The sequence below is a fragment of the Hemicordylus capensis genome, chromosome 5 (assembly GCF_027244095.1).
Source record: "Hemicordylus capensis ecotype Gifberg chromosome 5, rHemCap1.1.pri, whole genome shotgun sequence".
In the NCBI taxonomy this organism is placed as follows: Eukaryota; Metazoa; Chordata; class Lepidosauria; order Squamata; family Cordylidae; genus Hemicordylus; species Hemicordylus capensis.
The window spans coordinates 107024235-107096323 of NC_069661.1; the positions used below are offsets into that span (position 1 = coordinate 107024235).

The window sequence follows — 72089 nt, forward strand, 5'->3', positions numbered from 1 at the left end:
TGAAGGTTGGGCTGCCCAGAGAGCCATCCCTCCACCTGGCAATCCATGGCCACCAACAGCTCATCTGCCATGTACTCAATGTCCAGCACTTCCACATGCAACAGAGTCCACCTTTGCTTTGCTCCATGGGGCAAGCTGGCCACGCCACTAGCAACAGATGTCCCTTTGTTCTCCTCTCCCTACCAGTGCACCGTGAGGGCCAGGAAAGCAGCATGCCTCCCACTGTGGCTGGTTTACAGATCCTCAGTGAAGTGCACACTTTGTCAGGCACTGCTGCACCACCCACCTGCTAAAGGTGGCGGATGACGGGATCTTTTAGTCAGGGACAAGGAGTCAAAGCAGTCAGTGGAAGCTGGCATTCTACACCACTGGGAATGAATGATTGTCCAAAGCGATCATCTCAGCAATGGCCCGGGTGAAGAGATGAGGCTCTGGGTGACCAGACCATGTGCTTACCTACTGCACCCACTGTGCAGGCAACTTCCACTGCTTGGGAGCAGGAGCTGGTGCCTTGCCTCTACTCGAGGACAGACCAGGCCTATGGCTTCCAGCAGGACCAGGGACCCCTGGTGATATCATTGAAAGTGCTGCAGCACCCCCATCATTGTAAGATGATTGGGTTCCTTACCCCTGCTGATCTGCCTGCAGTGGATGCAGGCAGCATGGTGTGGGTCACCATGGCGGAGCTCAAAGTTATCCCACACCCTGCTGCTATTTGAGACTATTTTGGTTGTGGTGGTGGTACTGGGCTCCTAGTTCATTCTGGGGACCACCATCACCTTTATTGGTCCAGGAAGCGGAAGTACTTATTGCTTCTCTTCAGTTTCAGTCATTTGGTCCGCATTGCCAATGGAGATTAGGGAGGAGGATGGAGAGAGAAATCTGGCTGGGCTAGCAGCTGATGACACCTAACACCTCCTCCTTTGCTTCCACAGGAAGAGCTTCTTTCCTGACAGGGGATACCCCCCACCAAATTCTACCTCGGGCTTCTTTGGAGAGGAGACCCTGCACACAACATCATCAGCGGGGATGACTTGGGGAGTAGGCCCATCTTGTTGCCACCCACCACAATGAGCAGCATCACTTCTCCCTCTGCCTGGCACTCTGCTCCTGGCTCTGCCTCACACTTTCCCAGACATCTCAGGGTTTCTTAAATAATTGAAGCCCTAACTCTGAAGTGGGGGGAGGAAGAACCTTTAAGGGGGTGTGGGGTAGAGGGTGATCTATTTATGCTTTGTGTGCCACATACAGTGCTGTCTCTCTAGTACTGTAGTGCACATACAGAAGGTAGAAAAATTAAATCCCCCCTAAAAAAAAAATCAGGCTTTATGGGGGGGCATTTTTTGGAGGAGGTTAAGCAATGATTGGGTAAGTCAAAGGAAAGGGAAAGGGAAGGGGATTACTGTGGCCTCTCTAATTCAAACCTACCCCTCCTGGCCTGCAGTCCCACTAGTACCTAATCCCTCCCTTTCCAAAACTGGGCCCTATTTAAAGAACTCTAAATTCTATAACCTGACCAAGGCAGCAGAGAGAAGGGGTTCCTTGCCTTCTGGCATCTTCGACTGGAGTCTGTCAGGTATTAATCTCAGAGGCACTCTTGGGCTGAGAAGACACAGGCACCCACCGATTTTTTTTTTTACAAAACCTGAAAGAAAGGGAGACAGAGAGAGCCTGGCAGGCTGGGCATGAGATAGAACACACCAGCCTGCAAAAACAAAAATTGAAAACAAAAATTCAACAGGCACACAGACAGCAGCAACAAGGGTGCAGCTTGGGGCTGTAAAAGAAAAAAAGAAAAAGCACAGCACCCCATTTATTAAAGCCACTGAAGTATGCAAGCAAGAAGGGGGAAAATGTGCAGGAAAAAGTTCTAAGTAGCAGCACCTTATTAAAGCGACTGGGGCTACACAATCATGAAGAAAAATGCACAGAAGAAGAAAAAAATTCAAAGCAGTGCCAACTTAAAGTTACTGGGGCTTCTGGTACAATTAACAAAAATGAGAAAGAAAGAAAAAGCAGTTTCTTGGCACTGCTAAATTGGAATAAAAAAGAGAGACCATCAGATAAGCTCGCAGGCACTCAGTTTCTGTCTCTCTCCACTCACTGGGCCAGGCAGTCCCACCACCAGCCCTAGATCTCAGTGCTGCTACAGTCCTTCTCTCTGATCCTTCTTCTTTCGTGAGGCAAAAAATGGCTCTCTCTCTCTCTCTCTCTGCTTTCAAGCAGTCCTTTAAATACATACCGTGTTTTCCCGAAAATAAGACAGTGTCTTATATTAATTTTAGCCCCCCAAAATGCACTAGGGCAATTAGCGGTACATCAGAAATTACTGCTAGGTCTTACTTTCGGGGTAGGTCTTACTTTTGGGGAAACAGGGTATTGAAAATTCCTCCTTTTGACATCCCCTCCCCCTCCCTCCTTCCTCCCCCCACAGCCAATGGGGGCACAATTGTCCATGACAAAAATATTTGAATGACAACAAGAAAACCAAGTAGCAAAGAGATCCCAAGCCAAATGGAAGCCATTGCCAGAAAACCAATCAGCAAAGGAAAGACATGGAGACAAAATGGCACTCAAATCACTTAGATTGATTCAAGCTCTAATCAGAGTCAATTAGATTCAAATTTGAACCAGGCCCTTTATTCTAAGGGTGATTTGATTTGAGTTTTAGTCTCTCGAATCCCCCCAATTTGAGTTCAAATCGATTCAACTCAATTTGCACTTCTCTACTGCAAACCTCTGATAACTCCTACCTGTCACTTTCTCTTTCTCTTTCCCTAATAGTAACTTCACCAGCCCAGTTGAATTCAATGGGGGATTAAAAAGGTTGAAACATAAACCCAATTAAAACAGGTTTGTCACAAAGCCCACACAAGAGAACTTGTAAATTATACTTGGAAAGGATCAAAAGTCTCTCTCTTCCATCAACAACCTTTGTCCAAAGGCATGAATACATACACCTTATTTTGGAGGGTCACATATTCTTCACATATGCATAGGGATAGTTTGATATTAGGCTTGGGCCTGATATTTTATAAAGCTGAATTAACCCTAGAGGTGTACATATCAGGTGGCATAGAATATGATAGATAGATAGATAGATAGATAGATAGATAGATAGATAGATAGATAGATAGATAGATAGATAGATAATTGGTATACTCTTGAAATAAGTGGCATCTTTTGAGACTTTTTGGAGATATACTATTTGGGGAGTAAACAGAGAATAAATCCATCTACTTTAGACTTGTCAAAGGGGTTGCACGTGCCCAATGGATTGGTTGACTTCTTTTTTTCAGATACTATTGGAGAAACACAATTCCAAATATCATTTGGACATATGAAACTCATTGATCTGCTCTTTGGATACTGGCTTCTGTATTTCATTGCTAAAATGAAACAATGGCTTACATACTGTATAATGTTCTGGGTGACTTGTAGTTTTTAACAGTTTTGAGCAAAATACAAGAATCACACAAACACCGTTGCATGATGGAGAGCCATTGTTTCCAGTGGCCATCCATTGCACAACTGTGTTTGTGCAATTCTTGCGTTTTGTGCAGATGCAATCTTGCGCAACTGCCCACACGTTTTGTTACAAGCACATGCAACTTTGCACAGTATGCCCATTGATGTTATTACATACATATGATTAAATCTGGTTGCCATATTACATGCCATATTACAGTACACATATTGTCATATTCATTTTATCACACTGTTGTGTTGAATGGCTGGACTGTACATAATTTGCCAGGTAAAAAGTTAGAAATCCTAGAAAATGAGGTGTTGCAGACATATCTTTGTAGGTCTCTTTCTCTTGCTTAGTTCCTTAGGACCAAAGAGAACTCTGGATTAACCATGTGAAATTACTTGAGTTGTACTGGGGCTTAATTTAGTCCTTCAAGTGTATGATTCACCTCAGTCTCCTGGCACTTTGTTTTGAAATCCTTTCTCTCTAGGTATTGCTTTGTGTATGTGTGTAGAATCTAAATTAGATGGAGGTGGAGAAAGAGAAAGATAATTCCCATCAGTTAGTAGAAGATATACTACAATGGAAGAAAAAATAACAAGGTTAGGATAAAAGAACTACCAGTATGCAATGAATGTATGAATTGTTAAAATATATTCAAATTATGATTTCTCTTGCTACCAAGTTAGAAGATGGAACATTCCAATGCAGAAAAAAAATCATTTTGCATATGAATACCCCCCCACCCCCATTCTTCAATACTTTGCTTTCAAGCATCAAAAAGATTAGGGTCTGCTCTACCCAAGCACCAAAATTAGAATTCTGAGTTGGTAGAATGGGTTACACTATTTCAGTCTGTAGGTGATACCTGCATACCAGATTGATGTCTGACCATATCGAATATGTGTATATGGGGAGCAGAGATAGACTGGGACTTCTGTTGGTGTGCCAATCACCCTGCTGCCCAACAGAGTCCCTAACTGAGCTGATGGTCTTGGTTTCAGGCTTTGTGTTAGAGTCCCCAAGGCTTGTGGTGAAGGGGGACTTCAATGTTCACTTTGGGACCAATTTGTCTGGAGTAGCTCAGGAGGTCATAGCAGCCATGACAATTATCCCAAGTGGTCCCAATTAATTGGGATAATTATCCCAAGTTGTCTCGGGACCGATGCATGTTGCTGGCCACATGGTTGATCTGGTATTTCACTCTGATCAGAGTGGTGTTCCATGGGTGGGGACTGCTGTGATTTCCACATTATCATGGATGGACCAACATCTGGTTAAAGTTGGACTCACAGTGACACCCCACTTCCATAGGGGTGAGGGACCTATTAGAATGGTCCGCCTGAGAAGGTTATTGGATCCAATAGGATTCCAAGAAGCCTTGGAAGGATTTAGTGTTGGCTCTGCTGGTGATCCTGTTGCCTGGTTGAGAACTGGAAGAGCAAACTCACCGGGACGGTAGACATGGTCACTCCTAAGTGTGCTCTCTGACCTGCTTCAAAATTGACCCCTTAATATACGGAAGAACTATGGGAGCTGAAGTGGCAAGGCAGATGACTGGTGTGCAAGTGGAGAAAGACTCAACTCAAATCAACAGATTACAACATAGAGTGCTTTTGAAAATCTGTGCTTGGGCAATACATGTGGCAAAGAAGCAATTCTTTTCTGCCCATATTACATCTTATTACATGTTATTGTAAACCGCTCAGAGATGAAAATTTGGGGCGGTATACAAATTTGATTAATTAATCATCATCATCATCATCATCATCATCATCATCATCTGCAACCTCATGTCCAGCAGAGTTGTTCAGGGTTGTGAGAAAGCTAGTACATGCCCCTCTTCCCTGGATTCAGAATCTGGAACCATCAATTACCTGCAGTGGCATTTTAATTAGTTATTTTTTATGGATAAAATCTTTCTTATTTGAGCTGACTTAGATTGACTTCACATTTACTGCAGTGTCTGATCTGAAGGTGTCTAGCAACTCCTCTTATGTGGTCAGATTGGATCAGTTACCGTTTGTGACTCTTGAGAATATGGACAAGCTGCTTGGAATGATGTGGCCTACCACCCTTTCTCTTGACCCTTGTTCAACATGGCTTATACTATCTAGCAGGGAGGTTGTTGAAGAAGGCCTTGTGGAGACCATAAATGCTCATCTGAGTAAGGGCAGGATGCCTCCTGTCTTAAGGAGACAATCATTAGACATCTTCTGAAGAAGCTAGCATTGGACCCCTCAGAGTTAAGCAACTATAGGCCTGTCTCCAACCTTATATGGCTGGACAAGATAATTAAGAGGGTGGTGGCCTCCAATTACCAGGCAGTTTTATAGGAAACTGATTATCCAGCCCCATTTCAAACTGGGTTTCGGGTGAGCTATGGGGTGGAGACTGCCTTGATCTGCTTGATGGATGATCTCCAATTATGAATTGACAGAGGAAGTGTGACTCTGTTGGTCCTTTTGGATCTCTCAATGGCTTTCAATACTATCAACCACAGTATCCTTCTGGAGTGTCTGAGGGGCTTGGGGGTGGAAGACACTGCTTTGCAGTGGTTCTGCGCCTACCTTTCGGGAAGATTCTAGATGGTGTCCATTGGAGACTGCTCCTCTTCCATATGTGAACTTTTATATGGCATCCCTCAGGGCTCCATACTGTCTCCAATGCTTTTTAACATCCACATGGAATTGCTAGGAGAGATCATCAGAGAATTTGGTGCAGGGTGTTATCAGTATGAAATCTGGCTGAAACTTGATTTTAAAATAGATCTTTCCGCCACTTTAGTTGTCATTTTAGTTTAGGGGGTCCCTATATGTGGTACTTCAGATATTTCTGAACTAATACTCCAGTTAGTCCTGAGATGTTGCTCCATATGTGGTATTCCAGAGGTTGTTGAACTACAGCTCCCATCATCCCCAGATACCATTTACTACGGTTGGATATGATGGGACTGTAGTTCAGCAACATCAGGAGTACCACAGGTTAAGAACTCCTGTTCTCAGTTCCTGACTAGACTGAGTAATCCCAAAAGCAGCTGGGACACTCAGGTAGGGAAGTATGACTCAGCTTGCTTTGAGCTAGGCTTGACATCAAGCTGGCCTGGTTCGGGCAGTCTGAATTCAAACTGGCCCAGTTCGAGGGACTGGCTCGTGGGCCAGCTAGAGTATACTTGTTAAGGGGAATCCTTGAGTATTCTCGGTTACAAGTAAAGGGCATCCCTAATCCTAATGGTAAAGGTGACATGGGTGGGGCGGTACCTAAAGAAAATGGCCTTTGTCAGTCTCCATACCTTTAAAGGAGGCAGCTGAGGTGATGGAGAAGCAGCAGCGGTGGCAGCGGGAGCTCCTCCAAGACCTCTGCCGACCTCTCAAATGACAGTGTGGGAATCATCAAGGATTCCCCGTTACAAGTATACCTGCTCTGGCCCGTGAACTGGCTCGGCCCAGTTTGGCCAAGCCTGAAGCCGAGCCGGGCCGGTTTGAATCCAGTCCAGATTTGAACTGAGCTGGCCAAACTGCCAGCTTGCACACCCCTACACTCTGGTGCCTAGTAGGGCAGCTTTCCTTTTAGCATCCTTTCTCTCAAGAATCCCACTCAGAGTCCTACTGAAGATCCTAGAAGGAAAGCTGTCCAACTAGGTGCCTAAGTGGCCTAGCTGCTTCTGGGATTAACCAAGCCTGTCAGGTACCTAGAAGATCAGCTAAAGGAAAAATCTGTCCATTTTAAAACTGAATCTCAGCCTGGAATGCAGCCAGCTGATTGACTGACTCTTTTGGAGGAAGAGGAAGTGAGGCAGTGTCACAGATCTCACCATGATGCCACAGCACATGGCCCAGACTAAACCAGCCCCATGATTTTTAAATTTAACCATTGCCACCAAGTAGACTTCTAGGCTTTCTATGGCTGAGTCTACTGGAAACAGCCTTCCAACCTCTGTTGTATTAAAAATTAAGTAGTGTGGTAAAGCCTTTAGACATGGAGTGAAGAAAACAGAAAGAAGATATCGATTTTTAAATAATAAAAAAAGAAATTACACTTTGAAAACAATTTACATTTAATTTCAGTTTAAAACAATAGTTCCTTTGGGAAATTTATTACCAAAACAGCAACCAAAGTAGCACAAGGAAGAAATAAAATGTGATCAAAACACATTCAGACTGACCTAATATTGAGCCCTAACTTCAGAGTCCTTACCCACAGTCTTCTGTTCTCCAACCTGAACTGCGCACTTCACTTGGATTCTTCAGCAGTTTGGCTGAAAAGCGGTATATAAATGCAAAATAAATAAATAAAATAATTTTTAAAGAAACTTGAATTGTACTAAACTCTGCTGAAGACAGCCTCCTTATATTCTCTAACTGCTCTCCCATTTTCCCAAGCGATTCCATCAACACAATTAAGTTCCCTCCATTTTAAAAAACAGACTCAGTAGAATCAAACCCAAACTTCCCTCCAAAATTTTAACAAACACTTCTCCCTCCAATACCAAACTGTAGAACAGGAGCCGTGAAAGCCCCTGCACAGCTTTCTTAACACAGGGAATAAGCAAGGCAGTTGCAACATAAACTCTTATAAACAAAAAGAGGAGGTTTAGGCCTGGTTCCTTCACAGGCAACCTGTCCCCTGCCCTCACCCTGTTTCAGCTAAAGGAAGGGGAGTAGAAGGAGAGGGCAGGGCAGAAGTCACAAAGGAGTCCAACAGAATGTCAGAGTTCAACAATAATAGCACCTGATGTGACAGCTGAGGGGGGCCAACATGGCCCCTCCTGACAGTGCTGCTGTCATGTCATGTCTTGTCAGACTTCTACACAGGCCTAGTATCTACTAATACAACAAATTATAATTCTGTCCATCAAACAGCATGGACATTCTTTCTACCTCATGGAAAAACACTGTTGTGCCCAGTAATTACCTGCCTTGCTTTGCTGGGCACTTAGCCAACAATCCAGCATGCTCAGCTCTGAACTAGGTTGTGGCTCTTGGTTTTAAATAAATTGTCATGCTTAGTAGTGTCTTTACAGAATGTACAGAGAGAGAAACAGAAACCCACAAGCAGAAGTTCATAATTGCTCCTCCCTGTTTCTAAGGAGGTATAATTCTGTAGTGTAAAGGGGATAATTCTGTAGAGTAAGAGGGTTTGAATTCTGGTCCCAGATAGCATAAAGTCTCTACTTAGTTGTAAAACAAACCATCATGTTTTAATTGTTAGAACAACTGAATTGTTTAATTGTTAGAACAACTGGATAGTGTACAGTTTTGATTAGGAAATGGATGATATAGAAAACTAGAAATGAGAACTAAATGAAAGATGTAAGTTGGTCTTCTTCTTCTTCTTCTTCTTCTTCTTCTTCTTCTTCTTCTTCTTCTTCTTCTATGATTTACTTTCAGCTGAACATCTTGTTTAACCCCTGCTGACTGGTTAAAGAGACACCTTTTTAACATGGTGATTCTCTATATTTAGCAAGGGGAGAATAACTGGCCCTATCCACCCCAGCACAGTAGCTCCAGTGACTGCTGCTGGTCTCTGTCTTATGTTTCTTTTTAAAGTATGAGCCCTTTGAGGACAGGACTCCTTACTTACTTACTTATTTATTATTTCTCTATGTAAACCACTTTGGAAATGTTTGTTGAAAAGTGGTATATAAATAGTTGTTGTTGTTGTTTACATCTTTTAGCTCATGGAGTGGTTCTCACAACTGACTGCTGGGTGAGAGGAGCATCCTTCCAGACTCCGAGCCCTGTATGTGGTCCTGAGAAATATTCATGTGCTGGCACAAATTGAGTTTGTGGGGAGATCAGGTGCTAGCCACCATCTCAGCAGGATGGTGGTCGTGCTTTTCTTTCACTCTCGATACAGTGCTGAGTACACAATGTGGGTTGGCTGCTGCTGTCCCAAACAGACCGTGACTAGCACACAATCACTTCCCTCTCCCCCTACCTCAATTTTGCTTACACACAACCATTCTTTGGAAACACGCACAGGACTTTTAGCCTGACTGGATGCTGTCAGTTATGAGAACAAACCTCAAGTTTACTTTCCATTCATGGAGAAACAGCAGATGGGTTCAGACATCACATGGAACCACTAATTATTTACACTTTTATTTAACAAATTTAGATTGGAACCACAGATTATGACCAAATCTTGGTTTGTTTCACTATATTGTAGCTTGGTTGGGTCTTACCCTTTCTCCATACCTCCTATTATCTAGGTTTGCTTCTGTCTTTGTGAGAACCTTGAGAGGGTGGAGCTACTCAAACAAATCATGGTTGTGGGTTGAGATATAGTGCAAGACCATGGTTAGGACAAACCAACCAGCTTCAAACTTTGAGTTCAGATTGTGATTCAACTGCCTAAAGGGACAAATGAACCATGGTTCTACATGATGTTTAAACTCACTCACTGTTTTGCACCGTAATTCATAATTCCCCCATTTCTGTAGTCAGGCAGCAAATACAAAAGATGTTTATTTTGTACATACAAATACATCTGCAGTCATGTTTGCATCTGAAGATTAGAAATCTGAAGATATCTAAGCACAGAATAACTGTCAGGGCAATGTTGTAACTTCAGAACATGGGAGGCAGCCTTCAGTTTCTACTTCCTCCTCTTTTCAAATGCTTTGCTATATTATTTTTATATAGATTCTTTTCAAACATATACATTTGAATAAACATGTATACATTATTTTTATAACCTTGATCATTTTTGCTATGGGTTTCTCCTCCTCCTCCTCCTCCTCCTCCTCCTCCTCCTCCTCCTCCTCCTCCTCCTCTGTGTCTGTCTTTAAAGGTTTTTTAATCAGTGCCTAATAATAGGTTAGCCATTTTCATGGTTGACGGGTTTAATACCCAGATGATCTGGAATTTAGGTCTTTGTGCATTCTGATGAACATTCATGTGCATTTCATGACCATTCAGCAAAAATCATTGGTAGTTCATCAAAATAGCTTATAAGCAAAGCTCATTAACATTTCACTGCGAGTTTAGTGTGCACGAACTCTTGAGAGCTAATGATGAACTATATCCACCTGAGTGCCCTATGCCCCAAGTCAGCGCAATGGCTGATAACACTGCATAATAAGGCTAACCATTTACATTAAGGAAGTTGACTGAATGTAAACAATAGGGATGTGCATGAAGCTTTTCAGCGCCTCTATTTCAAGGTGCCAAAATGCTTTGAGCTGGCCCAGCCAAATTGTTTTGGCAGGGTTGGGTGATCACTTTAACAGGAGGGAGGCAGACCTTACCTGCCCCTCTGTTGCTCCTCCGCCACACCCCCACCACACCAGTGTCATAGCCAGGGGACCACCCATCTGTGGAGGCTGAAAGTGTGGGTTCCCACCAGCACACTCATTGGGAGCAACATCACACATTGCTGGATCAACCAAGTGAGTGATCCTGTCTCCTGCAAAGATTGTTGTGGTGTTTTGGGGTGGGGAGGAGTGGGGGTAGGGGTGTTCATGAATAGTTGTCGGGTGCATCTGCTTGTCCCATGGGTTTGAGGGTTGTGTGGGGGTGCAGCATGGGTCTGGGATGGGTGCATATGTGTGGTGCATTCTTTCTCCTTCAAGAAAGCACTTTCCAATTGGGATTGGATGACAGTGAGGGAGACCACATGCAAAAGTTGAATGGATGGCAGTGGGATGGGCAGGCATGCATGGTGCAAAGCAACACATGATAACATGGAGCACCACAGGCTTCCACCTCTCCCAGCAATGCTTGCCTCCTATACCCTGTCCTTCCACGCCAACCTGGACAGAAGCACTCCCCTTCCCAAGCTTACATCTTACATCCCCCTTCATGGGGGAAGGGGGATACTTGTGGTGATGGGGCCCATCTCTTGAGTTGGAGGAGCAATTACTTCCTCACACCTCTAGGCAGGTAATGCCAAAGGATTTAGCTTAAATAGATCTTAATGCTGTTCTTCCTCTTCATGCCCCTCCTTGTAGCTTTATTGGTGAGAGAAGATCCTGGCCAGCCACTACCTGCTGAAGAAGTACTTGTAAGACCTACCATTCCAGTGGAGTGCCATGTCACGCAGTCATACTCATGCTTGGGTCATGCAGAGGCAAAGAGAAAGACTGGGGAGAATGGAGAAGATGGCCATGTACAAGACAGCGCTTCCAAAGAGCAGAGCAAAGGGGAGTCCAAGCTAGGGGTGTGCAAACAGGTTGGAAACTGAACCAGTTCGATGTCGAACCGGTTCGGTTTGAAGGTTTGACACACACAACCCACCAACCCCCCCCTCCCGCTCAGAGGTTCACTGGGCAATTTTTTTAAGAAATGGTGCTGGCCTCCAAAATGGCTGCCGAGATAGGGAATAGGTCCAGAAGGGGCCAAAGATGCCTGAATTGGCAAGTTTTAACTTCCCAGGAGGCTGGCGGGGGAGGGGGAACCTCCATGGTCCCCCGCCACCACCTTAGAGAAGCCTCCAGAGGCTTCTTCAATTTAATTAAAAAAATAAAATAAAAAATTGCTCATTGAACCCTCCATCCCGCCGCCGGGCTGGACTGGGGGGGTTTCGAAGGGGGCCAAAACCAAACTGGGCCAGGTGGTTTTGTGCACATGCCTAGTCCAAGCAAATCTCCACTCCATCTTCCTCCACCATATAGGCTCACTACTCAGCCATAGCCTATGTGCTAAAACTGCACAGGTGTATGTCACCTAGCAGGTGCATGTCACCTAGCAGGCAAAGCTTCACCCTACCTTGCTTTTCAGGATGTTTAGAAAGCACTTTATAGTAGCTTTAGAACCCCAGCACAAGTTTGTTACTTCACAAACCATGAAACTTTCATACCCACACACAGGTTCTAGTCCTATGTGCTCACCTACTTGTTACAAAACATCCCTGTTGGATGTTTTCCTCTTTGAAGTTTGCAAAGTGGCTGTTGTTTGTTAATTCAAATAATGTGTTTCTCTTTGCTTTGAAAAGTGTAGCACACTTCTTTCTTGCAGCCTAAACATCCATTTCTAGACTGCGTAGGACTGGAATCCAGGATCAGCAGATGCATGGCAGTGTGCAGGTTCTGGGAGGGCCCATTGGGTGGTTTTAAAGAAAAGCATGGATGTACCCACTTTGTCTCAATGGAAATTTGGGGGGAAATGGACAAGGCAGATAGGCTTGCTCTGGTTCCTCTCCAGGTTGCACACATTCTCCTGGCAAGGAAGGAATCAATGGGTTGGAAACTTAGGCTGAGTGGGAGAGAGGGGGCCCACACACATTCTGACATTCTTGGCTTCAGGTTGTCCAAGAATCAAGGCAAGCATGCAGGAAGAGGGCCATAAAGCCAATGCACCTCCTGGACATGAAGTGGCCAGTGCCACAAACAGCTGACTAAAACCATGCTCTGGGTAGGGAACAAAGAATGTAAGTCCCCTCCCTCTCAGGAACACTGCTCCCTTGTTCTACCTGTTGTGCAAGTTAGGTGGGTGGGCACTCCTGCCCACTACCAACCCCTTTGATGCCCCATGTGGGTGGCATGCACAATTAAAACTCCCATGTGGGCATGCACCATCATCCAACCTCCCTGCCAGGAAGAGAGAATCATTTTGGCATGGTGGGCACAATACCCAGCTTCGCAGTCCACACCATGATGGAGATGGTCCTAAGCACCAAAGAGGAGAAAGCAAGACACAGAGCCCAGCAAAGGAGGCACTTGCTGCAGGCACTGGGGCATCTGGGGCCCATGGGGCAGCAGTTGCCTATGATGAGGCAACCAGGTTCTTTGTGGTTTCTAAAAGATTTGATGGGCTGATTGAGCGCTCCAGGGCAGCCATCAAAACAGCCAGAGACATGCGTCAACCCTCTCCTATGCTTCCCATGTCCTGCAAGAAGACTGGACAGCAGAAAGGAGGTAGGTGCTGTCGAGGTACGACAGCACTTGGAGGTCTATGGAGGACACGGACAAGTGGGACAAAAAGCATTTCCAAGGCAGATGTGGGATGTCTCAGGAGACATTTGACTTTCTGGCAAGCAAGATGGAACCCGTGCTCCACTAGCAGGACACTGTGATGTGCCACATGGTGCCAGCACAGAAGCGGCTCACCATAATGATTTACAAGCTGGCCTCCAACATCAACCACCTGGCACTAAGCAACCTGTTTGTAGTTGGCACATCAATTGTCTGTGAGATAGTCAAGAAAGTGGTGGACCTGCTGGTGGAAGTGTCCCTGGAGGACATGATTCACGTGGGTGAACCACAGGAAGTGATGTTGGGGTTCCTGAATGGGTTCCCAGGCATCATCAGTTGTATAGACAGCACACACATGGAAATTCTAGTGCCCTCTCAATACCACAAGGAGTACTATGGGTGGAAGCACTACTACACCATTATCCTGCAAGGTATAATAGAATCGACAGGATAGTTCATGGACTATGCTGGGGTGTCAGACAGAAGCCACAACACAGTAATTTTCTGTACCTTTCAACTCACCTCAAAGCTGCGCTCCAGTACCCAGGTTAATGTTGTGTCCATGGAGGTGGGTGGGCGATGAGTGAAGCCAGTGATATCCAGGGCCCAGGGATACAGCCTTCAGGAGTAGATGGTCACCTCCTATCATGCACCAAGAGAAGCCATGGAGAGGAACTTCAGACACAACAGTGTGGAAATCATGGTCGAACAGGCATTTGGGAGACTGAAGGCCCGGTAGTGCACCCTTTACATTTTGCTAGATGTCAATGAGGAACTAGTGCCAAAGGTAATTGTGGTCTGCTGCATCCTGAACAACATATGCAAGTTCAGGGGATATATCCTGCTGGAAGAGCCTGTGGACCTGTCCTTACATCTAGAGGGTGAGAGTGGTGGCGGAGGGGCACCCGTCAGAGACAGAGATGCTGTACCAGCAGACCCCACAGACCCGTTCCCAAGGATTGCTGGTAGCAGCAGGGAGGTACGGGTGGTGAGAGCTGCCTTCGCAAGACATGCATGGAGCATCTCTCTCCAGCCCACTGCCAAGGCGTGCAGGTGTGTGGTGCTGGAAGGGTGCACCATCATCTTATAATCGATGGTGGTAGCATGGGGTCATTGCCTGAAGCTGTGGCATCAGTGGGCTCAGGGATTGGAAGCATCTTTCCCCGCTGCACAAATTAAAAGTCTGCCAGTGTGCTGCTCTCAATGAAAGTCAAAGAAATCCTAAATAAGCCAGTGTGTTTCTTCCAAAATGCAAATAGGAGCATTGGTTTCACTTACCGTGAAGGCTTCTTCTGGTTGCTGAAGCCAGGGGCATCTCATTGGGTTATCCCTTTCAGGAGCTCCAAAGCAGGACAGAATTTGATTGGATAAAAAACAAGTCCCGCCTACCCGAGCCTGAGGGGGCTAACTCCTCCCCAGTTCTTTCGGGCCGATAGGCGAACTAGGCTTGCACCCTATAGAGAAGAATGAGAAGGAACAGGAAAAAACAGGAAGGGGAAACCAGGAGGAAACCCCAGGCCTGGACCCTATGAACCCCATTCCTTGATAGCGAGTAGGTCAGAGCACCGTAGCTGGGTGGGCCGAGATGCCCCTGGCTTCAGCAACCAGAAGAAGCCTTCACGGTAAGTGAAACCAATGCTCCTTTCTCGGTTGCTGGAAGCCAGGGGCATCTCATTGGGACATACCACAGCTGACCAACGTGGGCGGGGGCGGTCTGATCTATTATTGAGGAAGGACCTGTTGCAGCACCCGTCTCCCAAAGGAGGCTCTGGTCGATGCAAATTCATCGATTTTGTGATGCTTGGTGAATGTAGATGAAAAAAGCCCATGTGGCCACCCTGCCAATTACTTCGACCAGAGCAGTAGTAGAGAAGGCCTCTGATGCAGCCGCTGACCTCATGGAATGGGCTACAATAGAGGCTAGTGGTCTGAGGCGTTGGGACTCGTACGTCATCGAGATGCAGGCTCTGATCCACCTTGCAATGGCAGTTGACGACACCACCGACCCCTTAGGGAGTAGATGGAAGGAGACAGACATCGTGTCCGAGGTCCGGGATGAGGCAGAGCGCGTGATGTACACCTTGAGACAACGGGGCACGTCTAGCCTGTGCCACTTCCTTTTTAGCAGGGTGAGTCGGCCCGAGGACAGGAAGACAGCAGGAACATGTCCCAGGAGAGATGGAGTGCTGATGACACCCTTGGTAGCAGGAAAGGGTCCGTATCAAGCGTACCATGTCCTCGAGAAAGATGCAGTAGGATTTATTTACAGACAGGGCCCAAAGCTCAGAGACTCTCCTTGCTGAGATAATGGCCACCAGGAAAACCAACTTAAACGTGAGAATCAAAATAGGAATGGTTCGAAGTGGCTCAGAGGGTTATGATAGAAGAGCTCACAGGACTATGTGTAGGTCCCAGGAGGGGAACCTATGCACTGTAGGTGGCGACAGGAGGGAAGCGCCTCTTAGGAACAGATGAAGGTTAGAGTGAGCCTGAGAAATCTGGGAGGCCGCGCTGGGCAGCATAGGAAGCAGGGATGCTGTCTGTCACTTTAAGGTGTTATGACGGAAGCCTTTCTCTAGGCCATGCTGAAGGAACTGAAGAAGGTGTAGGATGGATTCCGAGCCTTGTGGAATGGAGTGTCTAGAGCTCCAATGCAGGAACATCCTCTACGTGTACTGATATACGCTCTCAGTTGAGGGTCAGTGAGAGGTCAGCATAGTGTTCAGGACTGCGCCAGAGAAGCCTTTACGCCTGAGGAGGAGCCGCACAGTCTCCAAGCAGCGAGGCGCAACCAGGCTGGATCAGGATGTAGAACGGGTCCCTGTGACAGCAGGTCTTGATTTTGAGGGGGTTCCCATGGAGGCGTGGTCGCTAGATGAAGTAACTCCGGAACACCAGGGGTGCCTGGGCCAGAATGTGACTACAAGGATGACTACCACCCGGAGCATTCTGCAGGACACTCTTGCTAGCAGTGGAGTTGGTGGAAATGCGTACCGCAGCCCTTCTGGCCAAGGTGCTGACATGGCGTCTGTCACAGTCGCGCCTGGGCATGGGAATCTGGACACGAAGTCGGTCAGTTTCCTGTTGGACGGGGCTGCGAAGAGGTCCAGGCCTGGCGTGCCAAACCATTCCGTGATTTGTTTGAAGCTTGTGGGATGTAGACTCCACTCCCCTGGTGCGATGACAGTGTGACTGAGTCAGTCTGCTGTTACGCTGAGTTTCCCCTTCACGTGAGAGCGATTATGGACTCTAGGTGATGCTCTGCCCCGGATAGGGGAAGTGTTGCCTCCTGGTGCATGGACCAAGATTGGGTCCTTCCTTGCTTGTTGATATAAGCCTGGGCCGCTATATTGTCCATCTTACCAGGACATGGCTCGCTTGTGTGGAAGACTGGAAGGCTAAGAGGGCTAGCCTGATGGCTCTGAGTTCCCTCCAGTTGATGCTGTGATCCCTTTCTTGGGGGGACCAGAGACCCTGGGTTGATATATTTTGGGGGGAGCTCCCCATCCTTGGCCGCTTGCAGCTGTGCAGGCAATAACCCAGGGAGGACCCAAGAAGGGCTTGCCGCTTAAAAGATTGTTAGTATCCGCCAGCATTGGAGAGATGACCGGATTGGAGATGGAATAACCAGCAGGATCTTGGATCATTGGCGATCGCCTTCTGGTGTGGAAGGAGGAACCATTGTAGGTCACGGAGATGGAAGCGAGCCCAAGGTACCGCATCTATTGTGGCCACCATGAGGCCCAGGAGCTTCGGTAGAATGCTAAGATAGGCCTTTGGGACCACTAACGCACGTCTGACCTCGGATTGGAGAGATATCCGACAGTCTGGCTGTAGAGAGAGTGGCTGCTGTTGTGTCTAAGATGATTCCTATAAGGTGACTTTGTAAAGAAGGAATCAGGTGGCTTTTTTTTTTTTAAACATTGCTTGTGAACCCGTGGAGATCCAGGACATAGAAAGTGGCCTCGAGATCCCTCTGGGATTCTTGAGTGGAGCAAGATTGCAGAAGCAAGCCAACGAGGTACGCAAAGGCCCGGATCCCTTGTATGCATAGCCGTGCCATTCATGGCGCAAGAACCTTCGTGAATACGCTGGAGGCAGATGACAGGCCGAATGTCAGAGCTGTATACTGGAAGTGTCAACCCACATATTTTAAGCGAAGGTACCTCCTGCTGTCCAGGTGTATTGGAACGTGGAGGTACGCTTCCTTCAGGTCGATTGACGCCAGACGGTTGTAGCGGTGCAGTGCCTCTGCTATAGATCTTAGGGTTTCTGAGGGAACTGGTTCGATTGCCTTGATCTCGATGAGATAATGAATGACCTGGAGCATTCTGGGGTGCTTCTCGAAGGACCGAGACCTTGGCGTTGGGAGGAACCTGTAGGATGGAGGAGGAGTGGCAAACGGCCCCCATGCCAGGTAGGCCTGGCAACATTGTTGTTGCTGTTGTCTGAGCTTAGAGGGTGAAGTAGACCTGAAGGTCCTTGCACCTCTGAAGGAATGGCGTGTTCTCTGGACTGGCCTACGAAAGGAGAGCTTGTCGGTCCTTTTGGGTACAGAGATCAGAATGGCCTTTTTCTGCCTTGGACTCTATGATCACATCCTGTAGGGCAGATTCCCCAATAGTTTAGTGAAGTCATATGTTACAGAGGTAAGACTGACCCTAGATGAAGGATCCACTTGCCAGTTCTTGAGCCATAAATAGTGTCTGCCGATCACTGAGGCTGCGGAGACCCTAGCTGAGAAGCAGATGACGTCTAGGGTAGTATCTGCCATAAAGGCTTGAGGCTTCTGAATTTTTAATAGCTGCTGGCGCATGGTAAGATGGGGGGGGGGGGTGTTTGACTACCCATAAGAGGGAGGCCCCGGCTGCCATAAAAGCCGTTGATGTGGCACATATCGCCAGTGCTGAGTTGTCCTGGGCCCTCTTAGATGAGAGTTCTGTTTTCCTGTCTCCCCGATCTTAGAGGGATGCTGCGCCATCCTTTGGCACCAGTGAACTTGACACCAGCTGGGCAAAGGGGGCATTGGTACTGGGCGTCTTAAGCATAGTATTATTAGTATTATTATTTACATTCATAGTCCGCTCCTCCCCCAAGGAGCCTAGAGGTGCACCACATGCTCAAGTCTCTCCTTCGCAACAATCCTGTGGAGTAGGCCAGGCCAAGAGAGTGCGACTGGCCCTTTTTTAGGAATTTCTCATATTCTGGGAAACACACCAACGGAGATTTGAACCAACAGCCTCCTGCTCTCTAGGCAGGTTACTTCCCTGCTGTGCCATCAGGTGGCTCTTAGAGTCACCCAGCCAGCATCACAGCTGAATGGGGACCTGAACTCGGGTCTCCCTGGTCCCAGTCCAGCACTCCAACCACTACACCACACTGGTTCTCGTCTATACCTAAAGGCTTCTGCTGGAAAAGAATAAAATTAGTTAGTTACAGCCATGGGTTTACGGTTTTGAGCTGGCAAAAGCCATTCTTCTTTCACCACATTAGCAAAGAGTTCAGGCATAAGCAACAAGAAGTCTTTTGCTTTGCTCTGGGAAAGACCAAATCACCCTTAGTTGTCTCCTGTTCTGGTGTAGCTTAGACTGTAGACCAATGGTCTCACTAATTTTTGTCTTAAGAGGGGGATAGTCCTCTGCTCAAACAGGTGTTGGGATACCGCTGATGGTTCCTCCCCATCCCCATCTGACCCTTTGCTCTCCTGTTTATCTGGGACAGTGTCCGAGTCAGGGACAGGGCATTGGGGTTCCAGTGGGGGTTCCCCTTCATGGTCAGAAGCCTCAGAAGAGAGGGGGTCTGTACCAGCGGGGATAGTGGTGACCAAGAGGACTCCGGATTGGAAGATGTGTGTCTAGATTTACGCCTATTTTTCTTTGACTTAGGTTTCTTGGGTCATCTGACCTGAAACCCTGTATCCACCATGGCATTTTGAACCAGGCCTGCCCCTCAGGGGCAATTGTTTTGGCAGAGACAAGGTTGGACTCTGCCTGGCAGCTGCAACTATAGGGGATGGGCTCGGGCATGCAGCAGCAGATTTTTCACTTTTTTGCCCCCGATCCTTTGATGAAGATGGGAAGGACTGTCCGCCCCCGTTGCCCCACTGGCGATACTTGCGGTTCGTTCCTGTGCGCTGGTCGCCATTCTCAGCTCTTGGGCCCGCAGCGAGATAGCCCATATCTCCTCCACGGTCGGTTGTGGGTAGGTGGATGGGCTTCTCCTAAAACGGAGCTCTTCTAGCTCTTTAGGGGACTCAGCCCCTGCTCGTCTGCGGGCCGCCGCCACGCCCATCTCGCAGCCCGAGGGCAGGAGACGCTCGGCGGGTTCCAGGCGTGAGGTGAAGGAGGCTACAGAGCGGCTGACGCTCACACAATCTGTGCAGGGAGCTCGGGTGGTCAAGGACGGCCGAGAGCGCTGCTTTTGTTGAGCAAGCCAAGCGTTCCAGTGGCTGAGGAGTGGCCGGAACGGTGGCTGCTGGCGGGAGGGCAATCTAGCTCCCGCCTGGAGAATTCCACTGCAGCCTGCAGGGCGGCAAGCATGCCCTGGAAAGGCTGAGAGCTGCCGGGCTGAAGTTTGAGCTGGGTGGTTCCCCGAGGAACCAAGATTGCCTTTTTGCCCCCTAGTGATTGCTCCATTCACAGAGGAGTTGCAAGAGATAGAAGGGGGGAGGGGGAGAAGGACAGCTGAGCAAAAAGCTTTAAAGATTTTTCTTCCTTTAAATATATATATATATATATATATATATATATATATATATATATATAGGCAGAGGAGTGAAGCAATTGATATTGGAAAGGAATGGATAAAGAAGGCAAAGAAGAGCAAGGAAAAGCCAAAACAAACAAACAAACAAACACTAAAGGTGCAGAAAGAGAAAAAGAAACTGCTTGGAGCTGTCTGAGGACAGAAAGAACTAGGGAGGAGTTATCCCCCTCAGGCTCAGGTAGGCGGGACTTGTTTTTTATCCAATCAAATTCTGTCCTGCTTTGGAGCTCCTGAGAGGGATAACCCAATGAGATGCCCCTGGCTTCCAGCAACCGAGAAGCACAGTTCACCCCAGAAACCTGGGCAGTGGTGGGGATGGTGGTTTGGTTTGTGGTTTTGCTGGTTGGATGCAGTTGTGGAGGACACATTCCTCACCACCCCACCCCTTCATTTGCTGTATACAAAACTGGGGATAGGCGGTGTATGGAGAGCTTAATTTTAATTAACCCGGAAGTGTGTCGATCCATGGATACTTAGGTTCAGAAAGTGGATGGTGTGGTGGGAGTGAAAGTTTAGTAATCTGGCAACCATGGAGAGGAGAATGGCAAGCAGGTGTAGGGCCCCCAGCCCTACAACACCTCCATCCTTGGGATTTAAATAATAACGCACTACTGCCTCGAGTGCTCCTCCAAACCCGCCACATGGGGATGTGCCACTCTGCAGTCCTGCCTATTAAAGAATTACTGTGTGACTCAAACCTCTGCTGCAGATGTATAACAATGACATAGTTGGTAGTACAGCAAGAAAAGGGTTAAATTCTCATGGGCCTGACAAAGCCAGCCAGTAAAGTCGGATCAAGCCAAGCATGACTGACAGGACCCCTTGGGGATCATGGCCAATGGCCCTGCCCTCAGTCTGGTGGTGCAAGCAGTGCACAGCTGCCTGGGATATGGCCTCAGTGGCCAAGGAGGAGGCACCCAGCCCTGAAAATGGAGACTGCCGAACCATGGTTGGATGAACATCTGCGATGCAATTCATGGTTTGAAAGATTAACCATGGGTTCTTCAACCTCCTGCTTGGTGTTACATGTGAATGCAGCCATAGAATTCTGTCCCCTGCTAACTAAGCAAAGAAGCTCCTTTTTAAAGTGGTGGTTCTCTTTATTTAGCAGGGGGAGAGCAACTGGCCCTATCCATCCCCAGCACAGCATCCCTCCAGTGGTTGTTGCTTATGCTTCTTTTTTAGATTGTGAGCCCTTTGGGGACAGGGAGCCATTCTATTTATTTATTTAATTAATATTGATGTAAACCAACTTTGAGAACTTATGTTGAAAAGCAGCATATAAATATCAGTGATATTAGTATTCATATTTTAATGGATATGGCAATGACTTGTTTGGTCTCTTTGTTTGAAGTGCATTATAGGTATTTCAAGGTACAATTCTCTTAAAAACCCAGACTAAATTTGGAGTTGCAGTTTCAAGGGTCCTATTGTGATGCTTTTCTACAGTCACATTATGCATCATTTAAAACCTCAAACAATCAAAATAGGTCATAAAAACAGTTCCCTTTATTTGCTGAATTAGGCAGTGTTCATTACAATGTATATTCCAGTTTTTGTTTGACATCCCTCCAACTGTGTACCACCTCACAGATGTGCATATGAATTGGTACTAAATTGAGGTTATTGTCATTTTTCATCTTCCTTTTTAAATAATGGTGCAAGTACAGGCAAATCAATTATATCTTCTCATGCTGAGAGCAAAAGAGAGTATATTTAGTTCTGAGATTTACAAGAATATGAAGACAAAGCACAAATAATAGCTACAGCTCATGACATTGATGTACGGGTCACACTAAGGATGCTGCAGCAGATTGTACTCTATCTGGATGTTGTGCTTTATTTTGCTGGATATATTTATTTGCTGGATATTGAGACAGTTCTCATGTGCAGGCAGAACCGGGCTAGCAAAGCCAAGCCTGGTCTTGCCCGTGTGTGGGATCCAGCATGATCATGCCCTATCCCAGTGGTACCTCAGTGGCAACCCCACCCAGCCACCCTCTTAAACTGAGATAAGAGAGCATTGCTATTTTAACCCCATTGCTATTTTAACCCCATATTTTAATCGTCTGCCAGCCCTGGGGGGTGGGGGGGTGGGATGATGCCTCCCAGCACCCCAAACCTCCACACAGAGAAGGTAGTTATACATCTGGGCATGTGATCTCCACACCCAGACCAACAGAGTGGATCATCTGTGGGGGAGCTAAGCTCTTTGAGGCTTCCTCCCCTGCCCCTTCAAGCCCTTTCTCATGGATCATGAGAAAGGGCTCCTTGTATTGATGTGGAACAGGTTGATTTTTGTAACAAACTTCAGACATGCCAAGTTGTGATTGGTCTGATCCAGAAACAGTATGCATGCAGTACTAGACCAATGAAAGACCAATATATTAAGCTGCACATCTCAGGATCTCTTCAGCGCTGAAGTGTGTCATCACGATGGGCAATTATCATAGGAAATTCTCTTGAAAAGTTCATATGATTTCCAAGAGCTCTCTCTCATAAGAATATCAAAGCAGCCTTATTGGGTATGGATAAGTTTTTCTAAAGTGGAAATGTTCTCCAAATTTCAGGACTTTCTGGGTTCTGAAAGTGAAAATTTATCTGAATCTCAGGGTTCCTCCCAAGGGAATGGGGCTGTAGCTCAGTGGCAGAGCATCTACTTTGTATGAAGAAGGTCCCAGGTTCAATCCCTGGCATCTCCAGGTAGGGCTAGGAAAGAATCCTGCCTGACATCTTGGAGAAATTGCTGCCAATTAGGGTAGGTAATACTCAGCTAGGTGGAGCAATGGTCTCACTTGTCCACTCTCTGAAGACATTCACTGTCTTCAACATAGAAATACAGTTTCCTATGTTCATATGAGAAATTCTAGAGAATTTGATTGTCCCTGCTGCCTGATTTCAAAGATTGCCCCACAAGGCAACAGGGCAAAAAAGACAGTTCAGATTTTGATGTGAACTTTCACCCCCAAATCCAGCTTTTTAAATTGAAATGTTGTGGAGCTTCTGTCAATTATTTAATAGGATATGTCCTAATGGTTAAATTGAGTACTGAAATTAGAGCAACACTTATTAGTTGCAAAACCAGTTAGTGTTAAACATTGAGAGCAGAGGCCCAAGGCATTTTTTGTCTAAGGCAGAGCACCAAATGTAGGGATGTGCAAATCGATTCGGGTACAAATTGATTTGTACTGGAATCTAGCTGATATTTGTGATGTGGAGACAGAACAAATCATCCCTATAGTCCATTGGCTAGATTTGGGTCCTGATTCGATTCAAATTGATTTGAGATTTGGTTTCCTCCCATTAATTCCCCCAGATCCCCAGCTTTCATTTAAAAAATAAATCTAAGCTCTAGCCTTTGTACAAGTGGAGTTATGGAGAAAAATGTGTGGTCACAATTTTTCAAGTGTTTGGATTCTTTGGTGTATAATAACTTTTCCTCAATGAATCCCTATGAGGAGTCATTACATCTCTTCATTTCTTCTATTCACTTTGACTGTCTTTGGACAGTGCCAACTGATGACTGCCATGTGCCAACTATACCCCCCTCCCATCTGCAAGGCAGTGGGGTACTACTCTAGGAATTTATGTTCTAGGAATTTATGTTCTAGGAATTTTTTTCAAGTGTTTAGACTCTATGGTGTCTAATAACCTTTCTTCATAATGAATCCCTATGAGGATTCATTACACATCAAATAATCTAAACAACTCAAAATTTCCTAAAATATAAACTGAGTGCCCAGTGGCTTGCAGGGGGTGGAGGGCAGTTGGCACATGGGATGCCACTAATTCCCCACCCCTACCTGCAAAGCAGTGGAGTCAAAATAAACAGAAGAAATGAAGGTGTGCAATGAACACACCAAAGAATCTAAACACTTCAAAAAATCCTTAAAAAAACAGAGTACCCCGGTGCGTGTGTGTGTGTGTGTGTGTGTGTGTGTGAGTGTGTGTAGTTGACACACGACAGTTCACAGTTGGCACTGTCTAATGACAGTCAAAATGAACAGAAGAAATGAAGGTGTATAATGAATCCTTATAGGGATTCATTATGAGGAAAGGTTATTAGACACCAAAGAATCTAAACACTTCAATATTCCTAACAAATAAAATGAGTACCCTACTGCCTTGCAGGTGGTGTGTGTGTGTGGAACATAGGAAACTGCCATATACTGAGTCAGACCATTGGTCTATCTAGCTCAGTATTGGCTTCACAGACTGGCAGCGGCTTCTCCAAGGTTGCAGGCAGGAATCTCTCTCAGCCCTATCTTGAAGAAGCCAGAGAGGGAACTTGGAACCTAGATGCTCTTCCCAGAGCGGCTTCATCCCCTGAGGGGAATATCTTGCAGTGCTCACACATCAAGTCTCCCATTCATATGCAACCAGGGCAGACCCTGCTTAGCTATGGGGACAAATCATGCTTGCTACCACAAGACCAGCTCTCCTCTCCTGTGGTTGGCATATGGCAGTTGACAGCTGGCACTGTCCAATGACAGTCAAAATGAGCAGAAGAAATGAAGGTGTGCAATGAATCCTCATAGGAGTTCATTATGAGGAAAAAATATTATACACCACAGAATCTCAACATTTGAAAAATAGTGACCACACATTTTGCTCCATAACTCCGCTTCTGCAAGGGCTAGAGCTTAGTGCTTTTTTGTTTGCTTTTTAAAGAAAGCTGGGGATCCATGTTAGGGTTAGGATGGAAAACTTCGAATCCCCATTATTTCCTATGGTGGAAATATACAAAATCAATAAAAGCTTTAAAAAACCTAAAAATCAATCAAGTGCCCCACGTCCATGAAATTTAGCTGCTAAGTTGAACCAATGGGGACCTATCCACCTCCCAAATTTGGTGCCCCTCGGACCTTTAGAAATGGTCTGAATCAATCCAAATCTGAATCAAATCAAATCGAATCGGGGTGATTTGTGGGGACAGCTTTGGACACAAAACAAATCAGGGGTGATTCAATTTGGGCACAAATCAAATTGAAAAAAATTGATTCATGCACGTCTCTAACCAAATGCTGCCCCCCTTCTGAGCATACACACACACACACACTCGCTGCTGCTGCTGCTGCTGCTTGTTCCTGTCATACTGCTATAGTTCTTCACTAGCAGGTTGGCGGCAGTCATGGATGAGTGCTTTCTGCTCCAGCTTATGGTGGCCTAGTGGCAGGCTGCCATGCTGCCATGCTGTCCAGACAATAGGCAGGAGAATGTCCAGACTGCTATACTTCCTCCTTCTCATTATGGAAAGCATGCTAAACTTAGAGATAAGGTGGGGAGAAGAGAGAGGAGTTGAGCCAGAGTGATGTGCTGTCCATAGAGTTAGCAGGGCTAGAGTGATGCCTGCCTCCCAGCCTCAGCAGAACTTGGATCAAGCAAAGAGGTATTCAAGCTGGTGGAATGCCACTCACAACAACTGAGTAGAATGCCACTCCCTGCAATCCATTATCCAAAGCAGCTCATCATGCTTCATGGAGGGATTGAACCTGCATGTTGCCATAAAGTTGACAATTGTGGCAAAATATTTGCATGCAAAAAGGTGATGTTGAATATATCATATTTATAGTCAAAATTCAAGAGGAGAATCCTAAGAATCTATGGAGGCATATTTGTATATATGTGTGTATGAATTTTTATGGTGGTGGGAAATAGGCACAATGTGTTTTGTTTTGTTTTGTTTTGTTTTAAAGTAGCTAACACCCATATATACTCTACATACTTCTATACTCCACAGCATCATATCACTCCGTGGGCATGCAAAATGACTAGAGTGCTTCAGTTTTTGTCCACGTTCCACAGCCCCAGTGGAGGGGTGGAGGACATTATTTCCACTGCTCTCTTCTCTCTCCAGATCAAGTTTTCATGTGCAGAACCATATCCCCGAGGGGTGCATGAACCTCTCGGCCAGATTCTTGATTGTGAAACCTTGATCTAGAGAGGGAGGAGAGAGCAGTGAAAATTGTGTCCTCCCCACCTCCGCTGGAGCTGAGGAGGAAGACTGAAGCACTCCAGTCATTTTGTGTCTCCACAGGACTACTTCCACTGACCAAGCCCTGTGGAGAATGGAAGCCGCTTTGATCTTTAAAATAGTATTTAATTGGCCAAACTCCTCTTTATGGAGTGACTCACTAAACCGAGCAATTCAACATTTCTTCAAGCTTCCTTACATTAGAAAATTTAACAGATTCATATTGATGTTTCTCCTCCCCTTTCTATTTGATATACTCTTACATTAATTAAAGTTCTCATTAGAATGGCTTTTGATGGCATGGCTTTACTGCTGTTCCAACATACACAAATTTACACATGCAAAACTTCACACACTATTACCCAGTCTAGCATTTATCATTAAATTTCCACTTTCATAAGCTGCATAAATTAAACATCAGAAAGTGAAGAAAAAAATTGAGGATGCTACAGTGCCCTCTAATATGTTCCAGCAGTGGCCTTGGCCATAATGTTGTTTCAAGCTGCCTTAGGGGTATGGCCTTGATTTCCCACTTAATTACTCTTGATATCCATTACATTCCTAACACCACTAATTCAGTTCTACAAAGTCACTAATCAGCCGGTGTGAATTTAATTAAAGGTGTTTCCCTCCCTTCCCTCCCCACAAACAGGCAAGTTGCTATTTAGCTTTCTAAATACAGCTCCAGTTTTATTTAAAAGGTGTTTATATGGAAACGTGTTTAAACAATTGCAGCATTCCATCCAACTGTAACTCTTACACACAGTACCTCTTTCCTCACTATGTATCCCTTTTTCCTTGCTATGTATTTTGTGTTCACAGAACTTGAGCCCATTCTCAGGACTGAGTAAGAGGTCTTGGGGGGGGGGGTAGGTGACAGAAGCTTGCCTTCCCTGTAGCTGAGTAATGTGGAGTTGCTGGGCGTGTGGATTGCATGTCCAGAGAGTATGTGGCTGCTATGGGCAGCATGGAGATGCAGGGGTCAGGATGTGTCATCCCAGCCCCTGGAAATCCCACAATGCACCACACAAATGCATGGTGCATTGTGAGGATCACGCCCCCCCCCCCCGTGATGGACAAGCACCCGCCCAGTGTTTCAGCACTAGCTGAAAGCAGTCAGCACTGACATAAGATCAATTCAATGGGGTTAAGGGAGCACGCACTCCCTTGACCTTGTTTAAGAGCCTGGCTCCTTAGCTGGGTTTGCCACCGAGTCACTGCCAGATCCACTTGGCTCCTGGTGGTTCCCATAGGCAACCAAGCCTGGGTTTAACTGCCCTAGCCCTTGGCTGCTCGTACAAACAGCCTCCTTGTCTCATAAAGAAATCTGTTTTGCTGATACTAGAGTCTTCTTCAAAAGTTATCAAACCATGTATGCGGTACACCAGGGATTCTCAATCTTGGGTCCCCAGACATTACTAGACTATTACTCCCATAATCCCCAGTCTTTAGCCATTGTGGCTGGGGATGATAGGAGTGGCTAACCCGCTCCTGTAGCCCACCCCTTAGCCAGGGTTTGTTGAGTGAGCGCTCCACAAACCCGGGCTATCTGCTCATGAGTAGCCGCGGCACGGCTCTGCGCCGTGGCTATTCGCGAGTAGACCCCTGGCCGGGAGGCTTAAAAGCAGGGTCTCCCCAGTATGGCCTGCGCACTCACGCAGGGCATACTGAGGCTTCTGGGGGGCGCGTGGCGCCCGAGCTCCCCAGCCCCCGCTGGCTCCGACTCGGAGCCGGCCATCGTGTGGGCAGCTGATCCAACCGCCCAGGACTCCCTGCCCACTCGTGAGCGGGGAGAACGGGCTTAGCCTGCTCTTCCCGCTCACCGCTAGGAACCGGGTCTCACTGATCGTGAGACCCGGTACACAGTGTTTGTCTGCAGAGACAAATGCTGTAGCCAAAGAGATCTTCCCTATAATTCAGAATGTATCCAGTGTTCACAGGGATCTGTCTCCAGGTATAGCATATTTCTCTGTATCTTTGGAGAACAGGGAATGGGGCTTGCTGGGGTGGTCCAGTCATCACCACAACTATGCACAGCATATGTCATTTGATAGCAGTTGAACAGGACCATATGAAGTGTGGGTTTGGGTGGTCGAGCAGCAGGGTAAATAGGAAATTCTTTTATTTAATACTTCTGTGTAATGTGAGATAAGCCATGCTTATCTGCTGTCTTCTAGAGCTGAAAGATCTTGTCTGAGTAGAAACATGCAAGCCCCTGCATTAGACAGGACAACAGAAGCATGAAATCAGGGTCTGTGATTCACACTCCCTCTTTTTTTTTCTTGCTTTTGAATGTCTGATAGTGCTCACCACTGTCTGCCTTAATTGGAAACCAGATTTCACAAAATTACTAGTATGGATGCAATTAATATCTGTGATTTTTGTTGTTGTTTTTCAGAGTTTGATTTAGTTCAACATTAACAGAATGTTGAACTTGGACCTCGGAGACCCACACTCAATTCCTTGATCAACTATCTTATTGGGTGATATGGGGCAAGTTACTTTCTCTCACCTTAACAACCCTGTGATGTGAGTTATGAGAATAAAATGGGTCAGAGAAAGAGTTTCTGTATTCCACAGAACTCCTTGGAGGAAGGGTAGGATAAAAATGCCAACAAACAAACAAATCCATACCAACGGATAAATTGGGTCCAGATTACAGCTCCAAGTTTCTGACTAGTGACTTGTTTCACAATTAAGCCAGTTGCACAGAACAGAGAACAATGCAAGAGTAGCAACTAAAATAGAGTTAGTCAGATTCCCTCCCAGGATCCAGAGAGATCCAGGATCCTCAGAAGGGCCCACTGCTTATTCCTGAGGCCACCTCCATGTTCACAGCCTTTGTGTAGTCTCAGAATCCACTCAGTAGGAGAGAGCCCATTCAGGCTAGTTTGTCCAGGCCCTCCAGAAACCTGGAATCAGCTGGGCTTGTTGCATTAACACTGTATATGACACTGAGTGAGAGGTCTTGGGGGTTCAAATGTATATGTACATGTACAGGTTCAAATGCATTAACACATTGTACATGCACACCTTGAAAACATATTAAGTGAAGAAGTCTTTATTTACTCCATATAAAACAAGTGAAACTTGGGGAGGTACATATTAGATATGGTGAGAAAAGGAAGGAAAATTGTGTTTTCAGAAGCCACTCACCCAGTACTGGGATGTTCTAAGCCAAATTAAGTTGTCTTTAAACAACTATCCAGTAACAAACAGCTGGCCGCAGTACTAACATATTACATTCATTATAGGGCTGTTCAAAAAAACCCTTGATAAATGTCATTAGTCTTGCAGAAATTCTTTAAGCATCTCTCAAAATGCATCAGATGTTTTGCCCAAGCAGATGCTGCCGTGGCTAAGTGACTCAGCTACAAAGCAGGAATTCCCAAGTTCAAATTTCACCTTTATCAGGAACTTGCTTAGTGGCATCAGGCAAGCCCTCTCTTTCATGCTCAGAACTCTAGCTGCAATATAAGGGTAATGGCCCCAGCTGTCTTACGGGGGATGCTGTAAAGGTTATAGTTGAAGCATATGGATCTTCCCGTCCACTCTAAAGTACGATTTAAATAGTACACTCTAAAATACTATTTAATTCCTTGTGGCTATTATTTATTAACATCACCATCTCAACATTTGTTATAGGCAAAACTGAATGGCATCCGAAAGATTTGCAAAAGTGTCCCTGAAGAATTTTGCCAGTGTTACTGAAACATATTTGGGCTTCCCTCCAAATTTTGTCTGCTGATTTGCAAAAAATCCCCAAGGCTTAGGGGAAATTAACTGTTGACCCCACTAAAGAGTAATAGTAAGCTGTTTGTCAGAAAAAACACAGAAATGGCATGACATATATCAAGAGGGTTTACAAGCTGGAGTTAGGGTTGCTCAGAGGATATTTTGGCACTAGTGCACTATATGTATTCAACATTGCTCTTGAGGGGAATCCTTCCACCCTAAGAATGCCGGGCCTCTCACAGTTGGTTCACGCTACCCTCTGCCCCATCTGGACTAAATTTTTTCTGATGTTTTTGGAGGTTGGGAGTACACCAAGATTTCAAACACCTTCATGCTAAAGCTAGACCTTTGTGACATTTTTCATCCAGTGAAATGCCATGTAATGGAAAGAGCAAGCTCTGTATAATTACAAATATTTACTTGGCTAGAGATGAGTACACTGGAAACGTTCACGCATCTTGGACATTTGAATACCAATCCTTAAAGTAAGATTAGCAATGTGTGGCTAATCGCTTAATCACCGAGGCAAATTATCTACTGAAAGTTAGGAAATAGGCTCTTCAACAAAATTTTATCAGCAAAAAGATTAAACGCTTCACAGGAATTCTTTCCTTTTTGGTTTTTTAAAATGTGCATCCTTATTCTGCTGGTGGCATATGTGTTAGGTGGGAAGGCAACATGACACCTTCATATACTAAGCTGGAAACCGACTGTAGGCACTGGGTAATAATATTACATCTTCCATAACACTATCCTGCATATTTCGGAATGTCTGTTGTCCTCTCCTGAACAACTTTGCTCTCCTGAACCACTTTGTGGATAGGTGAGGTAGTGATGGAAAGCTTTGTGTTGGGAGTTCCAACCCCCAACTATACCATCCTTTCCATAAGACACTGAGCCCACCATTGTTACATCCCCTGATGGAGCTGCACTCCCTCAGTGGTACCCAGGTGGCCAATAATGTCCTGGCCAAACCAGAAATGACACTGAAGCCACAGCACACACCTGGCAGAGCATGGAAAGCAGTCAGAGAGGTCATTCACACAATCAAAAACTGTGTTCTACCCAGGTTTGGGATCTGTGTGTACTCCCAATTTTTGATTGTGTGGAAGTAAGGTTAGAGGAAAACCTGGGTAGAAGTGATTGGGTGGAAGCAAGGTTAGAGTTTCTCCTACCTTGCTTCCACACAATCACCTCTACCCGGGTTTTCCTCTAACCTTACTTCCACACAATCAAAAACTGGGAGTACATACAGATGCCAAACCTGGGTAAAACACAGTTTTCGATTGTGTGAATGACCTCAGAGTCGCTCACTTTGCTGCAAGTGGGCATGATTCATGTGATCTTCTCAGAAACAGGGATGGGCTCAGTTCTCACAGGGAAACAGGGTGGGAAACATGGGTATTTAATTTTGGGGATGGTGAGGAGGAGGAGGAGGAGGAGGCAAGGGGTAGCTGACCCCTAAACCCAGAGGGGCAGCTAGAGGATTTGTGCCAAACAGGAAGAGGAAGAACAAGGTGATAGAAAAACCTCTCCCTTCCACTACTAAGGCCTTGGGTAAGGAAGAAGGAAAATCCAAGTGGACACCAGCCCCACAATTTTGGACCATGAGAAAGATGGAAAAGTAATATAATTTAGGGGATCTGTAACCTTTCACAAGGGAGAAAGTCCATCAAGGGGGTCAACTCCTGAGGAAGAGAATAGAGTATGTCACAGTTTTCCTCTGCTTTAGAGATTTGTCAGTCCCTTTGTGACAATATCAGCCACTGCACAAATCCCCAGTCTCATCTCAGAGCTATTAACATGTTTAGCAATCAACACAGTTCCCATTAAGGAAAGGGGACAACCTGCCATGCTTAAGCCTGGAGGCAAGTGTCAATATTAAATGTGGCCATACAGAAATATGTAACAGCTGCTCCATAGACATTCCAACAATTTGAGGGTTACTTCATGAAGATGACAATAGCTTATATATATTATATTAGCACTGCGCATAGCAGCAAATAAATTTGAATTTCTAGTAACCATGGACATGGTCTAATCAGAGTTGTGCACTTTGTCTCACTGATTTCAACAAGGAGGCTTTAAGCCTGTGTTATTTATTATAGTTGTTACAAATATAGCCCATCTTTCTTCCATTATGGAACTCAACACAATGTATTAGGGATGTGCTGAACGGTTCATGGTTCAAACATTCCAACCACAAACCAGGCCGTTTCAAGAGTTCTGAGTTTAGAACAGAATGCATGTCAAATAGCCAGCATGGTGTAGTGGTTAGAGTGCTGGACTAGGACCAGGGAGACCTGTGTTCAAATCCCCATTCAGCCATGATACTTGCTGGGTGACTCTGGGCCAGTCACTTTTCTCTCAGCCTAACCTACTTCACAGGATTGTTGTGAGGAGAAACAAGTATGTACTACACTGCTCTGGGCTCCTTGGAGGAAGAGTGGGATAGCAAATGTAATAAATAAATAAATAAAATAAAATGAAGGGCCTGTTCTGAGCTGAAATAATGTATTTGTACAATGTGTATATAGGTCCCCAGTTCTTTTCCCTCTTCAGTTTAGTTCTAAAACACACACACACACACACCAAACGCTTGCTGCCTTGCATTGTAGTGTGTCTTGCTAGGTGTTTGTTTGTGGCTGTAGTAGTAGTCTTTGATCTCTGATTGTCTGGTTTCCTGGGTTTTCTGTGCAGACAGGCAGTTATGTCTCTGTGGTTGGTTGTATTTGGTTTGCAGTTTGTTCTCTTCTTAGTTGCATCACTGCCTGCTGGATTGCAGCCTGCTAGGGGCACAAAACCAGGGTGGTGGTAGACACCCATGGGTGACCTGAATGGATGATTTGAATGGATGATTTCCATTGAGCTGCGACCTGATGTAGTGACCTGTGTTTGAACTCGTGGATGTGTGTGAACTATCCATTCATTGAAGAGAAGGCAGAAATAAATTTTAAAATCCTAAAAAACCCGCATGAACCCCACCAGGTTGGGACCTCTGTGAGGAGTTGTGGCCCAACTTGCCCTGCCCCCAAACCCACTTTAGGGTGACCAGGGACCCCCCAAGGGGGCATATGGGGCAGCCTCAAATCCCCATGATTCCCTATGGGGAAAATGCAAATAATTGAAAAATCTTCAAAAATTCATTAAATATTCCAGGAGTGTCCAATCGCTTTGGGTTTTGGCAGTAGTTGGCAACCAGGGCTGCCTACCACCAGTGCTGGTTTTGTGCCCCTAGGTGTTCTGCATAGGGAATAATGGGCCAGTTTATGTCCCCATTATACCCTATGCAGAACCTTTTTAGAACCGGTTTGAGTAGGGCTAGAATTCAAACCAACCAGGGGGGATTCATGCAAAACCAGTTCGGTGGGTCAGACCAAACCTACCCATCCCAGTTCAAGATTGAATTTGAAGCAAACCACCCACACTGTTTTTGTGCACACACCCCTATTTTAATGGACAGCACCATGGTGGGGCGGCGGAGGAGCGATGGAGAGGCAGGTAAGACCTGCCTCTTTCCATTTAAAGTTCCAGCTCCCCTCACACTGAAATGTTTCAGCTGGGGAGCTCAAATCATTTCAGCACCTTGAATTAGAGCTGTCGAAATGACTCGTGCAAAGCCCTCCTCACTTGTAAATCAACAATCTCTCAGCTGTCTTTAGTTATTCTTCCGTGTGAACCACTTTGAAACTTTTGCTGAAAAGCAGTATATAAATATTTGCTATAGTAGTAGCAGCAGGAGCAGCAGCAGCAGCAGTAATAGTAGTATGGAGAAGTGGTAGCACTTATGATCAGGTTGCTATTGTTGTGAGGCAAGCAAGCCACTAACCTCCCTTCTCGCCTTCCCTCTCTTTCACACACAGAAACACTACATGCCCTGCTTTTGGAAACAAAGAACAGGGTTGCCCTACAAATATGTTATCCAAACCTATTCATCTATGCATAGTTTGTTGATAATACATGAATGTACAAGCACACACAAAATCTTTGGAAGGCTCTTCTCACGATTAGTGAGAAGAGCCATGAGGGGGTTAGCAGGGTGAGTGGGCTTAGCCTGCTCTCCCTGTAGATGAGCAGGGCGGAAGCTGTGGGCGGCTGGATAGGCTGCCCACATGACTGCCAGCTCCGTTATGGAGCTGGCGGGGACTGAGGGGATCAGGAGCCATGCGGCCCCCGGAAGCTCCAGCATGCCCTGCGAGAGCACACAGGGCATGCTGGTGAGACCCCCGAGCCGAGAGGCTGCTTTTCAGCCTCCCGGTCGCAGGTGTCCTTGTGAGTAGCTGCGGTGTGGCAACTCACAAGCAGAAAAACCAGGTTTGCTGAGCGCTCGCTCCGCAAACCCAGTTTAACTGCCGGGCTACATAAGCGGGTGACCCGCTCAGAACCACCGGGCTCGCAGCCGAGCCCAGTGGTTCTCACGATGGGAGGAAATCGGGCTAGCCTCCGCTAGCCTGATTTCCTCCCATCATGTGAATAGCCTCAGTGACTTCTCTGTAAAGACATTCTATCAGAAGCATTCCCCCGCTTTCAGATATATCAGTACTGTCTCACACTGCCGTATCATCTTGCCTAAAACCTGGTTGCTGGAACTTGCCATGCTGCCAAAATTATAGACGAAGAACTGCCAAAGCACATTTTACCCCATTATTTTGGAACTCTGGACCCAACAGCATCAATCAAACTTAAACCTAGTTATCTTAATTCAAATGCAAACAAGATCAATTTGACACTTTTACAAGAAATAGTCTGGGAGAATGTTCAGCAGCTTCTACATTTAAAAACTCTTTTTTGTTTGTGTCCATTTGAAACATAACTTAGGCAAAGTAGTGACATCAATTCAGTCTCATCAATTAATATGCAGCCAACATAATGCATTGCATAACCTTTTTCATCACAAGAATATGTTGATTAATTCACAAAACCTAGATCTTGAACTAGCCTTCTGAACATTAAGAGCTTTCATTGCAAGCCAACCCCTAGCAAATCATTCCAGTGAGAATAGCTTTGACTTTCAGATTTTCATGTGTTCTTTTCGTTTCTATTCACACTTACGCTGCATTTTTCTTAGCCCATCTGTTTCCAATTATTTTGATTGTTTTCGTTTGAAGGTTTTGTTTGTGCTTGGATTTTTTTTTCCCCAGTTGGGGTAGCTGCTCACTAGATTTAGTAGGCTAAACTTATTGCATGAAAGCAAACAGATTCTGTGACACAAGGAAATAATCATGCACAAAGCTACTCTTTAAGGACATCATGGTATCTGTATTCAAGGTGTAGAGGTTTCCATAGCTGTGGTCCCCAACCATCTAGGGTTGGCTCACACACTTGCATGTTCAGCCCTGTAACTAGGGATGTGATCAAAGCATTTGGCACCTCTATTTCAAAGTGCCAAAATGCTTCGAGCTCCCCCAGCTGTATCATTTTGGCAGGGGCAAGCAGGCACTTTAAAAGGAGGAAGGCAGGACTTGCCTGCCCCTTACTTCCTCCTCTGCCACACCCTACCACCCGTGGGTGGTGCTGTTTGTATTCAGCAGCCAGTAGTGAACTGTTTGTATTCATTTGAGTGTTTATGTACACTCAAGATGGCGTCCGCACATGCTCAGATGCCATTTCCTTCCTGATGCTGCCTAAAGGCTTCTGGGAACAGGGAACTTCCTGTTTCCAGCAAGATGCAGCCGGGCAAACAGAGAGCCTGGCACTGTTTGTTTTCAGCAGTGTTGTTTTTATTCAGCAGCCAGGCTCTATGTTTGTATTCAGCCAGCTGCTGGATACAAACAGCGCCGCTCAGGGGTGGCAGGGGGTGGTGGAAAGCAAGGACCTGCCTTTCTCCTTTTAAAGTCCCGCTCTCCGCACACCGCCCCCCTGGATGTGCATGAAACACTTCATGCACATCCCTACCTTTAACCACTGCAGCCTAGAAATGACTTGCTGCGTCAATGGGATACAGACATCACAGAGAGCATTTGCATAGTACCTTACCTTCACCGCCAACACAATAGAGCTGTTCTCATGACCATCCATTTCAAGGTAGGAGGCAGTAAATCCAGCTATTCAGGCTTGTGTGAAGCCACGGGAATCTGGCCAACCCAGCTTCTCATATCTCTGAAACCCAGATCCTCTACCCTGCTCTAAACTGAAGTAGGAGGACAACAGAGCCTTCTTACCTCCACCCTTTGGTGGTCATCTGAGTGCATGCAACACTTTAAGTTGTTCCTGGGACCTGGCAGCCGTTTAAACAATCGAGCACTGCAGCTACAGAGGCTTCCATCTGTGAATGTGCCATTCTGTACATCACAGTGTATGCTTCTGTTGCTTGCAACAGCTTCAGCGGGGCTGGGCCTACCTCCTGCCCCTTCGTGGACAATCTGAGGGCAGCTGATAATGTACTGAGAGCTGCCTGTCTACTGACACGATGGATGATGGAATAAAACCTTCCACACTCGGCAAACCCAGCTCCCAATTTCTGCTCTGCAGGTGGCCAATGCCTTAATTATCTGTTTGCAAACCCAAACAGAGGTACTAGTCATCTGGGAGTCATGATGTAGGACCACTCCTGCCCTTCTGCTCATCCCCAAATGTTTATGTGAACAAGCCTACTGCTTTTCAAATCAGTTTGCACATTCAGCTTCCAGTCATCAGGTGATGGTTTACATATGCATGTTTGTTATAATCTGTCTGTCTACTTTTTTTTAATTGTTGCAGTTGCTAACTGCTTTGGGTGCTCTTTTAAGTGGAAAGATGGGATGAAGATCACATAATAAATGAATAAGGATTATTCCAACCCTATTCAGGTTATGTCAACAATTGTACAATCTGTGTACAGGGTATACATGTCCAGATCTGTATCCATATATGGTTATTCATACATTTTATCCAATGCTAGCTGTAGCATGTATTTGAGGGGGTCGTTATCCATGTTCCCTTTTAAAACGAACATAGGGGTATGTACCTGTGAACCAGTCGCAAGTTTAAAGACATATAGAGATATCAAGTGATTAACACGATGTGTGAGCTGGGTTTTTGGTTAAGGGAATGTACCAATAGGCTCCTCTTTGGTAAGATCGAGAGTTCATGAATATGCTTTTTTATGGGTTCTTATGGGCCCGGTTCAGCTTTTTAAATTGAAATTTATGAGCAACTGGAGTATGGCAACATGTACATGAAGCCACCTAATGGCACAGTGAGGAAATGACTTGACTAGCAAGCCAAAGATTGCTAGTTCGAATCCCCACTGGTATGTTTCCCAGACTATGGGAAACCCCTATATCAGGCAGCAGCAATATAGGAAGATGCTGAAAGGCATCATCTCATACTGTGCGGGAGATGGCAATGGTAAACCCCTCCTGTATTCTACCAAAGACAACCACCGGGCTTTGTGGTCACCAGGAGTCGACACCGACTTGACAGCATACTTTACTTTACTTTAATATTCACATATTACAGCAAAGTGCAGGGTACTTATCAGGTTTTGGGTCTCTGTAGTTCAGATATAGTAGTTTCTTAGTTTATGTATATGTGAATTTGTGTACAGCCTTCCATCCTTCCGAGGTCGGTAAAATGAGTACCCAGAATGTTGGGGGCAATATGCTAAATCATTGTAAACCGCTTAGAGAGCTCCGGCTATAAAGCGGTATATAAATGTAAGTGCTATTGCTATTCCTATTGCTATTGCTACATAATGGCTGACAACCTAACTAGTAAAGTGTCTGTGTTCTGTGAGTTGCACCAGAACTAAAGCAACACTGGTGCTTGTACATGTGTGGCAGGATTTTGATGACCTCCATTTCCCCTGGAAGTTCTCCAGGAAAAGTGGGGACATATTTTGAGGTCCCATGTGTCACCTGAAAATATATCCCCAAAGCCTGCACAACCCTCAGGGGACATATATTTGGATGACAAAGGGGGCTTCCAGTGGAAGAGGAAGTCATCAAAATCCATCTCCTCCTGTGTGAGTGCTGCTGCTGAGTTAGTTGATCCAGTCCACAACACTGGCACATCTCATTTGGTTAGTTCAGATGTTGGGCAATACTTTGAACCAGTCTTTTCTTTCTTCTGCTACCATATTAGTGCACAGTGTAGTACAGAATACAGATACTGGCATTGCACATTGATGGAAGACGATTTAGGAATGCCATTTTCCCCTGCTTCCCTGCCCCTAAGGGCTGAGTGATTAGTAAGTTCAATCCCCCCCCCCCAGTATACTGTATAAACAGGATAAGCTTCACCTATTGCATTTTTGCTTGTTGTACTGCTCAAGCACAGAAGACAGGTTGACAACCTTAGGACCAAAATCAGCTCCTTCCTCAAGCATGAAACTCATTGGATAATCTTTAGAAAATCACTCTCAGCCTAGTCAAACCAACAGTGTTGTTGCAAAGGCAAAATAAGATTTTAAAAATCCCCAACTTATAAAGCACCCTGTAAACTATGGCATGATATAGAATTATCTCAAAAGAGGTTTGGTTTAAAAAAACAACACCATGTAAGTTCATTGTCTACTGTGGGTAGAAATTATGCTGTTGCTCATATGCATCCATGACAGCTAAACGAATGAGGTGTGTGCTTGAAGTTTGTTTATAAAGAACAGGACTTCCTTATGACAAGGTTTAGTTGGTTTCTGGGGGGAAATATGTCTAAGTAGGCCACAAATTTAGAAAGCTGTCTCTTTAATAATGCAATTTCTGTGCACTGGGGCCCCATGTTGTCTATTTACTCAGGCAGGTGGCTTCACCAGAGAAGAAAACTGCTGATAATGCAATGTGCTGACCCATATATTCTGTCCCGGAAGACTGCACCAGCTGGCTTAGCACGTGCTGATTGTTTAAATAAGACTACACATTCCCCCACCCTTTCTATCACATTCCTCTGAGAAAATACGAATATAAATAATGTCATGTTGTTACAGACCCAAGCTTGGTGTAGACTGCTCCTAAAAATTTTCAATTATTCTAGCTTTCAATGGACTCGTTTCCCTGTGTTATTTACCTGCACTTTCAGCTCAACTTATCTCTAGAGGGTCCGCACAAGGAATGACTAGGGAGGCTTATTCTCCCATCTGAATCTCTACCTAGAATGGGGGTTCCAAAACTGAGAAGCAGTGGCGAACTAGCAATCTGGTGTTTCTCTGCTTTTGATCTGCAGACTTCATTTATTCTGCTCCGTGTGTACAGTTTGCCATGGTTTCAGTTTCTATCCTTTCACCCTTACAATTTAGAAATGCACTTTGATCAAGCCACAGTAAGAAAAGGAATGCTGATTCTAATATAGGGCCACATCAACATTCCTCTTTGCATGGTTTTAAATCAATAGGATATGTGCAACAGACCACCTATGCTTCTATTCTAAAATTAATGTTAGGAACTGGTCAAATTAAACTGGAAGGCAGTTGGAACAGAATGTGGGGTAGCTTCAACATGGGGATGTAGTGACCATGACTGCCTCTCTGTGCACATTGGGTTTTGAAAGCCAGCATAGATGTAAAAGCTAGGGCATTGGATTAGCAATCGGGAGATCCAGCATCAAATGTCCCCGCAACTTTTCTGCTTCATCTGGCTTCTGAGTCTTTCTGGGGTGAAACAGTAAAATAGCAGGGAGACAGTTGCAGGAGATAATAGGTAGGCTGGTGAAGCACCTCTCTTTCACTTCTTCCCTGAAAATGCATTAGTATGGAAAGACAGAGGTTGGGTACCCTGCAAAAGGTATTCTTTGCACCTTAGGAACACAGGAACGTCTTATACGGAGTCAGACCATTGGGCCATCTAGGTCAGTATTGTCTACACTGACTGGCAGCAGCTCTCCAAGGTTTAAGACAGAACTCTTTCCAAACCCTACCTGGAGATGTCAGGGAATGAACCTAGGACCTTCTGCATGAAAAATAGATGCTCTACCACTGAGTTATGGCCCCATCCCCCAAACACCTTCCCCTTACTGGGAATCGAACCGGGTATGTGGCAGTGAGAGCACTGAATCTTAAGCACTTGACCACAAGGCAACCAACTTGTAGTTCCACCCTAAGAAATTATTTTTAGCTGAGCATTAGATATCATGTGAGACACACAGAAATACTGCCTTGAAAATATCCAGAAGCTACATAGGTCAAAACTAGCAGCTTGGGATGCATCCCAAATGTGAACCAAAAGCCTATGCAGAGCTGAAGCTCAAACGCCTCTTTTCCCATTCAACTTACTTCCAAATAAACATGCGTAGGATGGTGCACCTTTATATTTATTCAGAAAATATCTTTTTTTAAAAAAGAAGAAGAAGCATTTATTAATATTTATTAGGAATACAGGAGAACAGAGTGTATAGGTTGTGGCCTTGCACCTGTGCCAACAGCAGTCTGACACAGAAATTTAAAATGTGAAGCTTTTCCTAGCATGAAGAGAAATGATTGGAAAAGGTTCATCTGCTTCATTTTGCATGTCAGGCTCAGGCTCCATTGCAAGGGGAAAATGCTATTTGGGATTTGGTTCAGGCGAGTAACAAGAATATGATGGAATAAATAGCTCTCAGGAATAACCTTAGGTTAAGTGATCAAGAGTTATTAAACTGGAAGGGCAATTGGAACTAGAACTGCAGCTAAGGCATTTGATTTTCCAAAGGTACATTTTCTGAAGCTAAGGAGGTTAATGAGGTGAACTGGACTAAAGAACGGATGGCTTTTAATGCTGAAAGTAGCTAAATATCTTTAAATCAACAGTTCATGTGTGAGCTGCAATCTGCATTCTAAGCAAGCTGAAAAACAGGACACAGAGGGATCAGATTTAACTGGGTGAATAATCAGCTGACACTCAAAGCATAAGTCACAGTTAGTTGTAAGGACCATTGATATAACTGACTGGGCTTTGGCCATGATGCTGCAATGCACTTTTCTTTGTTACCCATGTTTAGAAGCAGGGCATTATATGAGATAGGCAAAAACACAAAAATATAATTATAACGAATAGAAAGGGGGGTTTATTTCAAAAGAAGATTGTGTGGAGGGAATAAGATAATGTACTTTATGGCAGTACATGACAGTCTAAACGCAGAGCGGATAGGGGGTAATGCATTTGGACTCAACTAAAGTAGCTCTTTGGATCCCAGCTGAGAAATTGCACACTAAGGATGAATATTGGGTATGCACAGATGCTTAAGGACTACTTAGCTTCTATTTTTGGTAAGGATAATAGTCAACAGTGCCACACTGAAAGTCAGGAGGATCTAAATGAGGCTCAATTCTTACTTAACAGGAGCAGTGGGGGAGCCACTTCCCTATGGCTCGTAATATATACCTGAAGGAAATATGGGTGGGGTCAACAATGGCTCCTTTTCATGCCATTATCATTGTCCTTCATATCAGGTGATGGCCATGTGAGAAGGAGCTACACTGCCAGTAAGTGTGAATGAATCCTGATATGGAGAAATGAAGTTACTGATTCAGAGGTTGAGGAGCATAGCCTGTTAAAACCCTCAGACTTAGAGGGGCAGAAAGGGGAAAATAAATAGCTGTATTATAGCTAGGATTGTTTTTTTCAAATGGCATGAAAAATTCAGTTGTTATGTTTGATTATCGTAAACCAGGATTATAGAACCAAAATAAGTTGGTGGGCCAAATTTATGCTGGCTGAGATTGATTGATTGATTGATTTAACCATATTTGTAAACCACCCACTACCGAAGTTTCTAGGTGGTTTACTACAATAAAACAAACCAAGAAAGAAATGTTAAAACAATTAAAGCATTTAAAAGTTCAAATTAAAATAATTAAACCATAAAAATGATGCAAATTACACTTGGGATTTTTACTTTTGTTTCTTTTGAATTGTGACAGTTTTATTATTTAATAACTATATATAAAATTCTCCAAGGCATACTTGTGGCTAATCCCATATGTGACAGCTTTCGTGAGAGTTTGCGAGCAGAAGCACCGTGGTGATTGGGAAGTGGAGATTCCATATGCAGGTGCTGGGGAGGAGCCTGTGGCACCGTGGTGACTGGGCGTTGGGGATTCCATATGCTGATAGGGAGGAGGAGCCTGTGATGGTTAAGTTCAGTTGGAATGCAGCTGTTTGGAAGATGTTCTTGACTGTAGAGGAAAAGAAGATAGTAGATAGATAGATAGATGGCAGGGGTCTGTGAAGAGAAGGGTCATGAGGGAGGAAAGAGTCCCTTCAGGAGAAGGAGGCTGCCACTGTGCGAATTAGATGAGGAAACAAGATGAACAAGATCTGTTAACTCAGGAAGGGGGAGAGAGGGAGAGGGAGACAGGGGGAGAGTGAGTGGAGGAAAGAGAAAGAGAGAGAAAGAAGAGAGGGGAAAGGGAGAAGTAAAGGCGAGGGATGGGCCCAAACCTGTCTGAGGCCTGAGTGGAACGAGCGGCCATGGTGGCACCTATTGGCAGCAAGGAAGGGCCCAGTCAACCACTGCTGCTGTTTGGGGCTACTGAAGCCATTGGCGGAGGGAGGCTGGCAGGCAAGGGACTGGCCTGGGCCTGTCAGCAGCCTGAGGGGAATGAGTGGCTATGGCGGTGGCGGCAGCAAGGAAGGGCCTGGTCAACCGCTGCTGCTCCTCTGGGGAGGAGCAGGAGTGGGGCTCGGGTGAGGGTGGGAAGGTTTCTGGGGATAGGGGGCTGCAGCTTGGCCAATAGGTTCCACAATGCTGCAGCCACAACGAAGTGGGGTGAGGGGGTGGAGTAAAGGGATGGAGGAGTGACCAAGAGGGGTGAGGGGGATGGAAGCAACCGGATGGAGGAGGAGGAGCAGGATGCAGCTCAGGTGAGGGTGGAGAGATCTCTGAGGTGAAGGGGTCTGTGGCAGGGAGTGAGGGGAGCAATCAAGTACTAGCACGCAGATGATCTGTGTGGGTTAAGCTAGTTTTGTTTTATTTTTATATAATGTAATTTTAATTTAAGAGGCACTTTAGAAACATTTTAACTAGTTAGCATTTTTCACCCTCACACAAAATGTTAATTTCACACCTCTTAAGCCCTCTTCAGGTATTGTTAAGTAGAAAGACAACACAGAGATGGGGGAGGAGAAATGAGAGTGGGCCAAATAGCCAGCCAGACACACCAACGCAATCAGTGGCCAAAATGGTGGCCGCTCGCTTTTACGGAGGCCCGAAAGAGCCAAAAAAGCTTCACTTACCCGGCCACAGCGGTGATGAGGAAGGCCAGAAGGGGGAGATGGAACCCGCGCTGACACACACACACCCCGCAAGCCCCCCGAAGGGGCTACAGGTACTTGCTTTTCCATTTAAATTTTTTAAAATTAAAAAAAAGTTTGCAGACCAGTCCAGGACCAGTCCAGGGGGACGGGGTTCGATGGGGATCAGACCGAACTGGTCACCTTTCATAAAACCGCCTTTTATAAAACTTATCCCAAGGCAGTTTACAAAACATAATACCGTAAAATTTCATAAAATCACATATATATTATAATCAATCAAGACCATAAAAATACCAAAAAGGAACAGCCATAAAAACAAAGACAGAGCAGCTGGAAAGGAGAGAGAGTCAACCCTGAAGGAGTAAAAGGTGAGCCAGCATGGTATAGTGGTTAGAGTGCTAGACTAGGACCGGGGAGACCCAAGTTCAAATCCCCATTCAGCCATGATACTAGCTGGGTGACTCTGGGCCAGTCACTTCTCTCTCAGCCTAACCTACTTCACAGGGTTGTTGTGAAAGAGAAACTTAAGTATGAAGTACACCACTCTGGGCTCCTTGGAGGAAGAGCGGGGTATAAATGTAAAATCATCATCATCATCATCATCATCATCATCATCATCATCATCAGCAAATTACAAAAACCAGCTCTACTGGGAACAGCCTATATTCTGCGACGATATCTATAACAATTGACAATAAAATTCAGCCATCCCAGGTCCTTGGGAAGGACTCGATGTCTGGATAAAACAAACCAGTCAATAACACCTGTCTGACTGTGTAAACAAGAAATAATAATAAATAAAAATAAAATAAAATAAAATCCAGTTGAACAGAAAGGAAGTTGCCCGAACACCGGAGGCACAAAAGACCAGCTGCTGATTGACAAAATGATTTTAGAAAATTGCAAGAGAAGAAAAACAAATCTAAGTGTTGCATGGATTGACTACAAGAAAGCCTTCGATTCATTGCCTCACACATGGATACTAAAATGTTTAGAAACAACTGGTGTCAGCAAAAACATTCAGATATTTATTTAAAAAGCAATGAGCATGTGGAGTACACAGTTAACAATCAATGGCAAGACACTTGGACAGGTTAGCATTAGAAGAGGCATTCTCCAAGGGGACTCACTATCCCCTCTGTTGTTTGTAATCGCCATGACCCCACTTTCAAAAATACTAAACAAAACAGGCCTCGGATACCAAACATCTAAAACATCAAGTAAAATAAACCACCTGCTGTACATGGATGATCTGAAGTTGTATGGAAAGTCCCAGTCAGAATTTGAGTCTCTGCTAAAAACTGTCCGTATATTCAGTAGCGATATAGCAATGGAGTTTGGACTAGACAAGTGTGCTGCATTAATAATGAACAGAGGGAAAATAACAAAAACAGAACGAATAGAACTACCCAATGGAAGCAAGATCAAGAACCTGGAAGAGAAAGAACATTACAAATACTTGGGCATTCTCCAGGCTGATAACATTGCACACACTGAAGTTAAAAGAAAAATTGGAAGTGAATACATCAGGAGAGTTAGAAAAATCCTAATGTCCAAACTCAATGGCGGGAACACCATACAAGGCATAAACACCTGGGCTATACCTGTTATCAGATACACTGCAGGAATAATAGACTGGACCCAGGCAGAGCTAGAGATGCTAGATCGTAAGACCAGGAAAATCATGACCATCAATCATGCTCTGCACCCCCGCAGTGATGTCAATAGGCTATACCTCCCTCACAGCTCAGGTGGAAGAGGAATGTTGCAAGTCCATCAAACAGAAGAGGAGGAGAAAAGAGGCCTTGAAGAATATATAAGGGACAGTGAAGAAGATGCACTTAAGATGGTCAATAACGAGAAACTTTTCAACACCAATGAAACAAAGCAGGCCTACAAGAAAGAACAAGTCAAGAACTGAGCAGGAAAATGGAGAAATAAGCCCCTGCATGGTCAATATTTGCATAATATAAGTAGAAATCAGACATCACCAAGACCTGACAATGGCTTAAGAATGGCAACTTGAAGAAAGAAACAGAGGGTTTAATACTGGCTGCGCAAGAACAGGCACTAAGAACAAATGCAATAAGAGCAAAAGTCGAAAAATTCACAACAAATAGCAAGTGCCGCCTTTGTAAAGAAGCAGATGAAACCGTGGACCACCTAATCAGCTGTTGTAAAAAGATCACACAGACTGACTACAAACAAAGGCATGACAAGGTAGCAGGGATGATACACTGGAACGTCTGCAAAAAACACAAGCTACCTGTAGCCAAAAATTGGTGGGACCATAAAATTGAAAAAGTTGAAGAAAATGAAGATGTAAAAATATTATGGGACTTCTGACTACAAACAAACAAACATCTGCCACACAATACACCAGATATAACTGTAGTCGAGAAGAAAGAAAAACAAGTCAAAATAATCGACATAGCAATACCAGGGTATAGCAGAATAGAAGAAAAAGAAATAGAAAAAATCACCAAATACAAAGATCTACGAATTGAAATTGAAAGGCTGTGGCAGAAAAAGACCCAAATAATCCCAGTGGTAATTGGTGCCCTGGGTGCAGTTCCAAAAGACCTTGAAGAGCACCCAACACCATAGGGGCCACAGAAATCACCATCAGCCAATTACAAAAAGCAGCTTTACTGGGAACAGCCTATATTCTACAACGATATCTATAACACTAACAACAACATTGACAATAAAATGCAGCCATCCTACGTCCTTGGGAAGGACTAGATGTCTGGATAAAACAAACCAGTCAATAACACCCGTCTGACTGTGTAAACAAGAAATAATAAAAGCCCGAAGAAATAAAAGAGCTTTCAGTTCTTGTTTCTAAAGTAACCACAGATGCCAGAGAAAGGACACCCACTGGGAGAGCATTCCAGAGGCTGGGGCAACAACACAAAAGGCCCTCTCCTATGTGCAAGGCAATCGAGCCACCCTCAGTGTCAGCACACAGAGTGAAGCCCCCTCCGATGACCTTGTTGGGTGGGCAGAAACCTTTGAGAGCAGGCAGTCCTTCAGATATCCAGGGCCCAAATTGTTCAGGGTTTTTAAGGCAATAGCCAGCATCTTGAATTGGATCTATTTGAACCAGCACCTTGAATTTGGATCCCATCACTTCATTGGGTGCTTCTTGCATGGGAGAAACACTAACATGATGGTGCCATGTTACTTTTTATCAGCTAAATGAGAAGATGGGGATTAGTGGTGTCAAAGCAACTTCTTATAATGTGTCATTTGGCCCTGCACAGAGAGTGGCATGGCTGACACAAGCAGTTTGGGGGACTTTGAGAGGGCCTGCTAAGACACCTGAGCAATATTGGATGCCAGAGTTGGGTCAACTCAAAAATTCCCATTATTTTTGCCACAGTTTGCATAAGCAGCAGAAATGGGGGAGGAGTTCAAAGTCTCCTGTGGAGGCCCCTCAAAAGATTGTCACCATTCTGAAGGTGGAGCAAGGGACTTCCCTACAGCATCAGCAGCAGCACAGTGTATTTCTTTCCTTACATCCTTACATCCTCAAAAGCTGACACTTCTACGGGCAGTGACAGAATGCTTAGAAGTGCCACTTGTCCCCCAGTTATTCATTGCCTGGCTGTCGTGATGTTATGTCTTTTCCCAGTGCATTCCAGGAAGAAAAATGATGGTTGGACAACGAGCAGCCAAGAAACCAGTAGTGCTTCTAAGCACTGCCGCCACTGCCTGCAAAACCAGTGGCTTTTTCATGTTAAAATAAAGAGATACATCATGCTATCATCATAGGTAAGCCTCCATCCCATCCTCATAATTTAAAAAAACCTTCCATCGGCCCCCTCTCAAAGTGACTGGGGTTTCTAATTCTTGTTAAACTTTTTTTTTAAAAGCTGAAATGCTAGCGTTCAATACTTTGACCTCAGCCTATTTGATTAGTCTGTCCTAGACTGACAGAAGACTTAATGCCAATGTTTCAAGCTCAAGGAAGAACCTTTAAAACACGTCAATGTCTCATTTATCAGGGATGGCAGTATAACTATGAGTCAGCTGTTTCCTCCCTTTGCCTGTGTTCGGTGTGGACCACCTGTTTAATAAATATTTACTGGCAGAATGAGCTTCCGTGCCTGTTTGGTGGTGATATATTCAAATGAAATTGTAAGCTCCAGTATCTCATACTGAAAGCTATGTTTCATGGTCCTGCAGGGCCATGGCAACAGTAAAAAGGCAATTCAGTGTATGCATTTGATGGCACAAACATGAAGATAAGACTAGTTGCAGAGTTTAAACAATGATGGGAGTGATTCGTTGACACAGTGATTTGGAGTTTGACTAATGCTTTTTATGTACTTCTGTGCATACTAAAAAAAATCTTCTACCAGCAGATATACTTTTTACATGTTTTCTTCCCTGTGCAAATATGATGAACTAAATTAATGAGAAGGGCTGTGTTTACTAAACATAAAAAAAACATTATTCCTGGCATGGAAGCCTGCTCAAATATAATACTTAGTATAGGCCCAGTCATTGAATTATTGAGACAGATATTGTAGTGTAGCTCAGATCTCAATCCAAGCACAGAACACAGACCAGACACAGCCTTCTGCTAGGCACTCCCTTTTAATAATAAATAACTCTGCCCCCAACAACCTATAAAATCTCCGACACAGCAGGAGATTAATCCTTAGGCTGCCACATCCCTCTCCCCAAAGCCTGTTAGAACAAGAACATATTCAAGCAAAGATGAACCAAAAAGAAAACTGACTAGAGATACAAAGTAGACTACCCAATCTTAAAGGTCAACAGAGGTGGGATTATTCTGCCCATGTTTTCCTGGCTGCTGCTATCTACAAGTCTAGCATGACAGAACGTCTTTGAAGCTGGGTAGACGAATGAGGTGGAGCAGGGTCGTAGCTAGGGGAGAAGGGGCCCGTGTTCATCCCTCTCTCTGGCGGCCCCCCCCGAGTGAGGGAGATAATGAAGAAAATAGGGAGGGATGGAGCTAGAGGGCCCTCAGGAGCTGGGGGCCTGTGTTCTTTGAACCCTTTTGCTCAATTATAGCTACGCCCCTGAGGTGGAGGCGTCATGGTCAGAGGCACATCAAGATTGCACAAAGACTGAACAGACTCAGGAGCATCACTTGGAGAAACAACTGAGTCAGCAAGCTCTGAATCAGGAATTGATTCAGCCTGGTCTGAGGCGAATCCAACCTAGAGGCACACACTCAGTGCCTTGGGAGGTCAGTTGATCTTGGAAGGTTAGAAGGGGCTCCTATAGCCTCCCGTCTCTCTGTCGATGACAGCAGATGGTTCATATGGTGTTGCGTAACCATTCCTTCTACTTCAACTGTGTGCGAAACTGGCTCTGTTTGTGATACTAGGCACCCGGACAGCCACTTGGACTCCCCAGAATGTTATAGCCCTTGCCTCCCATTTGGAATTAGGCTCTGGGATCCAGAAGTCTAAGCTCAGACCTGTCTCCCATCCAAAGCTCCTTGCCAGGAACTCTCTGGTTAAAGGGATAGTGAAATCTTCATAAACTGCCCTTTTGCCTAGAAAGCAACAACCAAAGTGGCTTTAAAGGAATGTAATTGTTTTAGCTGACCTTCCCCTAAGGAAATGTACTCTGTGGCTGAATCTGCATATGCTTTGTATTGCTTTCCCCTGTATGATTCCTAATGAATTGCACTATTGAATTGGAATCCTGTTGTCACACATATGTTACTGAAACTGCTTTTGTATTGATTAATGGCGGCAATTGTAGGTGAAAATAGCAATCAATTGTCTTGTTCCCTTGAAGCATTCCAGCTGTCTTCCCTTTCTCCCCTTCCCCAACCCATCTCTCTCTCTCTCTCTCTCTCTCTCTCTCTCTCTCTCTCTCTCTCTCTCACACACACACACACACACACACACACACGGCATCTCAAAGACTGTAAAGCTGTAATTTGCACACATAACTTTTGCAAAGTCAGAGTGTTTGTGTCCTAAAAGTACTTGCAACAAAAACATTGAAGCAGCTTGTCCCAGATAAAAATTGCCAAGGCATGGTCTTCTCCTTGAGAGAAAGAAATGTTTTAACCATGTGAAGCGAAGTTTATGGTTCAACCATTGATATGTATTGACATTCATGGAGACCCCGAAAAGAATTCTATGTTCAGATTGGAAGATCAAACTAGTATAAGAGAGCTGCCACAGAAATGACAGGAAACCAACTTCTTGCTCCACCCTTGACTCTGTGCTGCAAGCCAGCCAAGCAGAAGTCCACCCAGCTGTGTTGGAAATTTCCTCAGCATAGAAAGAAATTGGGACAGAGTGGTGATCTGCACTCCAGGTCCAGAAACCCATAACAGCACAAGAACAGCCCTGCTGGATCACGTCCAAGGCCTATCTAATTCAACATCCTATCTAATCACTTTCACACAGTGGCCCACCAGATGCCTCTGGGGAGCACACAGGCATGAGGGCATGCCCTCTCATCTGCTGTTGCTCCTCTGCAACTGGTATTAAGAGGCATCGTGCCTCTGAGGCTAAAGGTGGCCCACAGCCACCAGACTAATAGCCATTGATAGACCTGTCCTCCATGAATTTGTCTAAGCGCCTTTTAAAGCCATCCAAGCTGGTGGCCACCACCACATCCCAGAATTCCATAGATTAATTATGTACTTCCTTTTGTCGGTCCTAAATTTCCCTACCTTCCATTACATGGGATGGCCCCTGGATCTAGTTTTGTGAGAGAGGGAGAAAAATTTCTCTCTGCCCGCTCTTTCCAGTCCATGCATAATTTTATACACCTCGATCATGTCTTCTATTAGTTGCCTCTTTTCCAAAGTAAAGAGCCCCAGATGCTGTAGCCTGGCCTCATAAGGAAGGAAACTTGCAGAGACTTGCATTTTGGGTGCTATACAAATGTGTTAAATAAATTAAATAAATAATTAAAGGTGCTCTAGGACCCTGATCATCTTGGTTGCCCTCTTCTGCACCTTTTCCAGTCCCAATATCCTTCTTAAGATATGATGAACAAAACTTTATGAAGTACCCCAGATGTGGCCACACTATAGATTTGTATAAGATTTGTATTAGGGCATTATAATATTAGCATTTTTATTTTCAATCCCCTTCCTAATGATCCCTAGCATGGAGAATTGGCCTTTTTCACAGTTGCCACACATTGAGTCAACACTTTTAATAAGCTGTCAACCATGACCCCAAGATCTCTCTCCTGGTCAGTCACCAGCAGCTCATATTCCATCAGTGTGTATGTGAAGCTGGGGTTGTTTGCCCCAATATGCATCACTTTACACTTGCTTACACTGAACCACATTTATCATTTTGTCACCCACTCACCCAGTTTGGAGAGATCATTTTAGAGCTCCTCACAATCAGCTGTGGATTTCACTATACTAAATAGTTTTGTGTCATCTGCAAATTTGGCCACTTCACTGCTTACCTCAACTTCTAGATCATTTATGAAAAAGTTAAAGAGCACTGGTCCCAGTACCGATCCCTGGGGGACCCCGCTTCTTACTTCCCTCCTTGTGAAAAATGCCCATTTATTCCTAATTTCTGTTTCCTGTCCTTAAACCAGTTACTGATCCACACATGAACCTGTCTCTTCATCCCATGACTGCTAAGTTTACTCAAGAGCCTTTGGTAGGGAACCTTGTCAAAATATTTTTGAAAGTCTAAGTATATTATGTCAACCGGATCACCTTTATTCGCCTGTTGACTTTCTCAAAGAACTGCAAAAGGTTAGTGAGGCAAGACTTGTCCTTGCAGAAGTCATGCTGGTTCTCCTTCAGCAAGGCCTTTTCTTCTAAATGTTTAACAATTTTGTCTTTAAGTATGCTTTCCATCAATTTGCCCAGCACAGAAGTTAAGCTAACTGGCCTGTTAATTTTCCGGATCACCCCTGGATCCCTTTTTAAAAATCAGAGTTACATTGACTACTTTCCAGTCTTCTGGTACAAAGCCTGATTGTAGGGACAAGTTACATATTTTTGCAAGGGACCAGCAATTTCACATTTGAGTTTCTTCAGAACTCTTGGGTGGATGCCATCTGGCCTGAGCAATTTATTAATTTTTAGTTTTTGAAGACAGTTGAGAACATCTTCCGTTGTCACTTCCAATTGGCCCAGTTCTTCACCCTCTAAACCTGAGAAGCTCCATTCCAGAGAGAGTATATGGTCAGTATCCTCTGCTATGAAGACAGATGCCAAGAACTCATTCAGCTTCTCTGCAATCTGCTTATCCTCCTTAATAATCCCTTTCATGCCCTCATCATCTAAGGGACCAACTACCTCCCTGGCAGGTTTTCTACTTCTGATATATTTAAAGAAGTTTTTGTTTCCCCCTTGACACTTCTAGCTATATCCTCCTCAAACTTTCTGTTTGCATCCCATATTGTTTCCTTGCATTTCTTTTGCCAGTGTTGTTCTCTTCATTTGGGCAGGACTTCCATTTTCTGAAGGAAGTCTTCTTCCCTTTTATAGCATCACTGACTCTACTTATTAGCCACGTTGGCATCCTCCTGAAATTGATGGTACCGTTCCTCCTTCTTGGTATACATTCCAACTGAGATTCTGTATTGTGGTTTTAAATAAGTTCCATGTTTTCTGGAGTGCTTTGACCCTCCTGACTTTCCCTTTCAACTTTCTTTTAACCAGCTCTCTCATATTTGAGAAGTTTCCTCTTCTAAAGTCCAGCACATCTTTGTTAGACTTCCTTGACAATTCTCCACTCACACATATGCTCGCACCAGGTCCTGGGCACCACTCAGGATTAATTCCAAGGTTATCTCTCTGGTTGGTTCCGTGACTCACTCTAAAGCACAGTCACTTAGCATGACTAGAAATTTGGCCTCTCTCTCTTTACCTGAATGTGAATTTACCCAGTCTATGTGTTGGTAATTGAAGTCACCCATTATTACTGCTCTGTCTCTCTTTGACGCCTCTCTTATTTGCATCTCCAACTCCAGGTCACTCTCAGCATTTTGATCCGGAGGGCGATAGCACGTCCCTAGTAACACATTTATTTTCAGTCCTCATATTGTCATAATGATTCTGTGGAGGACTCCAGTCCACTTAGGGTTTCTAGCTTGCAGCATGCTGATCTGCTTGTCACATATAATCCTTAGGTTTGTGAAAAGGTCTAGGGCAGGTATATATTATCTTATTTATGAAACTTGGTACTGAAACCCAGACTTTTCAAACCCAGGGACTGCTCCAGTTTACCACTGGTCTCCTGCAGTCTCTGATCAATAAATCCCCAAGGTTTCCTACAGAACACCCTGAACAATCTCATACAGGAGCTCTCACACTGAGCACTTGCTTCATTCCTGACCAGTGCCTACCTAACCAACACTACCCCTCTTCTCAGCTGTCACCAGGCCTAATGTGGTTGAGGGCTCAGCTGGCTCCCCACAAAATACAGTGGCTCTGGGACTGCTTGGGACAGTTTAGAGAGGAGAATATTTTTTAACCTTTGTTGCCAAATATTGTACTATAGACCAGATCTCAGTTCAAGTATACAGCACAAACCAGACACAGTCATCTGCTAGGAGGGAAAAACAAAAAATCCAATTGGTGATCAACAGAGGGAGTGTGACTCTGCTGATCCTTTTGTATCTCTCGGCAGCTTTCGATACCATTGACCATGGTATCCTGCTGGGTCGCTTGAGGGAGGTGGGATTGGGTGGCACTGTTTTACAGTGGTTCCACTCCTACCTCTCTGGCAGATTCCAGATGGTGTCACTTGGAGACTATTGCTATGCAAAGCGAGAGCTGAAGTGTGGGGTTCCACAAGGCTCCATACTGTCTCCAACACTTTTTGACATCTACATGAAACCGCTGGGAGAGATTGTCAGGAAGTTTGGTCTGGGGTGCTATCAATATGCTGATGACAACCAGATCTATTTTCCCATACCAACTTCATCAGGAAATGGCATGACCCCCCCCCCCCAAGTGCCTGCCTGGAGGTGAGATTGGGCTGGATGGGAGATGACAGACTGAAGTTAAATCCAAGCAAGATGGACGTACTGTATGTAGGGGGTTGGGATCCGAGAGATGGCTTAGATCTGCCTGTTCTGGATGGGGTTACATTCCCCCTAAAAGACCAGGTTCATAGTCTGGGAGTGCTCCTGGATCTCAAACTCTCCCTGGTCTCTCAGGTTGAGGCTGTGGCCAGGAGTGCTTTTTATCAGCTTCAGCTGATAAGATATGTCCATTCTTGGAATTTAGTGACCTTAAAACAGTAGTACATATTCTGGTAACCTCTAGGCTTGACTACTGTAATTCACCCTACGTGGGGCTGCCTTTGTAGGTAGTTCAGAAACTACAATTGGTACAGAATGCGGCAGCTAGACTGGTCTCTGGGTTTACCCGAAGGGACCACATAACACCAATTCTAAAAGAACTGGACTGGCTGCCAATAGGTTTCCAAACAAAATACAAAGTTCTAGTTATTACCTAAAAGGTCCTTAACAGCTTAGGTCCAGGGTTTTTAAGAAAGCGCCTTCTCTGTCATGAACCCTGTTGACTGTTAAGGTCATTTGGAGAGGTCCGACTACGGGGGCCACAAACTCGTTTGGTGGCAATTAGGGACTGGGCCTTTTCTGTGGCTGCCCCAGGACTTTGGAACGTGCTCCCTGCTGAAAAAAGATCATCTCCTTCTCTGTTTGCTTTTAGGAGGACCCTGAAGATGCACCTGTTTTCCTAGGCCTTCAACTGAGATGGTATTTAAAAACTTTAATGTGTTTTTAACATGTTTTTATCTATAATTTCTTTTAATGAATTTTAAATGTGTTATATTGTATGTTTTGATTCTGTAAACTGCCTAGAGATTTTTATACTAGGTGGTATATAAATTAAATTAAAAAATAATTTAAAAAAATACTCCACTCCCAACAGCCTACTAGATCTCTAGCAGGAGATTAATGCTTAGGCTAACACAACAGCCTAACCTCTCATTAAGATAATGTGGTCATTTACACAATCAAAAATGTGTTCTACTCAGTTTTGGGAACTATGTGGGCTCCCAATTTTCGGTTGTGTGGAAGAACAGTAAGAGAAAAACCTAGGTAGAAGTGGTTGTGTGGAAGAAAGTGGTTGTGTGAAAGCAAAAGGAAAAGCTACCCAGGTTTTCCTCCTACCTTGCTTCCACAGAAGCAAAAATTGGGAGCACACAGAACTCCCAACCCTGGGTAGAACACTGTTTTTGATTGTGTGAATGACCTAATTTAGTTATTTAGGAATACAGACAAAGAGGCTATTCTCAAGCTCACTCAAACCCAGGCTAAGGAAGCCCAGCCTAGGTTAGGCTATGTGTGAGATCTGCCGTGATCAGGCCATATCCCAGTGGGGCAGCACCACTTAGCCCTGCTTTTAAACTCTTAGCCAGGATTAAGGGTTTGAGCGAGCCCTTAATCTAGGCTCTGGAATCATTTATTTGTCACGGCTATGTCCAGCTCCAGCAAACAGGCTGACAGAGACAGGCACCTAGAGCACTCGTCTCCTGGGGAAATCCCCAATGCATCTTGCATGCCATGCAGTGCATTGTGGGATATCCAGAGGCCAGAATACATAATCCTGGTCTCTGGAGTTCCACACTGTGGCATGCAGCACGGATTGTCTGGGAGTGCGGTCCACAGTCCCAGCACTCATCTGGGGGAAGGTGAATTTAATCAGCCTTCCCCCCGTAACCTACCTGCTGCCCCACCCACTCGGTCATGTGAACAACCTCTAGAACAGTTTAGCTTTGATTAGTCAAACAAAGAAAATTTTTACCTGAATAAATAAATGAAGCCTACCACCAAATCTTGGTATTTCCTAAGAATGTACCACACCATTTTGAGGAATTTTGCTAATATTATTCCTAAGAAAATTCTGCTCTAATAATACATAAATAAGTTTAGCTTGGAAGTCTGTGCCAGGTAAAATTTGGTGGCAAATTTGGTGGTCCCAGATCTTCCTCACTATACATCGAGGACATCGACACAATCAAAAACTGTGTTCTACCCAGATTTGGGAGCTGTGCGCTCCCAGTATTTGGTCGTGTGGAAGCAAGGTAAAAGGAAAACCTCAACAGACGTTATTGAAGATCTTCTCAAGACCAGTGAGAAGAGCTTCAGGCAGTTAACTTGCCCCTCCCCATGTATGATTGCCGCGCCATCCCTGGTGGCCAGATCAGCTGCCCACACAATTACTGGCTTCGTCACAGAGCCAGTAGAGGCAGTGGGGATCGGGGGCCACCTGGCCCCCGGAAGCCCCAGAATGCCCCGTGTGAGCACGTGGGGCATTCTGGGGGGGCAATGCTGAGAGCCTTGTTTTAGCCTCCTGGTCGGGGGTCTCCTTGTGAGTTGTCGCGGCACTGAGCTGCACTGTGGCAAATCATAATAAAAGAAACGGGGATAGCGGATCAATCACTCCACTAACCTTGTTTAAGGGGTGGGCTACTTTGGCAGGCTAGCCACCATTGAGCCACCAGGCTCACCCACGAGCCCAGTGGTTCTCACAATGGAGGAAAACTGGGCTGGGCTACCTTAGCCCAGTTTTCCTCCATCGTGTGAATAGCCTCATTGTGTGGACTCACACATTGACACTTTGTGCTGATGAGAGGCAAAGTCCATAGTACTGCTTGATTAACAATCTGCATTAATATTACTTTCTGTAAGGGATTGCATATTATTCTTAAAACTCTTTGGCTTCCCTTTTAGTTCCTTAGACATTTTTCCTATGTAGGAACCTCCAAATTTGCCTCACACTTTTTATTTGTGTCAAAATTTGCTGGCAACTCTGTTTAGTCACCAAATAAATAAGTTCTTTCTTTCTTACAGTTCTCCATGAGCAAATATCTGGTGAAGAGTTCTGAAACAGGTTTGTTATAGGCACTGTGGCTGAAGATACAAGTGCCCCATTTGCTTGTCTTCTGCAGGTATGAGGACAGCAGGTTTTAAAACAGTAACAGCAACTACTGACTTCCCTTCAAGTGGCAATTTTCTTTCATAGCTATCTGAACCATCTGGGTAGTTTTACTGAGCTTTATAAGTGCCTTAGTAAGAGGTCTGCACCATATGAAGTATTAATATTAGGAATGTACTGGCAATCCAGGTTCAATGTCTTTCTTTGATATTGTAGTTCTGCTCATTGCATATAATCCTAAATCCACCCACTGTCTGATTCTGCTAACTTTCCATTGGGGGCGGCAGGGGGATGATCAGCAGCTAAATGAGCAAATTATTGTGAAAGAAATCTAGTTGGGGAATAAAGAATGTGGAGGCACATCCAAATCTGTACAGGGGCCCCTCATTATTCACAGGAGTTCCATTCCCACCAATTTCTGTGGATAATGAAACCACAAATTAAGAAACCCTAACCCTGTGGGGACTGGGGGGTTAGGTTCATTGAGCTTTAACAACCTCTAAAAAGCAGGGAGGGGCAAAGAGGGTAGCAAAACCTAGTACATTGGTCTCCAGGTCTCCAGGAATGCCCCCCATCCCCCCCCTCTTATTTTTCATTTTAATATTTTTAAACAAAAAAAGATCCACAAAGTGGTTCCGTGCTTCAAAATGGCGGCTTAAAATGACATCAAAAGTCATTTTCAGCCACTCAGGAACCACAGATAGGCAAAAATTGACTATATTTCATGTCACAGATACAGAAACTGGGTCTCTAAGACCCATCAATGGATACCTGAAACTGCAGTCCATGAAACTTCAGATAACAAGGGTCACCTATATTTACATCCAGATGTGCATTTGGAAGCATATCCACTGTATGATTTTGATTTGTACCGACAGTTCCAAGAAGAAGGGATAGCCAAGACAATCAAGAGAGTTTCCATGAATATCTGGGATCATCTTCTTCAACGAAACTGAAATAAAGGGAAAAGTTTCGTGCTTCCTGAATTAGTTTAAGGATTATAAATTAAAATATCTGGCAACTGATGAAATATATGATTTTACATTTCAATGTTAAAGGTGTGTGTAGTGCAAGGAACTTTAATAAACATGACTAATTAATCACAGAGTTATGATCTGTGGACATTACATAAAAACACAGTCCAATAAAGCTAAGGGATCTGTCAATAAAGCTAAGGGATCTGTCAAAAATTATAATTTCATACAGCAAAGGAATCTGGCTGTACACAGAACACATCTCACCTGTCATGAACAAGAGCTAGAACTTAAGATGCATTCTTAAGATCAACTCCTCCCTCCTAGTTAATTAAAAAATAGTGGGGGGTTTTCTAGGAGGCCTAACAATGGTGAGGATATAAGATAAATATATGTATGGGTAAAAAACATTACCCACTTTGCTGAACTTCTGAAAAACACAGCCGTATTTAAACCTCAGTGTGTGGGGGGGCAGGGCGGGGGGAGAAAGACGGGCTAAATACTATGTGAACAAACTCCTAAGCTATGTTGTTAGAGGTGAGAGTGACATATTTAAAGCAGTCCCTTATAGAAGTGAGTGGTTGTTGTTGTTGTTGTTGTTGTTATTAATTCAATTTCTATACTGCCCTTCCAAAAATGGCTCAGGGCGGTTTACACAGAGAAATAATAAATAAATAAGATGGCTCTCTGTCCCGAAAGGACTCACATTCTAAAAAGAAACACAAGATAGACACCAGCAACAGTCACTGGGGTACTGTGCTGGGGGTGGATAGGGCCAGTTACTCTCCCCCTGCTAAATAAAGAGAATCACCACGGTAAAAGGTGCCTCTTTGCCCAGTTAGCAGGGGCTGTTTTTAATTTAATTTAATTTAATTTAATTTCTATTTACAGTCCCAAGCTTTATACCACAGAGGGTATTGAAAACTGACCACTAGGGCTAGCCAGGCACTAACCAAGGAGTCAAGCTTGGAAAGGATTGGTCAGAGATTTTGAAGATTCCAAAAGTCCAGGTATAGGTTGAGGAGCAGACAGGGCCAGAGAAGAGTGAGACCCTGTGCCTGGATGAAGACACACTGGGTAGAGAAAACAGAGTTAGAAGGAACAGTGGGCAGGCAGAAGACAGCTGGTCATATGATAGGGGTTGAGAAGGCTTATAACTGATAGCCTTCAAGAGAATCCTGATGAAGCAGAGGAGCCTGAACCTGCAGCTACAGAGAAGCAGCTGACCTTCAACAGGACTCTTCATCCACATCTGCATGTAATGCATGTTCCTCTCTCACCCACCCACTCTTCTGTCCATATTCAGACAAAATAGAGAGCTCCCTCTCTGCAGTCAGCGAGACTACAGAGAAGAGGGAGAACTGACTGTGTGGGCTTCCTTCTTGCTTAAAGGACAGCTCGCACAGCCAATCACTCAAGGAGAGAGGGAGGAGCTCTGTGGTGGTTTTCTTTCATTTTTGAAACTATCTGCCACAAAAAGATGCCTAATTACAGTGAGTGCTACTGAAAGGGAGGCTGGTAGGGCAACTGGAAAGAAAAGTTGTGTTTGGGAATAAAAACCAAGCCCAGCTTGTACGATCATCCCTTTCATATATGTTAATTCCCCTTTTAATAATCCTTATCATTTGATCACTATAGTAGTTTATCTCATTCTGGTTCTACTATGCTAAAAACCTGATACCACCTACTAAAGGAGGGAAGGCATAAGGCAAATCAATACATAACTGATGTTGTTAAGGCCATAAAAAAACAGGTGGTGGGAGGCCCTTCAGCGGGTTGTGCCTGGGAGGTCTATTTCCCCTGCTACACATACAAATGCAGAGAGAGAGATTAGCTAAACATACAGAGAAGTATTAACTGACAGGCCCAAAGTTGCTGTCAAATAATATTTATTATTTGACAAATAATATTTATTATTTGACAAATAATCAAATAAATAATACTTATTTATTAAGAATAAGTAGCATGCTTTCTCCAAAGTGCAAGATGTCTTTAAAAGAAAACTCTGATAGAATAATGTCAAACTACAAGATTAATTAATATGTACTGATATCGTAAATACCACAAGAGCAAATACAAAACAAAGAAGCTGTAAGACAAATATCTGAAAGTAGCATTCTTCCCCAATATAAAAGATAGATTTTGAACTATTTCTAAAAACTTATTAGAATATCATATTACAGCAAACCTCTTTGTGAGATTATTCCACAGCTCTGAGGCAGCAATTAAAAAGAAAGTCTTTCCCACCACAAGTTAACTAAGTTCTTTTTTAGATAAGATTTAGAACAGGGTCCTCCACACCAATTGTCCTCCATATACTGATCTTACTCAGGGCATAGAAGGGTCATAAAGGTGATCTCTGAGATATGCATGTCTATGTAGGTCTCAAACATCAAAGCCAGCATCTTAATTTGGCACCAGAGGCACTTTAAATCAGGTGCCAATGCCACACTATTGGTTGAAAAGTCTTTCCCTTCCTCAAATGAACTAGGGGTGAGAAGAACTGGTTTGACTAGTTCAATCTTGAAATAAACTGGCCAAAAACCCAAAACCAAAAATGAAATGGCAGCCAGTCCGAGTTCAAACCAGGCCCGGTACATGATGGACCAGTTCAACCTGGTTTAACCGGCTAAGCTTGTAAAGGGGAATCCGGTGAGGAATCTGGTGAGGATCCCCCTTTACAAGCAAAGAAGAATCCTGCCTTTAAAAGGCTTCTAAGGATGGCTGAAGGGCAGCGAGAGGCCACATTACAAGCAGTGCCAGAGGCTCCTCTAAACCCCAGTGCTCCACCCAGCAGCACACTCTGCGTGGTGGAGGAGCATTTCCAGCCTTCGCACATGCATGAAGGTAACACAAATGACTTCTGCACATGTGTGGAGACTGGAACCACACCGCTGCCACACAAGCCATGCTGCAGGGGGAGTGTTGGTGTTTAGCAGAGCCAGCAGTGGTAAGGTGCCCTCTTGATGTCCCCCTTGACTGCCCTTAGAAACCTTTTAAAAGGCAGGATTCCCCTTTGCTTGCAAAGAGAAATCCTCACTGCATTCCCCTTTACAAGCATAGCCCATCAAATTGGCGCAAACTGGTTCAACCCAGTTTGATCGACTGGACCAAACCACCATTTGGTTTGACCAAACTGATTCACAGACCGGCAGTTTGGTTCAAATTCGAACCAAACTACTCTGTTCACACCCCTAAGATGAACTAGGAGGAGAACAACATTCTACAGGAGCTGAAATTTCCAAGTTGCCTGTAAAGATAGCTCCATATATTACAGCTGCCAGATCTAGAGAGTAGAGACTCTAAAGAAATGAGTGACAGAGGCAAGATACTTATTTTTGAGGAAAGAATGCAGGTGGTATCAGATGTTATTGATAAAATGTTCCATTTGCCACAGCTAGTTGTTTCATAATCAGCAAAGCTAAGTCCAGGAGCATCCCTAAGTTCCATTCCTACATTTAGAGGAATTAATCATATCTCCAGATCTCCAAAAGGATCTGGTTTTCCTCATTAGCATCGCTTTTGTCTTGTCTGAATTCAGCTTCAGACTATTGATTCTCACTTACTGACAGTTATTCTTTAGGTTGCGAAATAAAAGAAAGAAAGAAAGAAAGAAAGAAAGAAAGAAAGAAAGAAAGAAAGAAAGAAAGAAAGGAAAAGCACTGAAGAACAGTATAGTTCTAGGAAAACCTGGGTTCAAATCCCCGCACAGGCATAAAGTTGTCTAGGTGGCTTTGGGCACTCTCACTCATCCTAACCTGCTTCATAAACAGGTTTGGTTCTTGTTATAACAGCCAGGACACTAGGAGGCTATTCCCATGATCAGGAGAAATCAGGCTTGGGGAGCCTAGCCCAATTTCTCCTGACCGTGAGAACCACCGGGCTCGCAGGCAAGCCCGGTGGCCTCCTGGCTGTTAACCCGCCAAAGCAACCCTCCTATTAAACTGGGTTTGCGGAGCAAGTGCTCCGCAAACCCAGTTTTTAAAATCGTGAGTAGCCATGGCATGGCTCTGCGCCGCGGCTACTCACGAGTAGATCCCAAACCAGGAGGCTGAAAAGCAGCCTCCCAGCTCGGGGGTCTCTCCAGCATGCCCTGAGCACTCACGCAGGGCATGCTGGAGCTTCCGGGGGCCGCATGGCCCCCGAACTCCCCAGCCCAGGCCGGCTCTGTGATGGAGCCGGCAGTCATGTGGGTGGCTTCTGCAGCCGCCCAGAGCAGACTGTCTGCATGTCTGCGAGGAGAGCGGGCTAAGCCCGCTCTCCCCGCAAACCCCCTAGAGGCTCTTCACACTAATCATGTGAAGAGCCTCTAGGTCAGGCTCTTGAGGAAAGGAAGCTTGACGAAAGTTGCATCATAAATTTTAGGGCACAAGTGATTATCAGAAGTATATGTAAGCAGGACAGCTACCCGCATCTACCTGAATTGAAGATGACTCTGAATTTACGACAGCCCCTTTAAAATGTAGACGTTAGATACAGGTTATACCTACTTTTACTGGAAAGGAACAGGACTCAAAACTTAAGATAGTCTCCTGATGTCTGATTTTTTTTAAAAAAACAGTAGTCATAATATAGTAGACATTTGAAAGGTTGCTCATAGGGTTGTTCATAATATGGCATAGTACTCTGGGCTCTGTGAAGGAAAGATGGGATAAAATGTGATAAAAATTTAATTTCAGAGCTAGTTCTTTATGTACACAAATTATTGAAAAAGATAAAGTATTTGATATACTTTATGTATATGATAAAGCCACCTAATGGCGCAATGGGGAAGTAACCTGCCTAGAGAGCAAGAGGCTATTCGTTTGAATCCCCACTGCAGTGTTTCCCAGAATATTGGGAACTCCTATATCGGGCAGCAGAGATATAGCAAGGTGCTGAAAGGCATCATCTCATACTGCACGGGAATTGACAATGGTAAACCCCTCCTGTATTCTACCAAAGATGACCACATGGATCTATGGTCGTCAGGAGTCGACACCGACTCAACAGCACAACTTTACTTCATTTATATGATAAAGTATTTATCAAGAATTTATTCAAACAGCAAAAATGTTTATTTATTCAAACATGGGAAATGGGAGAGGAGCTTTAGGACTAGAGTGTTGTCCATTTGTATCTTTCAAGGTCTGAAAAGAACACAGACCATGCTGAGCCAGTCACACAAGGCCTTTTTATGTATCTTCCTTATGTGCCTGGGTGGAGAGTCAGCTTCAGAGTTGTACACCCTCCTGTACACACAGAATGCTTAGCATGAGGTGAGCCCTCCATTATGTAATACTGTGCATGCAGTCTCTAGTCACACAACACATAAAAGAGAATGGATTTTATTGGTAGGGTATAAAGTAAAGTGTGCCGTCAAGTTGATTTCAACTCCTGGTGCCCACAGAGCCCTGTTTTGTATTTATTTCCTCCTCCTCCTCCTCCTCCTCCTCCTCTTCTTCTTCTTCTATTGGTATCCTGTCTTTTCCCCCATAATGGAGCTCAGTAGCATATATAGGGCTGTCAGGAAGTCTCCCATTCAGGCACTGACCACACCATCAGAATCACAAGATGCCTCAGGGGTCTTCTAGTCCAACCTCCTCCTCAGTACAGGAAGCAGCTACAGGATTCCTGGAAGATGGCCGTTTAGCCTCTGTTTGAAAACCTCCAGCATCCAGCACTGTGTGAGACAGACTATAACACTGTCAAACAGCTCTTACAGTTAGGAAATTCCTTTTTAATGCCTGTTTCTTTGCAATTTCAACCCATTGGTTCTAGTCCTGCCCTCAGGGGCAAGAGAGAACAAGTCTGCTCCTTTTTTTATGAGGCACTCTTTCAGATATTTGAAGAATGCCATCATATCTCCCTTTTGTTTTCTCTTCTACAGGCTGAGTACATCCAGCTCCTTTATATATTTAAAAGTATTTATTTAAAATATTTATACCCTGCCCCTCCAGTACACTACTGCTCAGGATGGCTCACAACATCAATAAAACAAATACAATGTAAAATAAGACTAATAAAGTTAAACAAGTTAAGTTAAAATAAGTTAAACCACATTTAAAATTACTTTTTAAAAAAAGTTTCAAATTAAAAGTTATTTTAAAAGAAAAAAACTGATGACTATAACAACTAAAGAACCTACCAGATATAAGCAGCAGATAAAACATTTAAAAGCCTCTTTAAAAAGATGTATTTTTAATTGTTTAAACAAACAAAACAAACCACTGAGGGAGGAAGCATTGTGGAGGTCTTCAGAGATGGCATTCCAAAGCCGAGGGGCCACAACCAAAAAGGACCTGTCTCAGGTCCCCACTAGTGACGGGGGCCATGAGTAGAGCCTGAGATTTAAATTGGACTACTAAACTGACAAGTGGAGGGCCCTGGCAGTTTCATTCATATGGGCGATTGTGGTCCAACAGGTACCCTGACCCCAAGTCATGTAGAACTTTAAAGGTCAAGACCAGCATCTTGAATCTAGTCTGGAAGCGGACCAGTAACCAATGAAGACTGTCGCAGGATGGGTGTGACATGCATGAAGCAACTTGCGTCCATGAGCATCCTTGCAACAGCATTCTGGACCAGCTGCAGCTTTCAGACAATCTTCAAGAGCAGGCCCACATAGAGCGCATTGCAGTAGTCCAATTTAGATGTTACCGAAGCACAAATGACTGAGGTCAGGTCCAACTTCTCCAAGTAGGGTCTCAGCTGGCATACTAGCCTTAGCTGGTAAAAAGCACTTCTGCACACTGCCGCCACCTGCGCCTCCAAGGACAGAATCAGGTCCCAAAGCACCCCCAAGCTGCAGACTTTGTCTTTAAGAGGGAGTGTGACCTCATCCAAGACCAGATTTACCTGACTACAGGATGATCAGTTTACCAACCCAAAGTACCTCTGTCTTAACTGGATTAAATTTCAGCTTGTTTGCCCCCATCCAGTCCAGAACAGCCTCTAAAACCCGGTTCAGAGCATCCATGGTCTCCCTGGTGTCTGCTGATATAAAAGAAAGGTAGAGCTGGGTGTCATCAGCATATTGATGGCACCACAGCCCACACCCACCGATGACCTTTCCCAAAGGTTTCAGTTAGATATGAAACAGCATAGGGGGCAGAATTGATCCTGTGGCACCCCATATGCCAAAGGCCAAGGCATCCCGCAGCACCACTTTCTGAGTATGACCTTCCAGGTAGGACTGGAACCACTGTGTAACTGTGCCCCCAAGTCCCAACTCAGAGAGACAACCCAGAAAGATACCAAGGTCGATGGTATCAAAAGCCACTGAGAGGTCCAGGAGAATCAACAGAGTCACACTCCCTCTGTCTATCTCCCAGCGTAGGTCATCCACCAAGGCAGTTTCCATCCCATATTCAGGTTGGAAGCCAGACTAGAAAGAATCTAAGTAATCAGTTTTATCCAGGACTGCCTGGAGCTGAGACACCACCACACTCTACTAGTCCAAGAATGGGAGGTCAGAAACTTGTCAAAAGTTATTTTAATCATCTCGGTCCAATGAGGGCTTTTTTAGGAGGGGCATAATGACTGCCTCTTTCAGCTGAGGGGGTATCACCCCCTGCTTCTGAGAGGCATTCAGCACCCTCACCACCCATGGACCCAGTCCCTCCCTAGCAGACTTCACCAACCATTCTGGGCAAGTGTCAAGTACGCATGTGGTAGGCCTCAGCCTTCCAAACAGCCTCCTCCTCAGGCTACACAGTCTGAAAACCATCCAATATAACAAGATCAGATGATGAATTGGCAACATCTAGTTCTGGTGTCGCAAAAACCTTAGCATCTAAGTCAGAAAGGATACAAGTGATTTTATCTGCAAAATGTAACACAAATTGGTCAAAGCAGACTGCCGAGGGTTCTGTTTGATGGTCTTTGGGGCCCTCACATATGAGGCCATGAATCACTCAAAAAAGCTCCACAGAGTGCCATTGAGAAGATGCAATGGTGGTGGAAAAGTAGGATTTCTTTGCTGCCATCACCACCATAGAATAGGCCCTAATACGGGCTCTAGCCTGTGTTCAGTCACATTCATTCTGAGTTTTTTGTCAATAATACTCAAACCATCTACTAGTCAGCTTCATTTCCCACAACTCACCTGTATATCAGGGAGTCACTTGGACTCGGTGGGCCGAGAGAGGATGCCTAGGCACAACTGTGTCTATTGCCTGGCCCATCTCCTCATACCAGAGGGAGACCAAGGCGTCAATAGGATTGTCCACTCTCTCAGCAGGAAAATCTCCCAGAGTCATTAGCAATCAATTAGGATCCATAAGCCTCAGAGAGTGGACCATCATAACTGGTCCCCTACCCCTGCATAGGGTCCACCCACAGTCCAGTTTTCACCATGACAACAGTATTAAGGCCTCCTGGACTATCTATGTAGCACCACTGCCCACCTTTGACCTACAGACCACATTGATCGTATGGCCTACCAGATGTGTGGGACAAGAAATCGCTTGAGACAAGCCCATGGTTATCATGGTGGGCATGAAGTCTCGAGCTGCACTGGATAAGATGGCCTCGGCATAGACACTACAGGCCCCCAAAACTAACAGCCTTGGGGCCCTCAACGTCACATCTGAGACCACCTCAAGAAGCTCAGGCAGGGAGACTGTTAGGCAGTTGGGTAGGCACTATACCAACAGAATCCAAACTTTGTTTCACGATCCCTGCACTGCATGCAGGCACATGCTAACTTGGCCAAGAGGCACCTTTTTAACATGGTGATTTTCTTTATTTAGCAGCAGGCGAGTAACTGGCCCTATCCACCCCCAGCACAGTACCTCCAGTGACTGTTGCTGGTGTCTATCCTATGTTTCTTTTTAGATTGTGAGCCCTTTGGGGACAGGGATCCATCTTATGTATTTATTATTTCTCTGTGTAAACCGTCCTGAGCCATTTTTTGGAAAGGCAGTATAGAAATCAAACAAACAAACAAACAAACTTGAACTGATCAGAATAGTGGACAATGCATCTGGTGAGGGGACTGGTTTCCCGATGAACCAAGGCAACCCCACCTTCCCACCTACCCAGCCTTGGCTGATGCTGCACCCAAAAACCAGGTGGCCACAACTGGGAGAGATTTATGTCCTCCCCCTCATCAAACCAGGTCTCCATAATGCATGCCAGGTCAGTGTGCTCATCCAGGAGAACCACCTGGACAGCTGTGGTCTTTGCATTTATGGACCTGGCATTTAATCACACCAACTTCAGGCAAGGTGGGCTGCTGGGAGAATTACTAGAGTCTCCTTGGATGAGAGAAGGACTGGAGGGTGTGATGGCTTTGATATAACTAGATCTCCTTCCCTTCACCTGGCATGTCCTACTCCCACCGCCATATCGCCCTTTGCCAAGGACCACTTCAATTGGAAGGTCCTCCTCCAAAGTAGCACCTCCCACATCATTGTGAAGAGCAACACCTTAATAGTGAAAAGTCATTAAAACTCCTTCCTATTAAAACAGAGACAATATTCTGTATAAACCCCAACCCTTCTAGTGCTTTGACAACTGTTCACAACCAATTGCATCCCAGGGACAGGGTTAATCTGGTAGGCTCTATGCAGCTGTTTAAACCCCAAGCAGGTACGGGGATTGCTGTTCATCCCTCAAATGTTCCCCACATGGCTGAGAGCCACAAGGATGAGAGCCCTTGTGTTCTCACTCTTAGACTCATACCAAGGGCTCACACCCCTGGCCCAGGCTGTCCTCTTATGGAGGGACTGAAGCCAGCATGGTGTAGTGGTTAGAGTGCTGGACTAGGACCGGGGAGACCCAAGTTCAAATCCCCATTCAGCCATGATACTTGCTGGGTTACTCTGGGCCAGTCACTTCTCTCTCTCTATTTCACATAGTTGATGTGAGGAGAAACGTAACTATGTACACTGCTCTGAGCTCCTTGGAGGAAGAGCGGAATATAAATGTAAAATAAATAATAATACCTGCAAAGGGGCTCCTTCATTCATGCCTCATATAAATTGGTTTCCAGACTCCTTTGTTGCCCTCCTCTGAACTCACTCCAATTCATCAATGCCATTCTTAAAACATGGTGCCCAGAACTAGATGCAGTATTGCAACTGAGGTCTGACTAGTACAGGATAGTGGAAGTATTTCTTGTGATCTTTACATGATTACTCTGTAAAGGCAGCCCATGTGCTCTCAAATCAAGTGCACATGGGCAAACTTTAGTGCACATGACATGTTCTATTCTATGCATGAGTCTGGGGTTATTTATGGCATATATACAAGATGCAGACCACATCTGTACCAGCCATTTGGTCATTTGAAATAAGATGCCAAACAATTATTCCTCTTGTATGATACAGAAGTATGACACTTCTGCCCATACCAATGTATCTTTTCAATTCTATTTCTGCTGTTATACAACAGACAACTGCAGTGTTTATAACCACACAACCCACATTTGCTGGCACATACGCTGTTATGAAAAATATACCTAGTAGTATACAATAAGCAACATGACAGTGTGCCACTCCATAGGAAATTGGAAGCTGCCTCATACTGAGTCAGACCCTTGATCCATCTAGCTCACTAGCTCAGTATTGTCTACACAGACTGGCAGTGGCTTCTCCAAGCATGCAGGCAGAAGTCTATCCCAGCCCTATCTGGAGATGCCGCCAGGGAAGGAACTTGGAACCTTCTGCATGCAGATGCTCTTCCCAGAGTGGTCCCATCCCCTAAGGGGGATATCTTACAGTGCTCACAGATTTAGAAAACTAATGCAAACTAGGTCAGACCCTGCTTAGCAAAGAGGACAATTCATGCTTGCTACCACAAGACCAACTCTCCTCCCTAATACAAATCCATTTGTATTTAAAAATGTCTTCTCCTGAATGTCCTGATCTAAAAGGTATGGCTGCAGACTGATGAAAAGCTCAAGCGGTGGTGGTGGGGCCATTCAAGATTATTTAGTATCTTATGCTATCAAATGAGGTGGTATTTTTAAAAGCTTATTTTACTTCACAAGAATATTTCTGATCTGCCAATGTAAGTCAAATCCTATTAATGGGGGTAGGTGGATTTAAAAATGTGAACCCTGAAAGAAAAAAAACCAAAATAATACAGCCCCGTTAGAAGAAAAGCCCTGCTAACTGGGCAAAGAGGCACCTTTTACTGTGGTGATTCTCTTTATTTAGCAGGGGGAGAGTAACTGGCCCTATCCACCCCCAGCACAGTACTTCCAGTGACTGTTGCTGGTGTGTGTCCTATGTTTCTTTTTAGAATGTGAGCCCTTTGGGGACAGGGAGCCATCTTATTTGTTTTATTTCTCTTTGTAAACCGCCCTGAGCCATTTTGGAAGGGCGGTATAGAAATCGAATTAATAATAATAATAATAATAATCAGCCTTCCATTAAGGCTGAAAAGGACATAGAGTGGAATATTTAAACGGAACTGCAAAGCAATTGTTCATTTTTATTTCCATTTTAAAGACAGAAAACTCTGAGAGTGCAAAATTGCTATTAAAAACACCCAGTTAAAATAAAGCAAGCCAGTGACTATAAGGATTTGGCATATGTAGATAAACAATTTGGAAGTCCCACTCTGCCCCCAGCATACTGCAATAGCATGCAACTGCTGAGTTCTGGGGCTAGATCAGTAGCTCTGCTTGCCATCAGCTTATAGTGCTAACTGATGAGGCTTGGAGCTGCACAACTTCGGCCCTGCCGCTGTGGTGAGACTCAAACTCCCATTACTATGGCTGGAGATGATGGGAGTATTAGTCCAACAACAGCTGGGGGACAAAAGTTGTGCAGCTCTGGATTAAAGACTCAAATACAGGGGTTAAGCTATAAGTAGGTGGAAGGGTCCAAAGAACCCAAGTCACCCAACTCCTGAGAACTGCCTAGCTCACCCCTCACCCCAAGCTCCACCTGGCATCATCTCCCAGCCAACTTCATTGTCCAAGAGAATGAAAAAAACACCCAGCTGAAAACTAAGCTTGCCCTTCTGGGTGCTGGCCATGCCCCCTGTATGTCACATGAGAGAGAGAGAGAGAGAGAGACAGAGAGAGACAGAGACAGAGACAGACAGAGAACAAAAAGATGACTGAAAACAGAGAGTTAAAGGAAACCAAATTTTAGTTTAACGTTGCAGCTCACACCAGATGGATACATACATACATACATACATACATACATACATACATACATACATACATATAACAACCAAAATCAAATCTTTATTGTTACGGTCATTCAACCAGCAAAACACAAAGTATCAAAGCTTTACATAAAAGCGAGCTGAACTTGGTCAAATAAAGTAATAAACTGTTAAAGCATAAAACAGAACCATAATACCCAAGTTCATCTATTGCATAAAACAGAGGGCTCCATGCATTATAATATCTAAAATTTAATTCATTTTAAATTTTCCTCCTAGTGCACTGTTCCGCTTTGCATAATTACATGGGGTACAGTTCTCATGTGCAATTTAAATACAACTAGCTGGGCCAGGTGCAGCACAGAGCACCTGTGCCTCTGTCGGCCGGCTTCTCCCCTCCACCCACCCTCGTAATTTCTGGCTGGCAGGCCAGCCGGAAAGCCTGCCTGCCACCTCCTCCCACCTTCCTGCCAATTCCGGGCAGCGGGTCCGGCCCAACACCACATGTTGCTCTCACTGGCAGGAGCAGCCCGCTTCTTCTTCACCCGCCCCTGCAGAAAGCCAGCCCGCTGCCACATCCTCCCTCCCACTGGCCCAGCCCGCCGCTGCTTGCTCCAGGTGGCCAGCCCGCCAACGGCTGCATCTCTATTTTCTCCCCATCCCATCACTAATCAGTAGCAGCTTGCGAACTCTCGTGAGAGCTGCCATACATGGGATTAGCAACGGGTATGCCTAGGAGAAATAAATATATAGTTGTAATGCAATATTTAAATCATTTGTAAGGGGTAGGTATGTCCACTGGATGATATCTGTGTTCTGTTACAAGCTCAGAATGGAACACAGATGCCCCAGAACGTTCCATTGGAACAACCGGTCAAGATGGTTGTTCCAATAGAATGAGCCTGGAACGCTGGAAACATTCCAAACACCATATTGAAGTCCAAAATGGCATTTGGAACACTCAGAATGTTCTGACTCAGAATGGGGTACTGTTCTGATTCTCATTCTGATTCAGAATGAGCTCTGTTCTGAGTTCAGGATTGGTCCTTCATTCGAAGGGCTTTGTTCTGAGCTCAGAACACTCAGAATGGTCCGTTTCAAGTTGGAATATTCAGAGATTGGAATGTTCTGCACATCCCTTGTGAGGGGCAGTATGGATGAACTGCTACCCCCTCAAATAAATATTCAGCCATGGGAAGGTGTGTAGAGAGGAGGAAGAGAATGTGCATGCTTGTCTCCCTCACTGTGTGGTGGACTGAGTCAGCTAAATTTATTGTTTGATCCAGTCAAGCAACTTGTTTAATTGGACTGAACCATATGATTGTTACACCAGAAAATTATGGAAAGTGTGACATCATCCTTTTGCAAGTTTTGTCTTCCTAAGACAGTTTGAAAAATAAGATATAAACAGATGGCTTTAAATGGGCAAGTTACATTAGGATCATGATGAAAAATATTCTCTCTTATAGTGCAACGTCTGAAAACACAAGGATAATTTCGGAGTAGTAATTATATAGATCTAATGATGACTGAAATATTTTACCCCCTGCATTAAGACCTATTCTTATGATCTGTTTTCAAAAGTAATGGCCCCTTTCATACTGTATATTTATTTTGTTTTCTTGCCTTTGGTCTTCCTGTTATGAAAGTTATCAACTGAGTGGGCAGATCTAGAGGCCATTCACACAACTGGGAGGGCAGGGTGGCAGGCAGGCGGGTGTACAGTGGGGGAAAGGCTGTTGCAACTCACCTTTCCCTTCTCCCACACCCCGACAAGTACCTGACTTGCTGGGAGAGCAGACAGCACTCCCAGATGATCCACACAGCATAGAGCTCCAGAGGCTGGGATGATGCATCCAGGCCTCCAAATATCCCACAATGCACTGGGTGACATGTACAATGCATTGGGGGATTCTCCAAGGAGCTGAGCAGTCTAGGCACCCTTCTCTGTGTCTGCTGGGGCTGAATGTAACCCCTGCTGACTTGGCAAAGAGACATCTTTTAACGTGGTGATTCTCTTTATTTAGCAGGGGGATAGTAACTGGCCCTATCCATCCCCAGCACAGTACTTCCAGTGACTGTTGCTGGTGTCTATCTTATGCTTCTTTTTAGATTGTGAGCCCTTTGGGGACAGGCATCGATCTTATTCATTTATTATTTCTCTGTGTAAACTGCCCTGAACCATTTTTGGAACGGCGGTATAGAAATCAAATGAATGAATGAATGAATGAATGAATGAAGCCCCAGTGAACATATGATCTCGAAGTCTGGGTTAAGAGCTCACTTGAGCCTTCAACTCCAGCTATGAGCAGGGTTTTAAAGCTGAGCTAGGGTGGAAATGGTAGTCTGGTGAGAGTTCCCTGTTAAAGATCCAAAGAATTCCCTATTAAAGATTCATAGTTGCTTCACAGAACTACAGGGTAACCTTAAGAGAAGGAATAACTATGGGACCAGTTTATGTCTGTAAGTAGTGTTGGGGGTTTGCCACGACCCGCAAAGTATGGAGGGAGATGGTGATGGTCTCGCCCTACCTGACTGGGCGGCACTGCCCCTCCTGGGCCTAGCGGGAGGCGACACTTCTCTTCCTGCTGCTGGGGAAGACTGTGCCCAGCTCCCCAGTAGCCTCAAAACTACGCCAGCCCCAAACAGTGTAGTCTCACAACTCTCACAAGACCACAGACCAAAGTGTTGCAAGATGTGGCAGTCTCACGAAACTTGCCCCACATGCCAGGGGCTATATAAAGCTGACCCGGCCGAGAATAAGGGGCCAATCTAGGAAGAGGGTTGACCAAGGAAGGAGCCCAATGACTCCTTAACAAGGACAGTGGGGCAGCTAATTGGAGGCCTGTCTGTGAAGGCAACAGTCAGGGCCTGAGTGACAATAAAAGACTGCCACCTGCCAGGGACAGAGCTCTGAGGCCCAAACAAGGGCCAGCCCCAATAGTCCCCACAGTGACCCACTCACAGGTAGATATGCCCCTTACAGGTATATTTACTATGGACTAACAGTTAGGGAACTATCATAGTTTGAAGAACTTTACACATAGAAATCAAATCTTCCATCCAGAATGAAAGAGCTCGTGATGCCACACATGATTGATA

At 44.8% G+C, this 72089-nt stretch overlaps 1 long non-coding RNA gene and 1 other non-coding gene across 2 annotated transcripts; both read left to right on the plus strand.

Moving 5' to 3' along the window:
* The first annotated feature begins 22783 nt into the window (after nucleotides 1-22783).
* Nucleotides 22784-22855, plus strand: TRNAT-UGU (transfer RNA threonine (anticodon UGU)). Its single transcript has one exon. It is a non-coding gene; the product is annotated as a tRNA-Thr (tRNA).
* Nucleotides 22856-35527: 12672 nt separating this feature from the next.
* On the plus strand, nucleotides 35528-56992 carry LOC128325965 (uncharacterized). The gene is made up of 4 exons (XR_008307768.1): nucleotides 35528-35886; nucleotides 53674-53720; nucleotides 55821-55860; nucleotides 56784-56992. It is a non-coding gene; the product is annotated as an uncharacterized LOC128325965 (long non-coding RNA).
* The last annotated feature ends 15097 nt before the right edge of the window (nucleotides 56993-72089 follow it).